Consider the following 67,774-nt stretch of genomic DNA (forward strand, 5'->3'; position numbering starts at 1 on the left):
CAAATTGTTACTAACTACAGGGTCATTGTTGCACGTCCAGGAAAAGATGCAGGCTAATTCATCTACGAACTGTATTTCTGTACTAATCTTAATATAGATGTGGAATAATCGTTTCTTTTGTGAGGAACGACGATGAATATCTAATAGTTGTGTGTGTATGTTTGATTATTTGTTTTCTATGTTCATATTATGTAAACAAATATACGCGTATATAAAACCCAGAGCATAAGAGAAAGGAAGGAGCGAATTAAAAAAGAGAAAAAACGACAATCATTTGAACAATTTTGAAAGAGAACTTAAATTACTCAGATTCTTATGCCAAGAATGTCTTTATTCTCTCAAAGATTAGAAGTTGGATAAATAATGCTGTTGTCAGTCATAACTTTGGTATGGATGCTTCCAGAAAAAACAAAAAAAAAAAAAGATGTTCGATGATAGTGATTCTTCAACATCGCGCGCGCGTGCACGTGTGCTTTTGCGCTCACATATGTGTGTAAGTGTGTAACGACATAACTGGGAGGCGACGTCAATGTAACAAAATAACGATGAACTTTGAATGATGACGCATCGGAGAAATGAATGGATGAAGAACAATATTAATTATAAAGATGACCATTTATTTAGTAGGTTATATACATACATATATGTGTACAACGAAAAATACGAAGTACGACTACATGGAATACGAACTGTTTTTTCGAGCAACGAAAGACACAAATAGAAAACAAGACAAACAACATAAAGAACGACCTTTCATCAGTTGTTGGCTGTTTTTCTACTCTCGTATTTCGAACATTTAACAACAAGATACGCTTTCGATAAAACAGTTGCTCCCGCAAAACAAATTAAATAAAATTTGGGATTTTGCGGAGGGTCAAAATTGGTAACACAAACAGGAAGGGCTGCTAAGCCTAAACGAGGTTGTGGTGGCGAACGCATAAATCAAGCTTGGACAGGAGACAGACAAGAAGACGTCTTCCTTGTTCCAGCTACAACGTAGAGAAAGAAAGAAACACAAGTTAGGAGAAGAAAGAAAGATGGTCACGTGGGAGCCGCGTGAGCAAGGGAGGGAGAGAGTGTGACAGAGTAATAGAATAGAGTAGTGGGAGATGAGGAGGTAAAAGAATAAGACAGAGAAAGAGAGAAAAACAAAAAAGTGAGAAGATAGTATAGAGTGCGCATCAGAATTATGAAGATAAAACTTACTTGGAAGAGGATGCGTGGCGTTCAATAATATAACAATATAAATAATACACACACACACACATATATATATAGTCGTCATGATAGATCGAAAACGATATATGTGCGTGCGCGTGTGTGTGTGTGTAACAGTTGGTATTCGTTGCAGTCGAGGGTCACCAATCATAACGGTTAAACAATAAAATGGAACGTCGGAGTCATCACCAATTGTAACGGTTGTTGTTGTTAAGGTGTTGGTAGCCAGTATGCAAGATGGAAGAAGAACAGTGATCGAAGTTGTAAAGAGATACTTATTTACCGTTACTTTGTATATATCCAAAACCACGATGGGTTGGTATGTATAATTAGTAAATGGAAAAGCATGCGAGGTAAAAAGAGTCAATTTCGGTTGGTATATGTGTACACGTTCTCATAGTAGTATATATAGGGAGATATGGTAATGTTGCAGAGAAAAGAAAGTGTGTTAGTGAAAGTGAGAGAGTTGAGGGAAGTTGCATCACATAGTTGCTGATTGTAACTTTCTTTTCCCCCTCTGGCCGTTTGGTCTCTAGTGGCTGCCTGCTTGTGACCATGACTCTAGTTGTCTGAAAACATTTCCTTATTCAAATTCCATTCTGTTCTATTGAATGTTAACGTTCAAGCTGTGTAAATGCTCTCATCCTGGATCGGAATAAATCCCTCTTGTACATGAAGTCTTCTCAAATCTAACACGAGTTGTTGTTGTTCCTCACTTGATTGATTCTAACAGCAATCAAAGGATGACCGAACATTATATTAAATTGTTGTTTGTTCCTTCTCAAGCCACACCTGGCTCATAGGGCCGGTTTCCCGGTTTCCTTGGCGTATAGGTTCCCCACCTGGACGGGACGCCGGCTTATCGCAGGTGAGCTGCAAGATGCAGGAAGAAAGAGTGAGAGAAAGTTGTGGCAAAAGAGTCAGTAGAAGTTCGCCATTATATTCTGCAGGAGCCTCGTGGAGCTTAGGTTTTCGCTCATAAACACGCACATCGCCCAGTCAGAGATTCGAACCCGCGATCTCTCGACCGCAAGTCCACTGCTCTAACCACTAGGCCATATGCCTCCACTTATATTAAATTAGTTGACTAAAAACCCGCTAAAACATTTTCCTGTCACCCCCATCAATTTTGCCAACCACCATCATATTTTGTTGTTGTTGTTTTTCTTTCTTTCTTTCTGCTATTGGCACAAGGTTTGAAATTTTTTGGAGAGGGACTAGTCTATTACATCGACTTCAGTGCACCGAAAGGCAAAGTCGACCCCGTGCTAATGATTCTGTCGGCTCTCCACTTTTTTACTCTTTAATATTAAGATAACGCCAGGCAAGCAAGCTGGCAGAAACGTTAGCACGCCAGGCGAAATGCGTAGCCGTATTTCGTCTGCCGTTTCGTTCTTAGTCCAAATTCCGCCGAGGTCGACTTTGCCTTTCATCCTTTCTGGGTCGATAAATTGAGAACCAGTTGCGCACTGGAGTCGATGTAATCGACTTAAATCTGTTTGTTTGTCCCCTCTGTGTTTAGCCCCTTGTGGGTAGTAAAGAAATAGGTATTTCGTCTGCCGCTACGTTCTGAGTTCAAATTCCGCCGAGGTCGACTTTGCCTTTCATCCTTTCGGGGTCGATAAATTGAGTACCAGTTGCACACTGGGGTTGATATAATCGACTTGATCTGTTTGTCTGTCCTTGATTGTCCTCTCTGTGTTTAGCCCCTTGTGGGTAGTAAAGAAATAGGTATTACAGTTCTATATTTAAAAGATGAGGAATTATGTACATTATTTACATTTGACGAATATTTGTCCTCGTCTTGTTTGTTGTTAGCACAACGTTTCGGCTGATATACCCTCCAGCCTTCATCAGGTGTCTTGGGGAAATTTCGAACCTGGATTCTCATTCCTAAGGTATTTTTCGATGTTGTTGTTATTATTATCATCATCATCATCATCATCATCATCATTATTATTATTATTATCATTATTCAGGTCACTGCCTGGAATCGAACTGGGAATCTTGGAGTTAAGAGCGCGGACAACTAACCTCAAGATTCCGAGTTCGATTCCAGGCAGTGACCTGAATAATAATAATAATTACAACATTGAAAAATGCCTTAGGAATGAAAACCCAAGTTCGAAATTTCCCCAAGACATCTGATGAAGGCTGAAGGGTATATCATGCCGAACACTGTACTAACAACAAACAAAATGAGGACAAATATCCGTCAAATGTAAATAATGTGCTTAGCAGTATTTCTGAAAGCTACAAGGGAACAAAATCGGTGGGACACACATGAGTAGGTATGCCTGTTTTGTTTATTTCCTTTGGGGTGGGAATCGATAAAGTAAATACCAGAAATATTCCTAGAGTTGTATCTGTAGGTTGTACCTATTCCTTCTCTAAAATGTGTGGCTTTTGCAAATTGAAAACTCGATCGATATTTAAGGAAACACTCAGGAACTTTTGCGAAGAAAAATAAACAATGGTTACCAAGACAAGTCGAGACATGTTTCCGACTTCCATATTACAGTTCTAATCCTCTTAAATTAGTGACTAGATAAGACTAGTGTGACCAAAAGATTTAACAGCATTAGGAACATAGACATTGAAATGACTTTATGGTGGCAATTCATGATAAGCAATTGAAAACTTTGAATTTTCATTTTATTTGACAATGCAGTAGCTTGCTAATCTTTTTTACTCAAATAACAAGGAATCGTAAGATTTATGCTTGGCTTGTATTTTCCAGATGACCGGTGCATTTCCTTATGTATGACACGCTGTTCTAGTGTGTCTGGCTTTTCTCACGAAAGGGTATTTTTAAGCAGCGTTGCAATCTATTTAGAGTTAGACTGACACAGTTGTTAGAAGTTGAGCATCTCAGCTATGGACAGTATAGTGCTGATGACAGGATCGAACAGTCGGTCTCTCGGCTGGTTCTCCGATATTCTATCGGCCTCCAACTTCTGTGAATACAATCCCAAAAGATTATTAGTATTAGTAAGAAAGATATCGAGTCAAGAAAATTAAGTTATTTTCTGCTAAGCTAGTAAGCACTTGTAGCAGACCCTTAGTGAAATTCTCTCTCTCTCTCTCTCTCTCTCTCTCTCTCTCTCTCTCTCTCTCTCTCTCTCTCTCTCTCTCTCTCTCTCTCTCTCTCTCTCTCTGTTATATATAACATAAATACAAACATAGCAGATAACAGCTAACATTCGGCCGCTTGGACCCTGTTGGGTCCACTACTTTGATTGCTTGGTATTGGCGCAATTTGTCTCTTGCTCTATTACGCGCCAATGTGCAACCCAACCAATCGCAGCCTTCTAATAAGATCCGTGACACAGTTTTTCTAAAGCTCTGTTTGAGCCTATAATTTGCTATAAAACTTCAGCGATTCACTGTATTTCGTCTTTGGTTCTAGACCTTCTAAAGTCTAACCACTGACCACAGAGCACTCAACCAGTTCCAACGACTACACCAGTAACAACTTGGAGGAACATCAGCACTTCGTCTAGCAGGATTCGGGCCCTCCATCAACGTCGCCATCATCTTATCGACGCCAACATCTCTACATACACAGCATCATTCGCTCAAGTTTAACTCCTCACTGTTTGTGAATTATTTCACTATGGTTAACAGTAAGCTCAACCTGCGAGAACCTTCAGTACCAAGTAACCCAGCAGCAGCATGGTAGCCACCACTTCTTCGTGCAACACGTACTGCACAGGCTCTGCTATTTCGCCTCAACTTCTTGTTAAAGCACTTCAACTATTGTGTACCTTACTACAAACTGGTATTTATCTTCATTGTGTCTGAACTTCTTCTAGCGTTCTGTTATAGACTCTTTATTTTATCTCACACATACACACTTGTTTGTACACTCATACACATTATGTATGCATGACGGCCTGTCTATTGTTATTATTATATATGTACTTATGTCGTACACACAGACACACACTGCTAACACAAATAAAACCTTTCTCTTAACATTCTATGGTTGTGTTGTCTTTCTTTTCCTTCTGGCACTCATACTCCTCCATTTTTGCTTTTATTGTAAGCGACCATGCAGTGTATTAAAGGAGTCATTCATTCGTCACCTCTCCTTTCACACGGTTGTTCTACACACTCTTTTTGTATGAATGAGTTAGGTCATGTGTCATTCGTCGATTTTAGTTCGGCGTGTTCACCAAATGGTGGATGGGTGTTATGTTATTATGTTGAGTCTTGAGCAAATAAGAAATTATCTTCAGTCATGTTTTATTGATAACACTAAACATAATACTTTGCAATATTTTCACTTGTCGAGGATGTATTATTTATAAATCACTTAAAAGTTCTCAGAAAAATTGTTAGTGGTAACAGGAATAATTTTTCAGTGGAGATTTTGAGAGATGAAAATTATCTTGTCAAACGCAAAACGGGAAATCCACTTAGCTTGCATCTCTCTCTATATAAACGGCAGTTTGTCTGTGCGTGTTTCTGTGTGTCTGTTTGCTTGTACCCTCACCCTGACCACGGCTTTCAACCGATTCTGATGAAACTTGACACACACATAGCCCAATGTCATAATTCAAAACTAACGCAGCGAAAATTTTGAAAAGTTCCCCCAGTTCTGAAAAAATCGATAAATTCGACATGGGGTCGAGAATCAGAAACACAAACCGCAAACTGTCTAGGGGACGCAACTCCACCTTTTTTAACTAAAAAAAAATTTACCATCGTTTTTTTCCATTTTTTTGTTATTTTTTGGCTATAACTCTCTAAAAATGCTTTATAGTTATTTCCCTTACAAACCTGAGCAACGCCGGGGGATACTGCTAGTTTATATATAAAAGTGAAGTTGTGTGTCTGTCTCCTACGATTTAGATTCCTAACTACTCCCACATTTTGCGGTGCAGTGTAACCAAAAGCGGGTATCTTATAGTCGTGATTCATATCGAGCCCTTCCGGGTATTAGCGCGCGTCTACGATGAGTCTACGATTTAAAAAAAAAATTAGCATCATGTTTTTCCATTTTAATGCATTTTTTTCGTTATTATATAAGGGAAGTAACTCTCTAAAAATGTCTACGATGAGTCAACGATTTAAAAAAAATTTACGATAATTTTTTTTCCAATTTTAATGAATTTTTTTGCTATTTTTTGGCTATAACTCTCTGAAAATGCTTACATTCTTCTTCTTCTTGTTTCAGTCATTTGACTGCGGCCATGCTGGAGCACCGCCTTTAGTCGAGCAAATCGACCCCAGGACTTATTCTTTGTAAGCCCAGTACTTATTCTACCTGTCTCTTTTGCCGAACCGCTAAGTAACGGGGACGTAACCACACCAGCATCGGTTGTCAAGCAATGCTAGGGGGACAAACACAGACACACAAACACACACATATACATATATACACATACATATATACGACAGGCTTCTTTCAATTTCCGTCTACCAAATCCACTCACAAGTCATTGGTCGGCCCGGGGCTATAGTAGAAGACACTTGCCCAAGATGTCACGCAGTGGGACTGAACCCGGAACCATGTGGTTGGTTAGCAAGCTACTTACCACACAGCCACTCCTGCGCCATTATATATATATATTCTCTCCCAATTTCGCAGTGTGTGTATGTGCATAAATAAATGTATTTACGGTAATGTATCCCATTGCTTAGGTTATAATATTTCATTAATATATGTTTTGATGAACGTCAGATCTGATAACAAGATTGCTTTACACCATTCAAGGCCTCAGAGATCAAAGAGGAGTGCCGACAGAGATCAAAGAGGGGTGCCGACAGAGATCAAAGAGGGGTACCGACAGAGATCAAAGAGGGGTGCCGACAGAGATCAAAGAAGGTGTCGACAGAGATCGAAGAGGGTGCCGACAGAGATCAAAGAGGGTGCCGACAGAGATCAAAGGGGTGCCGACAGAGATCAAAGAGGGGTGCCGACAGATATCAAAGGAGGTCCCGACAGAAATCAAAGAGGGGTGCCGACAGAGATCAAAGGGGGTGTCGACAGAGATCAAAGAGGGGTGCCGACAGAGGTTAAAAAGGGTGCCGACAGAGGTTAAAAAGGGTGCCGACAGAGGTTAAAAAGGGTGCCGACAGAGATCAAAGTGAGTGCCGACAGAGATCAAAGAGGGGTGCTGACAAGGATCAAAGGGGGTGCCGACAGAGATCAAAGAGGGGTGTCGACAGTGATCAAAGAGGGGTGCCGACAGAGATAAAAGGGGGTGCCGACAGAGATCAAAGAGGGGTGCCGACAGCAATCAAAGAGGGTGCCGACAGAGATCAGAGGGGTGCCGACAGAGATCAAAGAGGGGTGCCGACAGGAATCAAAGAGGGTGCCGACAGAGATCAAAGAGGGGTGCCGACAGAGATCAAAGAGGGGTGCCGACAGAGATCAAAGAGGGGTGCCGACAGAGATCAAAGAGGGTGCCGACAGAGATCAAAGACGGGTGCCGACAGATATCAAAGGGGGTGTACAGAGATCAAAGTGGTGCCGACAGAGATGAAAGAGGGGTACCGACAGAGATCAAAGAGGGGTGCCGACGGAGATCAAAGAGGGATGCCGACAGAGATCAAAGAGTGGTGCCGACAGAGATCAAAGAGGGATGCACAGAGATCAAAGGGGGTGCCGACAGAGATCAAAGGGGGTGCCGACAGAGATCAAAGGGGTGCCGACAGAGATCAAAGAGGGGTGCCGACAGAGATCAAAGAGGGTGCTGAAAGAGATCAAAGAGGGGTGCCGACAGAGATAAAAGAGGGTGCCGACAGAGATCAAAGAGGGGTACCTACAGAGATCAATGGGGGTGCCGACAGAAATCAAAGAGAGGTGCCGACAAAGATCAAAGAGGGGTACCGACAGAGATCAAAGGGGGTGCCGACAGAGACCAAAGAGAGTGCCGACAGAGATCAAACAGGGGTGCCGACAGAGATCAAAAAGGGTGCCGACAGAGATCAAAGGGGGTGCCGACAGAGATCAAAGAGGGGTGCTGACAAAGATCAAAAGGGGTGCCGACAGAGATCAAAGAGGGGTGTCGACAGAGATCAAAGAGGGGTGCCGACAGAGATCAAAGGGTGTGCCGACAGAGATCAAAGAGGGGTGCCGACAGAGATCAAAGAGGGATGCCGACAGAGATCAAAGAGGGGTATCGACAGAGATAAAAGAGGGTGCCGACAGAGATCAAAGAGGGTTGCCGACAGCAATCAAAGAGGGTGCCGACAGAGATCAAAGAGGGGTGCCGACAGAGATCAAAGAGGGGTGCCGACAGAGATCAAAGAGGGGTGCCGACAGAGATCAAAGAGGGGTGCCGACAGAGATCAAAGGGGATGCACAGAGATCAAAGGGGTGCTGACAGAGATCAAAGGGGGTGCCGACAGAGATCAAAGAGGGTGCCGACAGAGATCAAAGACGGGTGCCGACAGATATCAAAGGGGGTGTACAGAGATCAAAGGGGTGCCGACAGAGATCAAAGAGGGGTACCGACAGAGATCAAAGAGGGGTGCCGACGGAGATCAAAGAGGGATGCCGACAGAGATCAAAGAGGGGTGTCGACAGAGATCAAAGAGGGATGCACAGAGATCAAAGGTGGTGCCGACAGAGATCAAAGGGGGTGCCGACAGAGATCAAAGGGGGTGCCGACAGAGATCAAAGAGGGGTGCCGACAGAGATCAAAGAGAGGTGCCGACAGAGATCAAAGAGGGTGCCGAAAGAGATCAAAGAGGGGTGCCGACAGAGATAAAAGAGGGTGCCGACAGAGATCAAAGAGGGGTACCTACAGAGATCAATGGGGGTGCCGACAGAAATCAAAGAGAGGTGCCGACAAAGATCAAAGAGGGGTGCCGACAGAGATCAAAGGGGGTGCGGACAGAGACCAAAGAGAGTGCCGACAGAGATCAAAGAGGGGTGCCGACAGAGATCAAAAAGGGTGCCGACAGAGATCAAAGGGGGTGCCGACAGAGATCAAAGAGGGGTGCTGACAAAGATCAAAAGGGGTGCCGACAGAGATCAAAGAGGGGTGTCGACAGAGATCAAAGAGGGGTGCCGACAGAGATCAAAGGGGGTGCCGACAGAGATCAAAGAGGGGTGCCGACAGAGATCAAAGAGGGATGCCGACAGAGATCAAAGAGGGTACCGACAGAGATCAAAGAGGGGTATCGACAGAGATAAAAGAGGGTGCCGACAGAGATCAAAGAGGGGTACCGACAGAGATCAATGGGGGTGCCGACAGAAATCAAAGAGAGGTGCCGACAGAGATCAAAGAGGGGTGCCGACAGAGATCAAAGGGGGTGCCGACAGAGACCAAAGAGGGTGCTGACAGAGATCAAAGAGGGGTACCGACAGAGATAAAAGAGGGTGCCGACAAAGATCAAAGAGGGGTACCGACAGAGATCAAAGGGGGTGCCGACAGATGTCAAAGAGATAAAAGAGGGTGCCGACAGAGATCAAAGAGGGGTACCGACAGAAATCAAAAAGGGGTGCCGACAGAGATCAAAGAGGGATGCCGACAGAGATCAAAGAGGGTGTCGACAGAGATCAATTGGGATGCCGACAGAAATCAAAGAGAGGTGCCGACAGAGAGCAAAGGGGTGCCGACAGAGATCAAAGGGGGTGCCGACAGAGATCAAAGAGGGGTGCTGATATAGATCAAAGGGGGTGCCGCCAGAGATCAAAAAGGGTGCCGAAAGATATAAACGAGATCAAAGAGGGGTGCCGACAGAGATCAAAGAGGGATGCACAGAGATCAAAGGGAGTGCCGACAGAGATCAAAGGGGGTGCCGACAGATATCAAAGACGGGTATCTACAGAGATAAAAGAGGGTGCCGACAGAGATCAAAGAGGGGTACCGACAGAGATCAAAAAGGGGTGCCGACAGAGATCAAAGAGGGATGCCGACAGAGATCAAAGAGGGTGCCGACAGAGATCAATTGGGGTGCCGACAGAAATCAAAGAGATGTGCCGACAGAGAGCAAAGGGGGTGCCGACATAGACCAAAGAGGGTGCCGACAGAGATCAAAGAGGGGTGATGATAGAGATCAAAGGGGTGCCGCCAGAGATCAAAAAGGGTGCCGAAAGATATAAAAGAGATCAAAGAGGGGTGCCGACAGAGATCAAAGAGGGGTGCCGATAGAGATCAAAGGGGGTGACGACAGAGATCAATTGGGGTGCCGACAGAAATCAAAGAGAGGTGCCGACAGAGAGCAAAGGGGTGCCGACAGAGATCAAAGGGGATGCCGACAGAGACCAAAGAGGGTGCCGACAGAGATCAAAGAGGGGTTCCGACAGAGATCAAAGAGGGGTGCCGACAGAGATCAAAGAGGGGTGCCGACAGAGATCAAAGAGGGTGCCGACAGAGATCAAAGAGGGTGCCGACAGAGATCAAAGAGGGATGCACAGATATCAAAGGGAGTGCCGACAGAGATCAAAGGGGGTGCCGACAGAGATCAAAGAGGGGTGCCGAAAGAGATCAAAGAGGGGTGCCGATAGAGATCAAAGAAGGGTGCCGACAAGGATCAAAGAGGGTGCCGACAGAGATCAATGGGGTGCCGACAGAGATGAAAGGGGGTGCCAACAGAGATCAAAGAGGGGTGCCGACAGAGATCAAAGGTGGTGCCGACAGAGATCAAAGAGGGGTACGACAGAGATCAAAGGGTGTGCCGACAGATACCAAAGAGGGGTATAGACAGAGATCAAAAAGGGGTACCGACAGAGATCAAAGAGGGATGCCGACAGAGATCAAAGAGGGGTGTCGACAGAGATCAAAGAGGGATGCACAGAGATCAAAGGGGGTGCCAACAGAGATCAAAGGGGGTGCCGACAGAGATCAAAGAGGGGTGCCGAAAGAGATCAAAGAGGGTGTCGATAGAGATCAAAGAAGGGTGCCGACAAGGATCAAAGAGGGTGCCGACAGAGATCAATGGGGTGCCGATAGAGATCAAAGAAGGGTGCCGACAGAGATCAATGGGGGTTCCGACAGAGATCAAAGAGGGGTGCCGACAGAGATCAAAGAGGTGTGCCGAGAGAGACCAAAGGGTTGCCGAAATAGATCAAAGAGGGTGCCGAGATCAAAGAGGGTGACAGAGATCAAAGGAGGTACCGACAGAGATTAAAGGGGATGCCGACATAGATCAAAGAGGGGTGCCGACATAGATCAAAGAGGGGTGCCGACAGAGATCAAAGGGGGTGCCGACAGAGATCAAAGAGAGGTGTCGACAGATATCAAAAGGGGTGTCGACAGAGATCAAAGAGTGTGCCGAAAAAGATCAAAGAGGGTGCCGAAAGAGATCTTCCCTTACAAACCCGAGCAACGCCGGGCGATACTGCTAGTCTACAATAAACAGAAAGTTCTCCCACCCTGAGTATTGACTCCCAGATTTTTCCCCCTTGGAAATTCTTGAATCTTCTGGCAGCAACTTGAAGTGCGAAAACAAAAAAGTTTCCCTTGGGTTAGCATACCTACCACCAGCAGACATCGAAGATGGTTGACTAAATATTACCATATATAGTATTGTCACAAGAGTGGTTGTCACGGTGGTAGTCGTGGTAAGTTGATGTTCATGCACTAAATGAATTTTAACGTTTTTTGTTTTTTTCTGGCTACTTTTCTGGATCGAATATCACCAAATGTTGCTTGGTGGTGGTTGTTTGTTCACTTCGTTGGGTGTCACCAGTTGTTACGAGAGTGGTGTTTGGGCGTTTCGTCAAATGGGGCAATGGTAGCTGTTGAGTTGGTGAATGGAAATGTATTTTTCAGATTACTTGAAGAAGTAATTAACACTCGCAAACAATTAACAGAAGATTTCATTACTGTATATTGTGTTTTCTGGTTGTTGTTGTTTTTTTTACAAATACTAACAATAATTACATACCGAGAGAGACACGCTGCTTGGGATTTACATGTTAACCAATATAGCAATTTGTGGTCGGCCCATCATAACTGGAAAATAATTGTGCTCCATTCGAGGAGACGAACATTCCTGTCTACTATCTGCCAGGTGCCTTAATCAGCTGAATGTAGTAATGAGAATGGAGACGTCATGTGGCTACCTCAACATTCTGCGGTTACCACTTTTATATAGGACACAATGAGAAAGTTCTAGAAAATCAAATCACGCCATGGCTTGACGTTGATTAGTTGCTTAATAGACCGATCACGTGAAACTACTGAGATTTGATCGTGATGTCTGCTTGGCTACCTAGAGATTCGGTTTTGAATCACTGCTACAATATTGTTCTTTCCACACAACACTACTATATATATATATGGTCTATATTGTCAAATATAGTAATGTTGTTCTTTTATTCTTTTACTTGTTGCAGTCATTTGACTGCGGCCACGCTGGATCACCACATTTAGTTAAACAAATCAACCCCCAGGACTTATTCTTTGTAAGCCTAATACTTATTCTATTGGTTGTTTTTGCCGAACCGCTAAGTTACAGGGACATAAACACTCCAACATCGGTTGTAAAGCAATGATGGGGGTGCAAACACAGACACACAAACATATATTCACAAAAGACGAAGACAGGTGGTGTAGACAACAAACAGATGTATTAGTATAAAGCTCAGGAAGTGAAAGTCTTTAAAGTTTCGAGCCTACGCTCTTCTACAGAAAGGAACACAAATAAACAAAGAGAGAAAATAAAGGATATGTATAGTGGCTAGTGATCTATCATGGCGAATGTATATACATACATATATATATATGTGTGTGTGTAGATATATATATATGTATATATATATATATGTATATATATATATATATATATATATATATATATATATATATATATATATATATATATATATATATATATATATACACATCGGGCTTCTTTCAGTTTCTGTCTACCAAATTCACTCACAAGGCTTTGCTTGGCTTGAAGCTATAGCAGAAGACACCTACCCAAGGTGCCACGCAGTGGGACTGAACCTGGAACCATGTGGTTGGGAAACAAGCTTCTTACCACACAGCCATGCCTGATTTTGAACATTCAAAAAAAAGTTAACTGTTGTACTCTATACCAGACATGAACAACATTTTTCGAGAGACTTCATTTTTTTTTTTCTTTTCTAATTTTGACAATAAGGAAGCTATTTTGAAGGGAGACGAAGTCGATTACATTGAACTCAGTACTTGACTGGGACTTATTTTAATGATCCCGAAAGAATAAGGCAACCTGACCTCGGTGGCATTTGAAATCAGAAAATAAAGAGCCGAAGAACTGCTGCTAAGTATTTACTCCAGAACTGTAACGATTTTGCCAACTTGCCCCCTTTGAGTTTGTTGTGGTATTGTATCGATGTATTTTAAACATTGTTGGAGTTGATGTTGCTGTATCAGTTGTGGTGAGTGATCAGGCTGGCTGTGTATAATATGACAAGGCAAACTCAGGAACATTTAACAGATTTTATTAAGGAAAAGAGAAGCATGTATACATACATAAATTATCAAATCCTCATTGGTAACAAACTAGGAGTTGGGGATTAACTTAACTGTATTTTCTCAGTCATTAGTTATCTGGAAAATGAGAGACTGCCGAAACCTGAAGCTTTTTCCTTGATTTCCTTGGTAAAAGCTGAAATATGTCCCGCTTGAAATGCCATTAGAGCTCTACTTCAGTCTGGCTTATGGTGAGAGATGAGATGTGTGTTCTATGTGGTGGTCTCGACCTTCTATTCTGAGATCTTCGCGGCACCGCTTATCATGCAAGGTAAATGCATGAATCTCAAGAAAATTTGAGATGATGTTCATGACATGGCTTCAAGCTGTTTGGTCAATATTTAGGTTGTTCACGTAAAACTTGCATGTTGCAATTGTAGCTTACTTATGATTGTGAACTAATTATTTTACGGTTGGTGTTCAAATCCTTACAATTTCAATTTAATGTTGACTTCTAAAAATTGAAACAAACCCCAAAATTTAGGCGGAGGATATAGTCGATTAATTCGATCCAGTGCTTGACTAGTACATTGTTTTATTGACCCAGAAAGATGAATCGCAAAGCTGGCCACGACAGGATTTGAACTCAGAATGTAAAAGATTTTAGTAAAATTCTGCAAAGAATTTTGTGTGACCCGTTAATAGGATTCTGCTAATCCACCACTCTTTTTATATATATTTCCATAATATTGGTAATTCCAGAAACAGAAAAACAAAATACAAAAACCATTCTAACTAGAAATTCATGTCAGAGCATTGAACTAAGCAATTATAAATGGTATAATTAGTTAAGGAAATAGGAGAAGCAGGGGAAGTGACCTCATAACCTTTAAAGACCCCCAACTAGACTTGTGAGAGTGATGTCATTGATGGCATGGTGGAATATTGTCATGTCGATATCTGTAGCATAAATATGGGTGGGGAAGAAAATAGGAACCTATTTGCAACGCATGCAATAAAAGATATTTCGCTAAAGACATCGAGAGATTGGGTGATGGTATTAAACCAATTAGGATATGAGGGCAGTGGACGACCAGCCAAGAAGTCAGCTGATTGAACCAAACAGTTTTATCGTTTTATTACCATTCAGTGGTCTTAGGTCTTAAGATATCTGATTTTTACTTCATACTTATTTGTCTTTATAGAGCGAATGAAATACTGATTAATAGTCATAATCTCTTAATATAGTTCCATTAATATCCAGGATGTTTTATAATAATATTGAATCAACTCATTACTAGGTAATCAGAGAAGCATAGTTGATTAAGACAAGTCCTGAACTCAGGAATGATCTCGTTTGAGATTACAACCATCTTTGTCTAGTTTAACCCTGTTGTGTCCACTGCTCTGATTGGTTGGCATTTGGCGCAGTTTGTCTTCCGACTTATTTCGCGCCAGTGTGTAGGCCAACCAATCATGGCCTTTGGATAAGGTCTCGTGACACTGTTTTCCTGATCCCTCATTTGAGCCATCTAAACCCTATAAATAATCCAGCATTTCACTATTCCTGGTCTTTCGGCTTTAGACCTTCTAAGGTCTAGTCACTGACCACAGAGCTACTCAGCCATGTTCCAGTTTGAGCGACAGACGACCAGTCAGCCAGCCAGCCATGCTACTGCTCCAGCCATGAAGATGCTATTATACACCAGTGACAGACAGGATGTTCTCCATCTCCGCCACCGTCATCACCATCGCCGACGACTTCATGTACACAACATTCACACACGTTTAAACTCACGCTGTTTGTGAATATTTCACCGAGGTAAAACAGTTCCAGTCTACCCGAAAGAACTTTCTGTACCAAGAGACTCGGCACAGCATAATAGCCACAACTTCTACACGTGTAGTAACCGGTCTCTGCCACGTGACCCCCCCCCAACATTTTGTTATAGAACTCTTGCTATCATGTACCTCACTTATGAACTGGTAAACTAATTCCATCTTAACTCAATATGCTGAGACATTCATCTTATGCTCAGTATTTTGTTCTATACGCATACACCTCTGTCACATACACGAACTCACAGGTACAAACACTTATCGCATGCATCTAGACACAATACTGCTAGCACTCACAACGCACTATCTTTGTACACATTGTAAATAAAGTCTTCTCTCTCTCAGACAGTTGAACGGTTGTCGTCCATCATTTATTCCTTTTGGCACTGTATTTTATATTATGTATTTGGCTTCATAGTTAGTTAGGGGCGACCGTGCGGCGTTCAAAAGGAAATATTTGTCACCAACACCCCACGTACGGTCGTATTCCCTACAAGAGAGAGAAAATTCTGTGCTACTTTTGCATACAGTCTAGTGCAGTATCCATAGTCTCCACTGTGAAATGACTTGATCTGGGTTAGGAATAGGGTTATGGTTTAAGGTCAGAGTAGGGATAGGGTTTAGAGTTAGCTATTAGGGCTTAGGGTTTAGGGTTAGTTAGGGGTTGAGTTTTGGGGTTATGGTTATTTTTTTAGGATTATGGTTAGGGTTAGATTTTATCGTTATGGTTAGATTGCACGCAAAAGCGTAAATGACCAGGTATAACGTACTCTAAAATCTAAAAGGCCGGGTTGACCGCAGTTCTTAGTGTCTACATACAGAGTAACTGTTTCCTAGTTCTTCCTCGTCAAATTGTTCTGAGTAGCTGCTGGAATTATCTCCCTTGCTTTCTTATTTAAACGTAAATAGATATTGGATACACATGGCATGTGTTATAGTCGACTTGTTGCTTGAATAATATTCATTAGTCGAAGTTTTTCAACGCATATTAGATGCCAGACTATACCATACGAATATTTGAATCCATTAACCGAGTTCTATTCCCTTCACTCAACAACAAACTCCCCAAAGTAAGACACGGACGTTTAAGATTCAAATTTTCTCACAGCCATAATTTTTACGTTCTTTTGCCTGAAAAAGAAATCAATTTGAGACAGAAAGGTTTTTAAAAAACAAATTTATGTGAGAATATAGATTTTTATCGCTACGTAGTAAAAATATGTGTAACAAATAAAGAAGATGAAAACAAAAAGCTGTAACTTAAAATATAAAATAGAATAAATAAATAAATAGCTATCAGACGAGCAATATTTCAGTATTTTCAATGAATGGTTGGTTCGATAACGTAGCTTCTTTCAAAACAGGTGGCTCACACAACCTTCTAACAGCTGTTGAAAATATCTTTTTGAAACCATGTGGTACAACCTACGCACTACTATACATCATTCTACATTCTGTGAATGTAAGTGTGTGTGTGTGAGAGAGAGATGGAGGCTGTTTCCTCTTGAGTTCTTTGGATTCTATGGTTAAAAGAAAGATACCTTTGCTTGAAACATATTTCGGTTCTCCTCTTAGCACACAAACTTTATGAATTTCACACAACAATGTGTGTGTGTGTGTGTGTGTGTGTGTGTGTGTGTGTATGTGTGTGTGTGTAATACTTTCTAGGGCTATGTTAAGCACTCGACCCGGATTCCCTTTAACTATTTATTACGAAATTCTATGAGAGTCATCAAGAGAATCTTTAATTGAATACTCGACCAGCTAGAAATAACAACCAAATTTCTCTTAGATCATATCCTACTGCTTTAAATACGTAAGACATACAGAACAAATGGAAGTAAATATCGGTGTCATGTATCGAACACCTTGCAGCGTATTGTCCACTCTTGTCCGTCCATATGCTAAGTGTAAAAAAAATATGCAGTGAACATTGCTGCTCATTCGTCTGAATTAGCGTTCAGCAGCAGTGACGACGATGACCTAAGAAGTTCTCCGAGGCATAAGTGTGGGTAAGGCTGTTTACAGAAGACCGGCAGTTGCCCATGCATATCAGCCTTTCCTCTCTACAACACCAATGTTATCCAAGTAAAAAAGCAAAGGCTTGGTAACAGTGACGTCACAGCTCATTTCTACAGCTGAGTTAACTGGAGCAACGTGAAATAAAGTGTCTTGCTCAAGAACATCACATAGAGCCCAGTCTGAGAATTGAACTCATTACCTCATGATTGGGAGCCCAATACTCTCACCACTGAGCCATGCGCCTTCACATATTATTATTATCTGTTTCTTTATTACCCACAAGAAGCTAAACATAGAGGGGACAAACAGATTAAGTCGATTACACCGACCCCAGTTCGTAACTGGTACTTAATTTATCGACCCCGGAAGGATGAAAGGCAAAGTCGACCTCGGCGGAATTTGAACTCAGAACGTAACGGCAGACGAAATACGGCTACGTAGTTCACCCGGCGTGCTAACGGTTCTGCCAGCTCGCTGTCTCTTCACATATTATTATCATAATTGATAACACTGATTCAGCTCCATACAACTTAGTTTTGTAGGCTTCTCATATAAGTTTAGCTCATCAATCACCTAAGCCTGATGAATGAAATTCATATGATGAGCCTACGAAACTAAGGTGCGTGGAGCCAAATAATACAATTTACAAAATAAAAATATATAGCTCAGTGATCAGCGCGTTGGGCTCACAATCATGAAGTAGTGAGTTTGATTCTCGGACTGGGCTGTGTTGTGTTCTTGAACACAACACTTTATTTCCTGTTGCTTCAGTTCATTCAGCTGTAGAAATGAGTGGCAACATCACTAAAGCCAAGCGGTATCAGCTTTTGCCTTTCCATTAGATGACACAGGTGGTATGGAGAGGGGAGGCTTCTATGCATGGGTGATTGCTGTTCTTCCATAAACAACCTTACCAGGACTTGTGCATTGGAGGGGAACTTTCTAGGTGTATCCCATGGTCATTCATGGCAGAATTATTACTGTGCCAGGTAAAATCCTTAGCAGTATTTCTTTCATCTGTCTTTACATTCTGAGTTCAACTTTGCTTTTCATCCTTTCAGAGTCAATAAAATTAGTTAGCAATTGAGCACAAGAGTTCTTGTCCTCTGAAGTTGCTGGCCTTGTGCCAAAATTTTGAAACCAATACATGTAAGCCCAACCAAATGTGTTGAGTGCCACTTTTGTTTGACCACTCAGTTATATATGTGTATATATATATATGTTTATGAATTTATTTAGCAAGATTCCTGATGTGGGATGGAAGAGTCACTGAAGAGGTCACAGGTGTGTGACAAAAAATTTCCAGAGAGTGGGAAAAAAATATGAACAATAATAAATGAGTGAAGAACAAATATATAGTGCATAGGTTTATTTGGCAAGAATATAAAAAATGGTCATTCCGAAATACAATAATATATATATAGATACACATCTGAGAATGTAAAGATAAATAAAGACTACAAATGTTTCATAGCTAAACTCTTTTTATCATATATCTTCACCTTTTGTCATCTGTACTAGCTGTATATATGCTCGAAGTTTATTATCTTCATACATAGACTAGTGTATGTATATACGTAGTCTGATCAATAAGTATCTAGACGGTTGCCATAGTAATGAATCTAAAACAGAGTGAAACCACTTGGCACTGATTGACCTTGAACTCTGCTGCACATGTGCACCAAGTTTTAACATTCTAGCTCACTTCCCCTGTTTACAGCAGTGCTTGGAAGGAACATGTGTAGCATGTGATCATCGTATTGACCAGGACAGAAAAAGCTGAGCAGAGAATCTGCATTAAATTTTGACATAAGCTTGGTGATACCTGCTCAGAGGCTTATGCAAAATTTTCAAAACATGTTCATTGTTCTCGCCACAGTCAAGGAGATCTTGTGCAACTGAAACCTGAGTATCTTTTCGGACTGAACTGAACCATAACTAATCTGTACATCCTCTGATAACTCACAAATGATTTGATGATTTCCCCTCACAGCTGTGATGTTTTCCACATTTCTGCTGGTTGCAAGTGTCCCAGAACATTCGTCAATACCAACATTTTTTCGGCCATCTTGGAAACATCTGAACCACTTGTACACTTGTGTGTGGCTCATACACTGCTCTCCATACACTTTCTGCAACTTTGTGTAGGCCTTTGAGCAGGTATCGCCATGGTCAATGTGACGATCACACGCTACACATTTTCCTTCCAAGCACTGCTGTAAACAACAGAAGTGAGCTAGAATGTTAAAACCTAGTGTGCATACACAGCAGAGTTCAAGGTCAATCTTTGCCAAGCAGCTTCACTCCGAATGCTTTAGCTTTGTTATTATGGCAACAGTCTAGATACTTATTGACCAGATCTCATATATGTGTGTGTGTGTGTATATATATATATATATATATATATAGTTAGTTAGTTAAAGTTAATCCAAACATCAAAGCACAAAAAAAAACACAACAACGCGAGGAGGTGGAACAAATATAGTATTATTGGACGCTCAGGAAAGAAGGAGGGATAACATTTCGAGCTGAGCTCTTTGTCGGAAACATAGAATGAAAGATCCAGAGAAAGGAAGACAGAGGAAAAAAAATCGCTAACGGTACACACGCGGTCACATTTTGAATCATATATATATATGTACTTATACTTTTGTCCCCATGGGTAATATGAGGAAATATGGCACATATACAATAATCGTAATTAAACTTTTATTCAAATCTCTCAAAATGATTGATAACACAAATACTAAGTTTTAGAAAATTATTTCATACTGTCTCTCAATCTTTCTATATAATGTACATCATGACCGGAGAATTCAACCAACAGTTTCATTGGCTAATATATATAATTTAGACTTAGGAGAAGGGATAGAGCTTCCTATATCTTTTCTAGGCTTTACTCATCTGGATAGGAGCAAGTGCCAAGTGATATGTTTTGAAATCTTTGAAGGCCAATGGTTCATGGAAAACATTAGGTTAGGGCTTAGGTGAAACACAATAAAGAGGAAATACATGAGGATGCTATCATTTGACTGTGTGTTCACTGAGATATTAATTGATGATATTGCAACCAGGTTTTGTCACTTTTTTGCTGCTCTCTGTGAGTCAGTGGAACTGAGGCATGATCACTCTTTGATGATACAAGACCAGCTTTTCCCCCCACCTTCCACTGTTCCTTGCATGGTTGTCTTTGCCTGACATGGCTATACCATTTCAGTTTCCTTGTCTTCATAATTGTCAGCAGATCCTTGTGGTCAAATAGCCTGTGTTATTCTCATCCCCACATCATCATGTTCTTTGTACAAGCCATCTCATCTTCATTGTGCTTACCTTTTTTCTTTTCCAATTCTTTTAATGTCCAAGCATTGCAGGTGTATAGAAATATGGATATCACAAATGAGGATAAGATTAGACAGAACGGTTATGCAATATCAGAACCCAGTAGTATTCCTTGATAACTATGTATATTAAGCATGGTTGTGTGGTTTAGAAGCTCCTTTTACAACCCTGTAGTTTTGGGTTCAGTTCCACTATGTGGAAATTACCTTCTACTAGAATTCCTGACCAATGAATACCTTGTGAGTGAATGTGGTAGCTAGAAATAGTGAGGAAGCCCATCATATATGTGTGCATGTATTCACTTCTACCACCACTGCTTGACAACCTGTTTTGGTCTGTTTACATCCCTGTAATATAGCAGTTCAGCAAAAGAGATTGATAGAATAAGTACCAAACTTGAAAACATATACTGGGGTCAATTTGTTTAACTAAACCCCTTAAAGTAAGTGTTCCAGCAATACTGCAGTTTAATGACTAAAATAAATAGATAAAAGATATGAACAGCTTTGTCCAGCAAAACCTGTCTTAATTGATTTTAAGCTTCATTAAGTAACAATTTTTGGCTCTCACTGTTACCAAAGGTATCTCCTGGTAAAAGCACAACCTTAACAAAGCTAAGATTTCATTCCAGCAACTACCCATGCCCTTCAAGACTAGAAGCTACTTCAGCTCCTAACATTCTGCAAAGCTCAAATGAGGCTCTTTTCTCACATTTGAGACAGTGCTGTTGCAATACACACAGATATACCTCTCGTTTTTAGTAAAAATTACTGAATGGTAGTATGAATGGAATAAAGTGTTTTATCACAGTCTCCATTGCAATTAGTGACATTTAAAACGGAGTGTTCAGGGCCAGCTTTTTTTTTTCTTTTTTGCATTTAAATTACTCCTGCTTCTAGGATGATTCAAATTACATTCTATCCAGACATATGAAGTAGTTCTATAAATCCTAACAACTGGATACCTTTTATGAAGTCTACTCTATATTTGAGCCTGTACGTGGTCCTTAGAAATGCTAGAAATAGCAGTCAAATCTCCCACAAATTGAAAAGAGAACATGATGAGCAATGTTATCCAAGGTCTCAGCTGGAATGCTTCTGGTTATAGTATAACTGCTTTACAATGATCCATTCATCCTATATTTAAGGAATTTGATTATGCCATTGTCCAACGACAACAGTAACTATCAGGTGTTGCTGCTTAACTTCAAGTGAATGATCGAATGTATACCAGCTGTGACCATCCCATCATTATAGGGACAAATAGGATTACAACAGCTAATGTCAGGGGAATGATTTCATTGCAGGATGTGGGTCACATAAACTGTCATAAGTTTCTAAAACCCTAAATAGTGGTGAGGATCAAAGCCTCAAGTTCAAACAATATAGAGGTGCTCACCAAGGAAATCATGAAATTATAAAACATTCAGTTTTTTCTCAGCAAAGAACCCCTACAAACTTTTATGCATTTGTAAGTTGCCAGTAGTACTTAACTGTTTAGCACTCAGATTATTGTCAAATGTAACGCTAATTTATTAATATTGTTTTGAATTAATCATGCATTATCTCATAGCTTTGAGATTTTGATGATGCGATAGTTTGACTGGTTTAAAAGCTAAAAGGCTAATGAAGTTTCTGGACACAGAAACAAGTCTTAGATAACTAGGAGCGGCTGTGTGGTAAGTAGCTTGCCTACCAACCACATGGTTCCGGGTTCAGTCCCACTGCATGGCACCTTGGGCAAGTGTCTTCTACTGTAGCCTTGGGCCGACCAAAGCCATGTGAGTGGATTTGGTAGACAGAAGCTGAAAAAAGCCCATAATCTATATGTGTTTGTCCCCGCACATCGCTGGTGTGTTTACGTCCCCGTAACTTAGCAGTTCAGCAAAAGAGACCAATAGAATAAGTACTAGGCTTACAAAGAATAAGTTCTGGGGTCAATTTGCTCAAATAAAGACGGTGCTCCAGCATGGCCACAGTGAAACAACTGAAACAAGTAAAAGTAAAGAGTAATATTCTGTTATGCTTGATAGTAAGACAAATTAGTGATTGCAATATTTGTGACAAGTCTATTTAACTACGGACTGATTGAATAAGCCATAAGTCAAAATCTGCAACAAGAATTTTGCAATAAATTTCAGTTTCAATATTGAGTTCCTCATCAGTAAATTATAAAGTTGCTTTAAAATAACCTCAACGTAACATTTGTTATACTAAATTACGTCTATTCTTTCAGTGGTTTAATGATCATCTATTTAATGTCAGAGAATTCTGCAAATGTTAGCAGTTCACATTTTGAATTAGGTGGCCATAGTCATCTTCCATCCGACAACTAGTCAGTATTACTGATCATTATTTGATTGATTTCTCTATGCTGCTTCCCATGGTGATTCTAATTTAGTCTAATCTCTCACCTATAGTTGTTTGGGTCATAGGAATAATGGAAATCCCACTACAACAATCAAGATAAGAATCATTAAATTTAAATCAATAATGCTGATAAATAGCAATCTTTTATTTTTAACAATAAATGGAAAGTACTTTCCCATTTTTTCATGTTTCTAACCAAACAGCAATCATCAGATAGTACATTAACTGGGTCCCCCTACCACTGCAATAAAATATACAATGTGTTACTACTACTACTCTACTACTGAGTTCTCTTTCACATACTATACAGAGACAAACATTCTTTCCTTCTAAATAAGCTTGGTATAGCAAAATAACTGTACGCTGTTCTTGAAGAGTTATCGAACTTGCTCAAAGCAAATGAAAAATAATAATCAGTAAATGCAATCTTCACTATAGAAAGAACTTTTTGTTTCGGTACAAGATCTTTTGTACAATATGGTGGATAAAGCAGTGACTTGCAGATATTTCATCAATCCCTTGTATCTTTGCGAGATGGATTGTTTGCACTTTGTAGCTGAACAACCTGCACAAACGATTTGTTTATAGTGAACAGCACACACCCTCCATCAAATTGACATTACCTGAACAGGTACATGGTGTATCATGTCAGGTGTCAAGGTAACCAGAACGTGAGATGAGGTTTTTGGTGCCTGGCCCAAGAGCAATCATGAGTGCCACATCCTAACTTCTAAGTCACGAGTTGTTTCAACCCCCAATAACAAAACCAAACTATACCAACCAGTCTCTTGACTGTGGAGTTTCCATACAAATACCCATTACTTTGATTAAATCAATAACAAAAAAGATACCTAAATTCAAATTCTCTGTGGTCACCTGATTAAAAAGTTCACTAAGTAGATATGTGGGGTTCCAGATTTGAACCACCACTATGCTGTATCTTGGGCAAGTGTCTTCACCAATAATCACAAGTGATTATATCTGCAAATGGAATTTACAGCCATGCTAGCATGGAAGGTGGAAGTTAAATGATGATAATAAAAAATCATTGTCTGTCAGTGTTTACACTGTCCCAATTCTTCACCAAGACAAAACCAAACCCCACCAAAAACCAGACCACTCAATATTGTTTAAGACAATCACCAATAATCACAAGTGATTATATCTTGCAAATGGAATTTACAGCCATGCTAGCATGGAAGGTGGAAGTTAAATGATGATAATAAAAAAATCATTGTCTGTCAGTGTTTACACTGTCCCAATTCTTCACCAAGACAAAACCCCACCAAAAACCAAACAACTCAATATTGTTTAAGACATATTCTTTTATGTCCCACAAAAGAACACATCTCTGAGATTCATGAGCTGATATGATAAAAATCAGACCCTTGAAAGTGATGCAAAAACATGGCAACACACTACTACCATGTCTGAAACAAGTGAAAGGATTTAACATTTTTTAGCATCAATCAAACAAGAGATCTAAACAGTTTCTACATGGTTAAATGACTGGAGAGAAACAGCTACCAAATTTTTGTCTTGCAAGGGAGAAAACATTGGGCAATGTAACAAGATAACTAATACCCGCTGGATTTCTATTATCACAGATCTGTCCTAGGGCTAAAATCAACAACAGAAATTATGATCATTGCAATTTTGATTCAACATTAAAAACAAAATGACAAAGAATTATCTATGACAGCAGAAATTTTTAGGATTTGTCATTTTATTCAAATTATGTACACAATAATTTGGTTTTTGTAATACTTGCCAACACCCACATACCAAATTTTCTTAAAGGGGAAAAAAAAACCCATCCCCAGACAAAGACAAAAATTATACCTGTAAGATTACTGTGGTTTGAGGTAACTGTGAGCTGGTTGCCAGCATCTAGATTGATTAGTAATGAAAAACCAGCTAAAGCAAGTCAGATGTGTTAAAAGATAGAAGAGTTGATTTTATTGATGCATAAATATACAGTCACCGCAAGCTTTCTAGCAAGGAAAACGTGAGTGAAATTAATTTGGAGGAAAGAGAAGACGTGAATTTTATATCTATATATATTCATTTATATAAAACTGTAATTGAGTTAGATCTCCTTGCAGTCTAACATCCATTGTTATTAGTTCTGATGGGAAAAATAAGTTAGAAAGAAAGAAAAATTTAGTTTGCTTTATATTGTATGTATTAAGTCATTTGGGTAATGTTTACATTTGATGATGAGGGGGATGGAGGTAGCAATGATGAAAGGGCCAGTGAAAAGAGAGAAAAAGACAAAAAAAAAAAAAACCCCACCCCTTTATCTAAAACAGAAACCAGATGAAGTCAGTCAGTGAAATAAAATTTAAATTAAAAATAAGTTTTCTATTACTTAGGGAGAAATTGTATAAAGTAATGTTGCATATATTCACAGTATGCAGAGTCAAGATTAGGTGACTAACAAACACTATGGAAGGGTTAAGATTTGCTCAGCTCTTGATGGACCCAGCAGTTGTTTTGTACAAACTGTACAGATCACCAATGACTCAGTGATGGTGGATAATAATGCTGATTGTAGCTATTAAAATATGTGTATATCACAGACACACAGCAATGTAATATTCGTCATTTCCATTCTCTGTCTGATTTCTTCATTTTCAATGCTAATAATTGTCTTAAGCATTAAGGAGAGATGCAACAAATATCAAAACAATTTAATACAGTTTATGATTTCAGTCAGAAAACCCAGAGAAACATGAGAAAACAGTCTCCAGAATAATTACTATAGGTATCAGAATGGTATTTGCTTTTCTTTCCACTTCCAAAGTAGTTGTTTGTCCATCTTTTGAAACACTTCCACGTGCAGATTACAAAAAAACCCAGCTGGAATTTCCATAGTAACAGCAGGTTAACTACAAATGGTTGCAGCTAGATGACATTTCAGAACTGATTGCTATATATAAAAAAAAGGGGAGAAAAAAAAAGACAGGAAGAGTTTTTTGTCAGTTACAAAGATTTTCTTTTTTTTTTTTTTTACAGGAACTGACAGCTGGTCTGCTCAGAGTCGGCACTTGTGGTTGACACAGTAGCCTACCTTTTGCTATTACTGTGTCCCATTCCCCTAATGGGCATTTTGAAATTGGCAGCAGCCTGATACTGGAGTTGATATGCTAATGGGTGAATCTTGAAACCATATAATCTGAAAATATATATGAATACGAGATAAGATAATCAGATGAATACAGACTGCTATCAGCAGATTCAACGGTTTAAAAAAACCCCCAAAACGCAAAACATAAATTACTTCAAGAACAGTCTTGTAACATTCTTTAAACTCTCATACAAAGAATTCAAAGTATTTTAAAAAACATATACCATCAGTTACTTCTCAAGAACACCTTCATTCTATTTCCATAGTTGTTTGTTCCTTCTTGAGCCATAACTGGCTCATAAGGGCCGCTTTCCTGGTTTCATTGGTGTATAGGTTCCCCACCTGGACAGGACATTGGACCGTCGCAGGTGAGCAGCTAGAGGCAGGAGGAAAGAGCGAGAAATTCTACCACTTCCTTGAATTTCTAGTGTTAAAGAAGCTGGATAATGTAAGCAAAACTGAAGATTTATTTCTTTTTTCAAGAAACTGAACCAAATCATTGCTGTGATTAAAGTTGAAGTGGTAGAATTTCTAACTTGAATTAACCTGGAGATTTGAAACTTCTAAGGAGATATTGGCCAGAAGAACTGTGCTTTAAAGCTATTTGCACTACTTCCTTGTTTATTTCACTCCAAGTCATATATAACAGCAAGAATGAATTACAAAATGAAGAGAATTAAGAGCATTTTTGCAATAAATAAAGGCATTTAATAACAAAATAATGTAGTCAGAGAAATAATATCATGTCATGATATTTGAAAAAAAAAAAAAAAAAAATTTCAATAACTAATGTTTTACTATTTTCCAGTACTATCTGTAATTAGAGTAGTCTGAGACAAAAATTCCATAATAGATATATGCAAAAACTTAGTTGTGTTCCAAATATCACTTTTATATATTTTGATAAATGAAAAAATTTGTTTTATGAAAGCAGTCCATATTTAATTTAAGCACATAGAAATATAGTAATGAAAAGGTTTAACTCCCTTCCATACCACTTCTGGGTCTTTGATACACAACATCTAAAATGTTTAGATTTCGAAATAAACTTTCCATCTTAATATGCTAGAACCTTTTGTTAAATCATTTTCCTAACACTAGCTTTGCAATGAACCAATTGTTTCAGCAAATCCTAAATTCTCAATTGTTTTTGAAATAAACAAACACACAAGCTGTGTATTCCATTAGAAATATGGCCACAACATGTTGAAGTCCCTGTGAACTAGTAACATGTCTTAAGCTCAAGTAACTGGTTGTTTCTTACACAAAAACTATTCATATACTTCTGATGACAGTAAGGATTGCAATTACATTGAATTTATATTTTTTATGTATGTATAGGCACAGGTGTGGTAAGGAGCTTGCTTCCCAACAACATGGTTCTGGGTCAGTCCCACTGCTTGGCACCATGGACAAGTGTCATTTACTCTAATCTTGGGTTGTTGTTAGATGGAAACTGAAAGAAGCCTGTCGTATATGTGTGTGTGTATATACATATATATACACACACACACACATGCATGTGTTTGTTCTCCACAATAGCTTGACAACCGATGTTGGTGTGTTTACGTGTTTGTAACTTAACAGTTTGACAGAAGGGACCGATAGAATAAGTATTAGGCTCATAAAGAGTATGTCCTACGGTCAATTTATTCAACTAGGAGGCAGTGGCTCCTGCATGGCCGCAGTCAAATAACTGAAACAAATGAAAGAGAGAGAGTGTGTGTGTGTATGTATGTATATATATATATATTATACACACCACACACACAAATTCCTACTCTCAGATTATTGCTGGTGAAAAGCAATCAGCACTCTACCTTGGAATAAATTGGTTTGCAGGACGCTTAGGTCTGTATTCAGGATGGACCATGAACAACATGTGTGGGAAACCAGTGCCGAAATATGCTCCATCCGTGTGGTGATGACGAGAAGACTTAGGTGTGTAAACATCTTGGCATTTTGGACAGTACAGCTTTACCATGGCTTCACCAGGTACATCATGAGACCTGTTAAATATACAAGGGGAATAACTTGAATAGTTGCAGTTATCAGAACAAAACAATAACAACAAAATATATCTGCTTAGAAGGAAAAAATAAAACCCACAAGAATTAGAAAATATTAACCCTTTTTTCTTTTAAGGCTCACTATCAGCATTACAATACTGATATTTTTAAAGACAACTCTGTAAAGTCACACACTGGTTTTCAGCAACATGTTTGACAAAGTAAAATTTAAACTGACAATTTTATGAATAAACCAGTCAAAGACATTCCTACATTTAATACAACCACTAAACCCTTCAAATAAACTCCATGTGCCCTCAGTACAAGGTTTTCACTATGCATACAGGTTAACACATAAAACGATCCAGTTTCACTTAGCTGCTTCATTAAGCAAGTCAGCCTGCCAGTGGCCACTAGACAATGAATTATATCTCTTAGCCAGTCCCTCAGCAACATGACATGACAGCTAAGCAGTAAACACTCAGTTAAAAAATAACTAACATAGTCATAGTTAATCTGACCATCCAAATTCAATGTTAAGAAATTTTTAATAGATTCACTTCCAATTTGTCTGAAACTACCTTCTTTCATTAATACATAAAAGGGACAGCGAATTGTTTGAGCAGTCATTTTTATATAACTATCACCTTCATTTTAACTTGAGTGTGTACACATGAAACAGAGCTCCTGCTGGGCTAAACCTATAATCCATTTGAAAAGTAGCTATTTTATTTACATTACTCATGAGCTGAGGAAAGGCATGAACATTTCAAGTTACCATTTCATGTTTTTGAAAATCGATCAGATTAATTAGAAAATATACTGAATACAAATGTATTAGGATATGCACAATATGAATCCTTGCAAATTAGTTTTTCTAATCAACGGGGGTTTTTTTTTTTTTTTTTTTTCTCAGAAGCTTAGTCAGAGAGGGAAATGTCAATGACCATTTTCGAAGCTCCCACTTCCAAGTGCTAAGTGATGTTGATAAACTGACGATGGACTGGTATTAGCTTCTAGGTAATTTTTTAAAGTTTAATTCTATAGCTGTCTATATTCTTATAAAGATAGAGGTTTATAATTATTCTATACTAGTTTAGATGCTGAATTAGAATTTCAATGCATTTGTTTCTGCAGTAAAGCAAGTTTTCTAAAGCTACATATCATATAATAATTATGTTCCAAACATAAAACAAAGAATATAAATTTTAAAAATTGAGTTTAAGGAATGCATAAATCTATTTGCAAGTGTAGAAACCATTATCCTATATTTAGAATAAATGTTTATATCATTAATTATAGTTGCATAGCTACAAATTGAGGGGAAAGAATAGTCAAATCAACCCCAGTAGTTAACAGGTGCATGTTTAAATCAACAGCAGCAGCAAGATTGTATAAGGATGGGACTAAATTCTGCAAGATTCATTTTGAAGGAATGTTATTGATGATAATAGAAATAAATTGAACTATTGCTTTTGATTCACCCTGGATTAAAATGCACTTCGTTTCATGCTTGAAACCAAATTTTCCAGAGACTTTAGCATGAGAAATTATTAATCATTCTTCACATACCTACACATTTCTATGGGCTGATGCAGCAAGAGTGGCCCAGGATCTTGCTAGCATGTAAAATTAAGAAGAGATTTCCCCAAGGGCTAAATCAACAGTAATAGCAATATGTCTAAAGTACATTTTGGATAATGTTTACCATAAGAAAGTAATATACTTTTACTAGTTTCAGTCATTTGACTACTTCAACTCACTTAAGGTCTAGAGTGACTCACAGCTATGGTAGAAAACAACCTGCCTAGCATGCCTTGTAGAAAATGAATATGGAAGGCGATGTGAACTTTTTATCCAGTTGGTCAGTGTTTTGATTAAGTAGACCTATAGTCAGAGGCATTCAACCATGATCATACCAATGGCTTAAAGATATGTAGGACTTCATTATCCAATGTGTTCTTTTCTTTTCTAAGACAGTAAAGTGTAATTTTAGAGAAATTTGGCTGCTATATGCAGCAAATCAAACAATCATATAGGAGACCTCTCTGTTGAAACTGGTAGTACAAACAGGTCCATTCTATAAATGCATTTTTACAATTCTGTTGTCAATTTTTACTTAAGATATTTCCAACAGCATTTATTAACATTTGATAAAAAAAGTTTTTTTCAAATATTCACAAAAATTGAAGCAGTAAGCAGTAAGAAGTATTTGCTAATTTTTTGCATGCCCTAAATGAACTAAAGATTTAATTAAGATGTAAGAGTGGAGACAGTTAGTACCATAGTTGGGATTTATTGGGTGTAGAAAACAGGAATAAACCACAGAACTTAAAATGATGGTTTAGTAAGCAGAAATAAAATACAGCAATCATGTAGCCAAACCAAGCTAACAAACCCATTACAACTACCTAACCATACTAAAATGGATGCAGCTGTATTCTTAGATATTCACTCCCAAAGCTAGATGAAGTTTTACTAACTGATGAAAAGATAATTAGGTTGATTGAGACAGAATATCTTCAAAATTTAGACCCATAGTTAATTCTGATAAAAATTCATATTCAAACAACAGGAGATGATCATTTTAACCCATTAGCATTCAGATTACTCTGTCAAATGCAACACTTATCCATTGACATGTTTGGAATTAATCATGCATTATCTCATAGCTCAGATTTCGATATGATTATTTAGTTTCAGAACAACATCGAAGGTAGATGTGAGAGGCTGGATCTGTTTGGTTTGAACATAAAACAGGTAGAATATTTAAGCCAGACATAGCTGGTTTAAATGCTAATGAGTTAAAGAAACTGTTAATATTAACATTCCATTCCCAACCCTCTTTAAACGATCTCAAAGGGAATTAAATGTGTGTGAATACGACTACACACTAGTTGGAAGCCTTAAGCTAAATCTGAAAATGTATTTTAAATAGAACAGCAATGAAAATAAAAAAGCTGGTTAACGGCTAAGCTTACCATTTGAGCTATGCCCCTATTTGTCATTATGTAACGTGCATGGATCAAACCATACAGCATCTCAGCAGCTTGCTCAATCAAATCACTTTGGTTTGGATTATCTTCAAGTTCATCATCTGTATAAAGATAAATCATTTACAGCCATCAACTCTCGCCCAACCAATTCCGATCAACAAACCCTGCAGAAACAATTACTGCGCACGGTGTGTGTGTGTGTGTCTGCGTATGTGTAATAAAAAATAAAACAGCAAAAAAAGAAAAAGGAATTTTGGAAACGGATGCAAACTTGCAAAATTCATATTTAAAAATAAATAAAAAAATAAACACCACTACAAAAATTATAACCAGAAATTGCGGAGGAGAGGAAAAACACACAACTCCTTTAATCATATCTAAATTCTCTAGATAAAAAAAGCCATGCCTCTAATGGCAATAAAATATATTGAATTGCAGTATATGACATTCAAGATTCTCAGGACTAAGTAATTGTCATGATTTTTCTAATCAGTTGATTAGTTATTAGTTAGTTCATGTATTATCCATACTTCTTATATCTAGTTACTAAATCTACATCATCATAATCATTTTAACACCCTCCCTCTCTTTTCCATGCGTGCATGGAGTTTGAGGCAGGTGTTCTATAGCAGGACGGTCTGTTTGCCACTAATTCTCACCCATTTCCAAGCAAGACATGTTTTCACAGAATGACACTGCTTACATGATGGTGACATTCATTTACAACCACCACACAATGTCAAGACAAGGACACATGTAATCACATTTCGAATCAATCATTCACTGTGGTCCTGTACTTTTGGTTTTCGTTTGCTTTCTTCCACAGTACGTAAATTTCCTAACTAAAGTTGGTCTGTTATCAAGATTGAAAAAAACCTTCAGTTGTTGCATCTTCAGTGCCTACATACAACAACACATATACATATATATACAATGGGTTTCCTTCAGTTTCCATCAACCAAATCCACTGATAAGGCTTCGGTTGGCTCAGAACACTTGCCTAAAGTGCCATGCAATGGGACTGAATTCATAACCATGTGGTTGGGAAGCAAGTATTTAAAACTCAAATGGCTTTAAGATCTTGCAATTGGTCAGTTAATCAAACATCTTCAATTTTCTCAGACTATTAGAATCCTTTTGCTAAAGAAAATACATGTGTCATAGAAAATGCCACTTCCTTAAAATATGTATTTATCTGCTACATAATTCTGCAATATCCTAACTGCCAACTGTTGAAGCACCTATCACCTGCATCAATTTCATACATCTTGATTAATGGTTCTAACTAATCATAAGCTAGAGGCAAACCCTTCATCTCAGATGCAATGCAATAAATTATATAAATATGAGACACTAAAACATATTCTATTTCAGTCTAAAGACAGCAGTAAAATTTAGCTGTCCTAAATATTATCTTCAGATTTTCCCCCTCTCCTTCCATGAAACAATTATAAAGTCAGACAGAAAAACAAACACACTTGAAGGCAGTTCAAATTGAGAATGTCATATTATGCAAGGTGTGAGACAAGAACAACAAATTTCTTTTGAAAACAAAATGAACATTCCATCAGACAGGGTCATGGCAGGAAGCAGACAAATTCTTACCATAGTACTGAGACCAGCATTTGTTTAGGATATATCTAGCATGAATCAGTCCATAAAGCATGTCAGCAGCCTGCTCCAGCTGGTCTTTATTAACGCAGTCATCCCCATCATCGTCTAACACAAGAAAACAGATCTTCACAGTGAAGAAGCTTGGACAGATACAATGTGATAATAGAGTTTACACAAGCTATTAACAGCCAGCAGTCACACTTAAATTAGAACATATACAATCACAATACAATTTCAGTAAAAATTAGTTCTGAAAACTATCACATTTTCATTTGCTTTGCAATTAAGAACATGACAGTCATAGAAAACTTACCTATTTCTTTTGGTTAGTACATTCGTGTTAGTGAAGGAGTATACACTGCCTAAATTTGTGAAGGTAGCAACTACTCTATTCTCTCTCTTACTTTTTCCTGAATGTCTTTTTTTTTTCTAAACAAGGAAGCTCATGTGCCCTGATTAGAAGCGAGTTCTGATGTTATGAACAGGACTCTTGGTCCTTTTTAACATTAAGATGACTGTATGGAGGTGCAAATAAATTCTAAACTATGGACAAAGCACGTTTGTCCATCCATATATGTATACTGCGACACTAAAACGAAGTTACCTCCCTTCTATACTATAACTTCACAAACACATGGAAATATATTTAAAACATCTCAACTATATTTTCATGTTCTTTCCCGAATGCAAAGCGACATATTTCTCATGAAAATGGACTGCATTTGAAACTAATGTAAAAGCTTTGTGCATTATCACATCCAAGATCTGCTGTGCTGAAGTGAATTAGGAATGCAACAATCTCTGCTAATTTCTTATGCAAGCTCAAAGTGCAAATATTACAACAGTTTATCTGTGAGAGAAATGCTGACTGATGTCACAAGAAAGCCATCACAACAAAGGAATACAATGTGCAAACCACTGTAAACTTATCTCCTAAACATAAAATATTTAATGATTGACATTTACAGAGACATCAAATTTATTAGATTAATACTAGTAAGGAACTGTTTTGATCTCACCAAAAGCTACTGGTTTTACTAATAACCAGTCAACTGTAATGATATATTTTTATACAACAGGAATAAATGCTGGCATGGCTATATGGTTAAGAAGTAAACTACATTTTACTGTTCATTCCCATTGTGTGGGTACTGTCAGTGTTTTCTACAGACATGGGTTGATCAAGCATTGTGAGTGAAGTTGGTAGATGGAAACAGTGAGAAACCCATTCCATATACATGTGTACTTGTGAGTGTGTCTTCCCCTGTCTTAACAGGTATACACTAATTGAAAAAAAAGTCATCATTCATATAGCATCATTTGTTTACAATATATCCAAGTAAACATGCCAAGCCATTGAGTTGTTCAATGTTGAAGTAAGATGGGGAAAATGTTACTTTCCTCAAAAACAGAAGAGTGCTGGTAATAGGAAGAGCATTTGGCCACAGAAAATCTACCTCAAACAAGTTACATCTGCCCCATGCAAGTATAGAAAAGTGGAGGTTAACACGATATTGAAAATTGCATCTCTCCTGCAGCTGATGCTTTTGATATTTTAAATCTAATTAGCAACTAATTTCTCTGATTTAGAGAAACCTCATTATACTTGCTTAAAGTTCAAACTGAATAACCAGATGAATTTTTATCTCCAGTTATAATATTTCTATATTTCTGTTTTTTTTTGCAATGTCTCATGGTCAAAAGTATTCCATGATATTGAATGGTCTTAATGCAATAAGCGCTTGTATATACTAGTCACCACATTCAGAGTCTGCAGTTAAAGAGTTCAGATCAAACTTTGATCAGATTGATCTGATACCTATCCTCAGCTGTAGGCTTAAGCTGTGTCACAACAAAGTAAAAGGGTTTTGATACAAAACACAACAAAAATAAGTAACATTTTAAAAGATTTTGTTAAAGCAGAGCAAGGTAGCACCCATGAAATTTTTGCAGGGTTTCCAAAACTGGCAAAGAAAGCACCCACGTGTTATCTTCAGATTGGAGACCTTAACTGAATGTTTACAACATAGTAGATGAAAAGGTAATAAAGGGGTGAAACGGAGATGAATTAGTTCTATTGAATTTCACTGACAAGGCTTGGAACGACTCAAGGCTATGAAAGAAGCCACTTGTCCAATGTACTGTGCAGGGGGATTGAACTGGGAACTTCTTAACCATAAAGTCATTCATATCCCCAAGTGCACCTAGTTGAATATCTTGATCATTTTGTCATATCATCATCATCATTTAGTGTCTGCTTCCATGCTGGCATGGACTGGACAGTTCGACTTAAACTAGTAAGCCGGAGAGCTGCACTAAGTTCCAGTCTGGTTGGATGCCCTTCTGACACCAACCATTCTAAGAGTATAAAGGATGTGTCTCACAAAAAAAAAAAATTTAAGAATCAAAACAAAAGCCAATAGATTGAGTACCTGGCTCAAGGTCTAATATCATATCCAGAGCCTGCCTATAATGAGGGACTTGTTCATTGAGACCTGTTAAGTTGAATTTGTCTTGAATATAATCTTCATCAACCTGCAATAAATAAATAAAAGATTAATTACACAAATTACATGCTAAGAAAGTAAATAGCAAAGGTATGTATCATAGTAATAGCACTAATTGTAGAAATGTACACTGACTCTTTCAGCGATAACTGAATGTATGCTAGCAAATAGTTATTAATAGAATTAGTAGAACAGAGAACACCAAAGTACTGCTACTACAATAAGATTATTGATATTGGTATTTAACCCCAGGTCAACCCTAAGTAAGAAGGGAAATAAGTGGTCGAATTCATTCAAGCTACAGCCATATTCTTTTCAAGCTGTGTATTTAAAATCACACAAACCAATGTATCCGTTTTTAAGATGGTAGATACAAATTGAAAGAGATTTGACTGCTATTTCTCACAAATATATCAATTACATAAAAAGTCCTAACACCTAACTTCACAGTAAAATATACAGTCTTGTTTCTATATATTAACAATAACCTACACAACATTGGTATCCTATGAATTGTGTCAGTCATGTGTTTGTTTTTTTTAATTATCATTGTTTTAATGTCCACTTTTCCATGCTTGCACTAAATTTGTGAAGGCAGATTTTTCTATGGCCAGATGCCCTTCCTGCCGCCAACACTCACCTGTCTCGAAGATATTATTTCTCCAAGACCAGACATGTTTTCATGAAAAATTGGAAACAAAGGACACTGCATGCATAATAGCAATACTCGTTACAGCTATCATATGAAATCTAGGCAAGAAGACAGTAAACACACTGTGAATGTGTGTGTGTGTATATATATATATATATCATCGTTTAACGTCCGTTTCCAATGCTAGCATAGGTTTGACTGGAGGTCTGGGAAACCCGGAAGCTGCACCAGGCTCCAGTATGATTTGGTAGTGTTTTCTACAGCTGGATAAACTTCCTAACGCCAACCATTAAGAGTGTAGTGGGTGCTTTTTACATGCCACTAGTATCTACCACGTTTGGATGATATAAAATGGGCTTTTCCAGTTCTCATCTACTGACAAGGCTTTGGTTAGCCGGGGTTATAGAAGACACATGTAAAAGGTGCCACACAGAGACTGAATCTGAAACTTCTTACCTCACAGCTATGCTCATGCCTACGTTTTGTTACATTTATTGAAGGAGCCATTAACAGTTTGGGGAGAAAAATGTGAGATGATGATGACTTGTTAACAATGAAACTGGTAGGCTTGATCCTCATTCCAAGCTGCCAAAAGTTCCCTATGGTCCTAATTTTTAAAAATGGAGATTCAATGCAGATTGATCATGGTTAGAATGCCTTTTGATCATAGATCTAATCCATCAGAACAGACCAGGAGCAGAATAACATCACTTAACAGCCAGTTTTCAACGAGTCAGACTGAATTTGTTGAAGCAAATTTTCTATGATCAGATACCCTTCCTGTTGCCAGTTCTCACCTGCTTCCACAGTTTCCATCAACCAAATTCAAGAACAAAGCATTGGTCAGCCCAAGACTTTGTAGAAGCTACTTGCCCAAGGTGTTGAACAGTAGAACTAAACCCAAAACCACATAGCAATATATGCTTTTCATGGAAAAGATTCCCAGATCCTTGAGTAATTGCTTAGTGTTTCCAATTTATATTGGACCTTGGATTGTTATACAGCAAACTATTTACATAACATGGCATCTAACAGAGCAAGATTTGAATTTTCTTTTTAAAGTTTGTCTATAAATCAGCTGTAAATTGCATAATTGTTGTTTTTTTGTTTCTTAACCCTTTAGCATTCAGATTTCTTTCTTCAATTTATAGCTTATTTATTCACATTGTTTTGAATTAATCAGGCAAAATCTTGTAGCTTCAAGATTTCTATATGATTGTATATGCCAAAAATGACCCCGCCTGTGCTGGTGCCATGTAAAAAGCACTCAGTCCACTCTGTGGCGGGCGGGCTGTCTGGTGTTAGGAAGGAAGGAAGGGTATCCAGCCATAAAAACCATGCCAAAACAGACACTGAAGTCTGGTGCAGTCTTCTGCCTGGCAAGCTCTTGTCAAACCACCCAACCTATGCTGTTGAACCATGATGCTTGTAGGGGTGGTGTGAGAGGTTGGTTCTGGTCAGTTTAAACTTATAACAGGTAGAATATTTGGACCAGATATGGCTGATTTAACTGCTAAAGGTATATATTATTGAAAAACCTGTTAGATTTATGCACAATAGTGTTGAGGATTCCACTCTTTCGATCATCATATTTCCAGACTGTGAGTGTCTTTCTCATTTCAGCCACTGGATTGTGTTCATGCTGGAGAGTACTTCTTTGAACAGTTCAATTAAAAAAATCATCCCCAGCACATATTTTTTTAAAGCCTGGTACTTATTCTATCAGTCTACATTGCTGAACTGCTAAGCTATGGGGATATAAACAAATCAACACCAGCTGTTAAGTGCTGTGTATGTGGGAAACAAGCAAACACAGACACACAAAGTTTCTGCCTATCAAATTAATTCACAAGGCTTTGGTTGACTTGGGTTATCGATGAAGATACTCACTCGAGGTACCACGCAGTGGGATTGAACCTAAAACCATGCCTGCTTGCATACTTTCTTTTCACACATTCCCAACGGCATGAAAGGAAAGCAAATATACTCATATTTGAAGACATTTTCACTAAAGGATAGACATATATAAAGAAAAGATTTATAAAGCACTGACATATTGATAATTTTTTTTCTTCTTTTAACTTGAATGCAAACAATGTCAAGAGTAGTGCTGGCTGCAAGTGACGGCGTTTAATAAAGAACAGTGAAGCACAATGAAAATGCTGAACAATGGATTTGCTGGACTATGGATACCAGATTAATGGAACTTTTCTGTATACAGGGCACAAACTTGGACACGTGACCAAGTTTGCTTTGTGACCATGTGGTTTGGGTTTAGTTCCATTGTGTAGCACCTTGGGCAAGTGGCTCCTACAAAGACCAGTGAGTGAGTGAATACGGTAGATGGAAACCATGTTATATATGTGTATGTGTGTGCCTCCCTGCCACTGCTGCTTCACAACCAGTGTTGGTTCATGCCTTCATAAAGTGGCTCGGCCTGAAACACCCCTGTACATAACTCCATGTCCCCCTACACGGTCTTGCTTTTTGCTTTTTTGAGCCAAAAAATTAACTTAACCTAACTAATAAGTACTAGACCAATAAAAAAAAATATACAAAAAGTGGGTTTGATGTGTTCAACTAAAACCTTTTGATGCTGTGCCCCAGCGTGGCCACAGTCCAATGACTGAAATAAGAAAAAGCTATGTACATAAAAGGTGTTGAGTGAAACTGACAGCCAGTTCTTAAATTACACCAAGAGCGACCCAGAGTTCTATTATTAAACAGAGACCTGTACTAACATGACTATTTTAATGACCTCATTAATTGCTGTTGCTATTTACGTATTCATATTTGGAAGCCAATCCCAATCCAGGTTGTTTGTTAATTTGGTATAGATTCTTTTAATTTCTATTGGTTTCAGTACTGCTTTTTCTCACATTGTTATTTATCATTCAGAATTCACAAGAGTTTTAAGTAAACATGTTATTTTTATCTTTTATTTTACTTGTTTCAGTCATTGGACTGCAGCCATGCTGGGGGCACTGCCTCGAAGAATTTTAGTCAAAGGAATCAACCCCAGTACTTATTCTAACTTTTTGCTAAACTGCTAAGTTACAGGGATGTAAACAAACCAACAACAGTTGTCAGGTGATAGTAAATGCATAAAACACAGTTTCCTTCAACCGAGTTCACTCACAAGGCTTTGTACAGTCTGAGACTATAGAAGATGCCCAAATGATATTAAAAAGGCAACATCCTTTTTTGGCGCAGGAGGGCTGTGTGGTAAGTAGCTTGTTTACCAACCACATGGTTCCGGGTTCAGTCCCACTGCATGGCATCTTGGGCAAGTGTCTTCTGCTATAGCCCCGGGCCAACCAATGCCTTGTGAGTGGATTTGGTAGACGGAAACTGAAAGAAGCCCGTCGTATATATGTATGTATATATATATATATATATGTGTGTGTGTGTGTGTACGTACGTGTTTGTCCCCCTAGCATTGCTTGACAACCGATGCTGGCGTGTTTACGTCCCCGTCACTTAGCGGTTCGGCAAAAGAGACCGATAGAATAAGTACTGGGCTTACAAAGAATAAGTCCCGGGGTCGATTTGCTCGTCTAAAGGTGGTGCTCCAGCATGGCCGCAGTCAAATGACAGAAACAAGTATAAGAGTATCTTAATTATTTTTCAGTTAGTTCTATAGCTATTTTTTTTTCTATTGTATTTTATAGAGCAATTATAAATAAATTTGACTAAACTCCCTTTTCCCCACACATCATTTAATATTCTTTTCTACTCTAGCACAAAGCCAGAAATTTTTGGGGAGGGGGCCAGTTGATTAGATTGACCCCAGTACACAACTGGTACTTAATTTATCAACTCCAAAAAGGATGAAAGGCAAAGTTGTTTGCTGTGAAATTTGAACTCAGAATAAAAGAAAGATGAAATACCATTAAGCATTTCACCCAGCGTACTAATGTTTCTGCCAACTCACCATCTTAATATTGATAAGTGAATGTATATTATACATGAAACCAGAGTATAACTCATCATACGTCAGGTAGCTTTGAGAGTGTACTTTCGCCACCAAGAGTAATAACAAGAATTATGTCATACACAATACAATAATTACAAATTAACTTTCATCAAATTTCTTGGTACTTATAATAAAATAAATATTTAGTTTCAAAAGAAAAATATCTTAAATTCCAAATTTCTCGTTTGAATAACTTCTCCAACTACTGCCATTCACTTCCTCTCCTCCAGTCTGATTCAATCTCTCTCACTATTGTGTATATATATATATATATATATATTATATATATATACACACACACACATACATATAGATGACCGTTCTTTTACTCATTGCCTGCCACCAAACCTCTTATGCGCACATATCCTGCACCTTATAACTTACCTCTCTCTATCTTTTTTGCTCTCCTCGCTTTCTCTATGAGGGTGTAAAGCATGACCGGAGAAATCAATCAACTATTATATCTGCTATTATTATATCAAACTCCTTACCACCAAAAGATTTCATTGCTCAAAGTTATGCCTGGGTCATCATCATCATTTAACGTCCGTTTTCCATGCTAGCATGGGTTGGACGGTTTTGACTGAGGGCTGGCAACCAGATGGCTGCACCAGACTCCAGTCTTGATCTGGCAGAGTTTCTAACGCCAACCACTCCGAGAGTGTAGTGGGTGCTTTTCACGTGCCACCTGCACAGGGGCCAGTCAGGCGGTACTGGCAATGACCTCGCTCGAATGGTGCCCTTTTACGTGCCAGTTGGTTGCTCTGGCAACGATCACGCTCGGATGGTGTTCTTGGCACCCTACTAGCACAGGCATAAGTGCCAAAGTACGATACAAATGAAAAACTTCTCTTATTAGAAATTATTTCATCACAGGAATCTCTCGCCTTGCATATGTGTAAAAATGTTTTTTCTACCTTGTTTGGCACCAGGGCCAACCCTGAACAAGCAGACCTATAATCAAAAACATTATCACGAAAATCCTGGGTTTTTTTCTCGTGTTTAAAAAAAAAAATTAACAAGAAATGGCGGTGCCCCAGCATGGCCACAAGCTCATAAGCTGAAAATAGAATCAATCAATCAATCAAAACTACATTATCCAGTAAGTCATGTTTTAAAATGGGTGATTTAAAAGAATTACTAATGAGCACCCACAGAGATGCGCATAATTTTCTAAAATATTATTGTTAAACAAATTAACAAAGAATGACAATAGATCAGCTCTACTTACTTCGCAAAAGAACTCATTTCCTCGCAATCCACAAAACAGGAAATCCAAGAGACTTCTCTGAACTACTCATATCAGATCCTGAAGTGAAAAAAACGAAAAAAAGAGAAAAACTTTAGATAAGCAATTCATGTGAAACTCGTTTAAAATATGTAATTAAATTATTACCGAATATTTGCTTCCACATGAGAGCAATGATGGTTTTCTCAAAATGATCGATATAAGTTTCAACAAATAATCGGTTTGTACATAAAACAGTTTATGTAACAGGAGCAAAATGATACACTCGATTATATGATGGAGGGTAACAAAATCTATTTTTACAAACACTGTCCTAAAAATGTTTTTTGTTAAAGCAATTCAAAGCAAATTTTGTCATCACCATGTGTGCATGATTCGATACTTATGTTTAACAGCAAAAAAAAGATCAACCTAAAACCTCTGCTACACATCGTATTCAATAGCAGGAAGATATTAAACAATACACTTTATACGTCATAATAAAATATCATCAGATTAAAAAAGAATATTTTCACAATACACTGATCAGATCACTTGAAATTAATTACACATGAAGAAAAAAAAAAATTCTGAAATTCAACAGACGTTAATGTTTTACTCCCAGAATTCAGTTAGAATTAAGAGAAATGTTATGAAACACAACGTTACAAGCAACAGACATCAATTCTTCCTACTGGCAATTTAAGATATAAAGTGAAATATTGGACAGAATAGTGATGATTCTATATTCTCTGAAATGTTTGGGTTGTAACGTCATCTTATCACTTCCATCTTATTTTAATCTTAACTAGCAATAGCTCACATTTCAAATAAGATTGGTTAAACGAGATAAGTTCATAAACCCTGATAAAACATAACCTGCATATACAATGAATCCACAAGTAGAGAAGACATTTCAATGCCCAATTCCCTACTCGAGGGTTGTTTATACTGAATTGTTTCAGTAAGCAGAGACGCAATTTTAAATGGATAAATACGCAATAATTATAGCAAGCATTTACAAAGATAAATACTAATTGGTAACACAGAAATATAACAAATTAGTGCGACCGGCACTGCAGTGGCTGAAATAATATTCGTCACGATGGAAATATAATCATAATGTTTCAGTAAGCAGAGACGCAATTTTAAATGGATAATACGCAATAATTATAGCAAAGCATTTACAAAGATAAATACTAATTGGTAACCAGAAATATAACAAATTAGTGCGACCGGCACTGCAGTGGCTGAGAAATAAATCGTCACACGATGGAAATATAATAATAATAATAATGATGATGAATAATAATAATAATGTTTGTTAGATTGACTTAACAGTACATTTAATGATTTTTTGATCGTATCGTAAAGGCAAACCCAGAAAATACAAAGATATTTAACAAAAGTCGAGTTAAAAAACCAAGAACAGGCCCGCCAACAACGAGCAATCCTCGCGAAACAGTGATTTCATCTCTACGAAGAGAAGCCTCAAAAAGGACAATCGTAGACAGAAGTCTGTGAGATATATATGGCACTACAGAAGAAGTCATTTACAAACATTATTATGCGATAAAAAAAAAAATTAAATCTAAAATCACTTGACTTGAAAACAAATCACGTGTAAAGTGCGTAGATAATTTCTGAATGGTAAGAATTCAACAGATTTGGCAAAATTCTCTGAAGAGCATCGGCATCTTAAACGAATGCCTTTGCTGTCCTAGCAGAAAAGGTCTGAATTAGAGACAAATACTACATTCATCATGATTAAAAATTTTAAGATTGGTAAATAGATACATGCTTACCGACCGTTCGTAGGCCGCCCTGCCAAAAATATTGGAGCCGAGCGCCCAGCTTTGAATTTTTCGCTACTCAGGAGACCTGATATTTTAAAAATATTTTATATTTCTAAAAAGATTAGTTTTGAAAAAGAAAAAAAATGCCATATATTTTGGTGGCGAGATTATCATTTTCCCGCCAAACATCACTTCCGTTTGTAAGAAAGAAATCTTCTCGTGTGAACTCTATTGATTTCTCTTTCTATTCAACATCCGGGCTCCTGTGCCCCCCCAACACGGTAAGAAATATATCAAACTTCTTGGTCTAGGTCGATAAATTTGAATTAGAATTATACAAAATATATGAGGTCAAAGGTTACCGAAAACAACGATACAAATAATCATAGGAACGGCGGTTTTTCGGTTTATAAATATTGTGGTAATCTTCTGTAGGCGTTCTTTGTGATGTTTGTTAGAATGGAGATTTCGTTACAAATGATTTCCGCGCACAACACACACACACCAAAGAGAGGCATATATATGTACACATATAATATACACATGTATTGGCACGTGTGTATATGTGTATGTACGTGTTGTGATTATTATTTATGTTTGTAAGAAAAGGGTAGTTATATAACATGTCATAAGCACATGACCAAGTGGGATCATGCTAGTTGCCTTACTAACGATGGGTTTTTTTGTTTTTTTTCACTTCTGTTTACCAATTTTAAAATGCACAAGCCTTAAATCTTCTTTACAGCGTCTGTTGCCTATTGCGAAAACCATCGCCTACCTATCTTTATAGTTAATGACACGGACGTTAAGGTAGTCCGATACCAGAAAATTATCGATATTTCTGATCACCACCAATAATTTCGTTGGAATGGCTGTGCAGTGGATAGAAACTGTCGATAATTGCAATTCGTTATTAGATTAGATAGGAATCGTCTCACAGAAGCAAATACTTCAATACGAAAAAAAAAAATGAAGTAATAAAATAGCAAACGAAATCAGAGATACAATACAAGTATTATTAAGTGTTTAACACATTTAAAAATATTGGTAAAAAAGTGTTGTTAGTATAGAGTGAAAATATATTGCTTGAGTTCTAAGACAGAGATTTGCTGGGCTATCTTTAGCAGGCAAAGATATCCACATCAAACTGCATGTGTCTTAATTTAGTACCAAAGAAGACTCCTTCTTAACTTTTTAAATGGAATGTTCATATGTGCTAGGACATAATTTATTAAAAATTCACTGATTAAACGGATTTAGTCATTGCATTGTATCAGCTCAGAAGATTATAGTAGATTATGGTGCCTCTATTATAAACTAAAGCATGCAAGACGCAGAGTTTATAATCTAACGCTACTCGCTGCTTCGTATGAGTAATATAAGAGTCATAGAATTTTCATTACTTTGTACTGTTAACCGATTCTATGGCGCCCTATTTATTGATAGGCTTGTCTTCAAATGAAATTAGTACCCATTTTGTGTGTTTTATTGTTTTACTAACGATTTGAAATTTATGAAGGCGGAAAAATGATTTGTCACTACTATAACTGTTACACCAGTTAAAAACATTCATTAATACCTTACTTTGGATAGTCTTCGTACACACACAACAAAAAAACAAAACCCCCCGACTTCTACACCTACTTCCAATATTTTCTCTCTCCCTCTTCTTAATGTGTTTTGTGTTCGTGTGACTGTTTCTCAGCGCTGCCTCTCTTTATCCAGCTGCCCCGTTTATTATAATAGAAATATATAATCTATTGCCGTGGTTGATATGACACAACATTTAAAAAGTAAAATGGTTGATATGACACAACATTAAAAAGTAAAAGAATGGGGGTGCAGCTGTTTGGAGGAGAGTGTCTTCGTAAATATTACATTTTACTTACGAAACACTTGGGTATTTTAGTTTGTGCTTAAGTTTATAGTGGTACACGGTGTATTCTGTTATGGTCCTAGCTTTTGATTTCATACATAGCTGGGGCTTTAGAGTAGCTTGAAACAGACCGTGTTATTGTGACTAATTGTACAAGAAGGTTAACATTTTAGAGTTTGTTGGCAAAATGCAGTGAACGTCGTTTACATAAAAATAGTAAGGTAACGATGGATACTATTATGATAATCAGCAGAATATATAAGGTGTAGCTTAGACAATAGAAGAGTGTTATCTAGCTAAAGCTAAGCATGATTTATAAATGTAAAAAATAATGATCATAAGGTAGATGGTGTGTTTAGCCTCTTATTGACAGATGAAATTAACTCCTCTATGAAAAGACACCAATCAGTCCTGGACAGATTTGTTAAAGTTGACCTTTTAAAAGAAAACTTCACAGCTTGTTTAACTGATCCTTAGGGCAAAACGTAGCACTGTCAAAGTTAGCTGATCCACATTTGATATATCTGGAATTAGAATCCAGTAGACTGGATCCAACCAGTTAATGAATTCCTCATGTTTTAAAGGTATGATTTTATCCCTCGTGTTGTGTTTACATGTGTGTATGCCCCTCACAATCTCTCTCTCTTCTCATTCACAGTATTCACCTCTTGGCAAGACACCTATTCCTCTGTCATACTTTAGGGGGTGTATGAGTACTTGGTGATTTCACTATGTCAGCACTGAAAAAAGCCACCATGGGCCCTCTGAAGTGCTTGGCATTCAGCTGTTGAAACCATGCCAAAGCAGATACTGGAGCTTATTGCATCCCTGTAGCATCTTGGTTCTCCCAGACCATCCAATCTATGCCAGCATGGTAAAAAGTATTAAATGATGATAATGATATACATAACATAGATAAGTGGGTTAACAAGTTTAATCTACATTATGAGGTCTTGGTTCAATCCCATTGCATGGCACCTTGAACAAATATCTTTTACTATAGGTTTGGGTCAACCCAATCTTTGAATGACATTGAGAGGGGAAACTGTCTAAGCCCATCAGATAAATAGCATCTGTAACTCAAACGTCCAGCCTTTTCACATAGTTATGCTGATTCTACATGGGAATTATGTTAAGAGCACCTGTCCCCCTGGAATACTCAACCATTTGCATGTTAATTCAATGGGGTAGACTGTCCAGGTAATTAAATGACAAACCAACAAAAGGATCCACTGTCATAATTATGTCTTGTACTATGAGTAAAATGAAAGCTTATTGAATACAGTCTCCTACCAGCTTTGTGTGATTCAAAACTGATGGTAGATTCCTCAACCATCTGTTTAGCTTATGAAGTAGCATGGTAACTTTCAACAATGTCTTCAGTAATATATGATCAGTATCCCAGCATATGAACCTCAAAATCATTATCTCTGTACAGATGTGATGGATTAACTCGGTTTAAACTGGTTTGTCACAACAATAGATGACATCATCCTCATCAATATCATGCTTTAATGTTCACTTTTCTATGCTTTATGGTTTGATGGTGTTGTTGAGACAGACTTCTATGGTTGGGTGCCCTTCCTGTCACCAACCCTCACCTGTTTCCAAGTAAGGTAATATTTCTGTTATCACAGAGTATTGGAAATGAATGACAGCTTGTATAATATCGCTCATTTACAACTATCAATATCAAGACAAAATGTGTGAAACACACACATAATATATACACACACACAAACACAACAGGCACAAGTAATATACACAGCTAGCCTCTTTGTTTCCATCTAAGAAATCCACTTATGAGGTTTTTGGTTGGTCCAGGTCTATAAAAACTTGTCCAAGGCGCCAGGCAGTGGGGACTGAACCCAAGACATGTGGTTGTGAAACATTTTTTTGAACCATGCAGCCACACCTGCACTTTTATATGATAGTTTGTGTGTTATATGCACTAAACAAATATAACTGCTTAAGTTGTACATTATTTGATAATAATCATTCCCTGTTATTTTACACATTGCTGATGTCATCATCCCATATGTGGCATCACTGCAAGCATTCATGTCAACTTTGGCACACTACGTGTGTCTTAAACTGAACAGGTCTCTTGTGTACAAGTTCCTTCACTGTTTACATTCATTACTTAAAACCCTTTTAATACCAACCTGTCAAAGACCACTTCTGGTTCCAGGAAAGAAAACTCTTATTTTTAAAATCTTCTGTTTAAGTAATAGCTCTGTTTTCTTAAAGCAATATTCCAAAATACTAACCTTATAACCAACATGTTTGTCACTTTGTGATATTCCTACTAATAGCTGATTATTTTCAAATTCAATTGTAAAGTGTCATCAGTGATGGTGTTAGAAATAAGGACATGAAAGAATCTAATGTCTACAATTTATTCTACTTGTTCCTGTTGACATCTATGGGCTGTTTCTGTTGACATTCAACTTGTTCCCCATTGACATCTATGGCAATTTGACAAAAGTTTGCTTTGTATCTATGAAGTTCCAGGTTGAAAAATCTTATGCTTGGTCTCTTGACCAAGTAGGTTTTTTTTTTACTGTAGTCTCAGATCATCTGGCATCTTATGTGGAAATTTTGATGTCTAAGAAATTGTGCATATGTCAAATTATATTTGTCTGTATGTATTAGTGTTCAGTGATGCAAACACAATTTGAATAGATATACCTTGTAGTATAAGTATTGCCTCCTTCATCTGGTTGACTCAACTTTGTCCTCTTCAAAAGTTGATAATAAAACATCAACATACTGAAGTTGACATAGTCTTCTAAAAAACCTCAAAGGTGTTACCAGTATGGTTACATTGCATAATTGAAATCTGTAAAGAAAGATTTTTTTAAAACAGGTTAACTATTAAATATTTCCAATTATCCAAAACTAGTCTTCAGCTTTTGTTGATCACAATGTGGTTCAATTGTATGCATTATAGGCACTTACTGTGCACACACGGGTTGTAATACTTGCACATTAAAATTAAGTCCCAACATGTATATTCTTGTGTGTTATACTTTGCCATTTCTCAGTTGTCCCTATTGTCAATTAGTAATCAGTTAATCCCTAGCTTCATTTATTAGGGCTAGTAATATTTATACATAATTTATTTTCCAAAATCCTTCATACACTTATTACTTTCGTCACTGAGGCTATTTCTCTAATTCTCATATATCGTTTCATGCAGGACTGCCAAGTATAGAGTAGATTTGTTATTACTTTTGAAAGTGGTAGATTGGCAAAATCAGAAAGCATCAGGAAAATGCTGTAGGTTATTTGTTCTGGGCTCTTTGCATTCTGTGTTCAGATCTTACAAGGTCAGCTTTGCCTTTAATTCTTTCAGGGTCAGTAAATAAAGTTACAGTTAAGTACTGGGCCAGTCATCATTAATGTCCTTTTCCTTGATGGCATGAGTGGGACAGTCCAACAGGAACCAACCAGCCAGATGACTGTGCTCAGTTTCAATGCCTGCCCTTCCTAATGCTAACCACTTTACAATGTACTGGGCGCTTTTTCCGTAGCACTGGCACTGTCACCAAGTACTCATCTCAACTAATGAAATATAGTTCTGAAGGAGGCAAAAACATGAAAGAAGGCGGGAACATATTTTTACTTTTTTCAATATCATACCCCGATGTTATCAGTAATCTCTTCCCACTAAATTGCGGGTCTTGTATCAAATTAGCAGATGGTTGGGAATATTTAATAATGTAGTCACACAATAGTTCAAATTTTCTAGCCAATGTATTGGTACTCCTCAACAAGGTGCTTATTTCACTCACTATGAACCTCTTTGTGCTTAATAGTACAGCAGTAAAAATATAATATTGTTCCAAAAATAAAAACTATTATTGTCAGCTTTCTTCATTATTCCTATCTAGTAGGAGTATAGTATTAAGTTTTGTTATCTATGCCCTCTACATTATTTAGGTTTTGGTGTACTCGGTCAGTTGGTTTACCGTGACCCTTTATAAATTTCTATTGCATAATGTAATTTTACCTACCTGTAGTAGTATATATAGAGTATATGGTTGGCATATTGTAGACAACTCAGTTGCAATGTATAAATATTAAAAATAGTATCTTTGCAAGATGTACTTTGATCTATGAACCTCTGGGTTATGGGCCCAGCATGCTTTCACTGTGCCACTCTGCTCAGCGGATACTTTAGCAATATACGATGTATTACTTTTATTGTCTGTTCTGAGTTACATTACTTCTATGCATCATTCATCATATGATGTTTTTATTTCTATACTTGGATTCTGTCAAATGTATGAAATATAGTAATACATACTAATACCTGTAGAAGCACTGGATGTTAATGTAATTACAGAAGGTGACATTCATTCTGTTGATATTCCAAGAGTTAGGCATTTCACAAACTACATGCATAGATCTATGCATTGCAAATTTTTCTTGGTGTCCCTTCTTGCCTTCATTGCCATTTTCAGGTCAACCAGAAGTAAACTACCTCCATAAATTCCCCCAGCACTTGCTTAGCAAGTGGGCTGTTCTTTTATTAAACTACTCTATTATATTGTCATTTCAGCTCCTAGGAATCTGTAGCCTTATTTCTCTATCTTGAGTCCTATACAGAATGCTAATATGCAGTTTGTTTGCAGGTAAACATTGATGCCCTAGTGTACAATGGCAGAGCGACCTGAAGATCTAAATTTGCCAAATGCTGTTATTACAAGAATTATCAGGAAGCCGTGAGTTATTCATACTTAACATTTTCATGTGATGCTTATTTCTTTATACAATTATATTTTATGTCCTTCTCCAATCAGCCAGTGTCACAATAATAATATTAAAAAATAGGATTTGAATTTTGAGTCAGGCATTGTGAAGTAATTTTTCATTAATACTTAATGAAATGGATGTGACCCTGGTGGTAAAAAGCTTGCTTCCCAACAACAAGGTTCCGGGTTCAGTCCCGCAGCATGGCAACCTGTGCAAGTGTCTTCTAATGTAGCTTGGGCTGACCAAAGCCTTGTGAGTGGATTTGGTAGATGGAACTGAAGAAGCCTGTGTGTATGTATATATATCATCACGTTTAATGTCCATTTTCCATGTGGCATGTGTTGGATGGTTGACTGATGTCTGGAAGCCAGCGACCCTCACCAGGCTCCAATCTGATCTTGGCAACTGTTTCACCAGATGGAGTGCCCCTTCCTAATGCCAACCACCAAAAAGGGCACTATCTCTTGGTACGCTGGGTGCCATCTAAACATTTCATTTGCCTCTTGACATCAGGCAATAAAATTCACTACATCTGTTGTGTTTGGGTCTCACTCATAGATGTGCGGTCAATGATGGATCTGCTTGCACGTGGTCTGCTCGCTACAACACTCTTAGCTTCTCTGGACACGGACATGTTATAAGCTTAGTATTAAGAATACTTTTTTTTTTTTATTTTTTGTTTCACTCATTCAGACCGTGACCATACTTGGTGGGACACTGCATGAAGTGTTAGTCAAATAAATTGGCCCCAATACTTATTTTATTGGTCTCTTTTTCACAAAACTGCTACGTACAGTATGTAACAAAACACAAACAGCTGTCAAAGCAGTGGTGGCAGAGGACACACACACAAGTGCATATACACTCAGCAGGCTTCCATACATTTCAGTCTACCAAATTTATTCACAAGGCATTTGGTATTGCCTGTGACTATAGTAGACCACTTGCCCTTGGTGCCATGTGTAGGACTGAACCAGGAACTACTTGCTTGCAAAGTGAATTTCTTAACCACCAAACCACAAAATTTTTGAGGAAATCTGTAAAGAACTTAATATTGTCGCCATTTACTGCTGGTGGATCTGGTTTATTTATTGGAGCAATTGATTTTGACAGCATGGTATGTCGTTCCTACTGCTAGCCACTTAGAACTGATGAAGGATCTTCTCTGCAACTTAGTGGTCTTCTAGAAATAGTAACAGATGCTGTCTCTAACATTCACTACTACCTTTAAAAGGAAGGTCATATTGGATAATGTAGTATGAACTATACTATAGCTGGAAGGAACTAAGATGAGATGGTCGTGGTTGGAGTGCTTAGTCAGATCTAATCAATATAGTAATCAAACTTCATGGGAGTGAGTATGGTATTGATGACCGTGGCTGTAGAAGGGAATGCTGCTGTGGACAGATTAGCACAATCAATCGAGAGTTATGTACCCTTCTTCACAATCCTCTGCAGGAGTTCTTTTACTCTATTCAGTCACGTGACTGGGCATGCTGGAGCACTGCCGTTAGCGAGCAAATTGACCCCCAGACAGAACTTATTCTTTTTAAACCTAGTACTTCAATACTTATTTTATTGGTCTCTTTTTCCCAAACTGCTACGTTACAGTAGTGTAAACAAAACAACAACAGCTGTCAAGCAGTGGTGGGCAGAGGACAAACACAAAGTGCATATACACTCAGCAGGCTTCCATACAGTTTCAGTCTACCAAATTATTTCACAAGGCATTTGGTATTGCCTGTGACTATAGTAGACACTTGCCCTTGGTGCCATGTAGTAGGACCTGAACCAGGAACTACTTGCTTGCAAAGTGAATTTCTTAACCACCCAACCACAAAATTTTTGAGGAAATCTGTAAAGAACTTAAATTATTTTCGCCATTACTGCTTGGGTGGATCTGGTTTATTATTGGAGGCAATTGATTTTGACAGCATGGCATGGTCTAGAAATAGTAACCAGAGCTGTCTCTAGACATTCACTACTACCTTTTAAAAGGAAGGTCATATTGGATAATGTAGTATGAACTATACTATATCTGGAAATAAAGATGAGATGGTCGTGGTTGGAGTGCTTTCAGTCAGATCTAATCAATGAGTAATCAACTTCATGGGAGTGAGTAGGTCTTGATGCCCGTGGCTGTAGAAGGGAATGCTGCCTGTGACAGATTAGCACAATCAATCGAGAGTTATGTACCCTTCTTCACAATCACACTTGCAGGAGTTCTTTTACTCTATTCAGTCACGTGACTGTGGCCATGCTGGAGCACTGCCGTTAGTCGAGCAAATTGACCCCCAGAACTTATTCTTTTTAAACCTAGTACTTATTCTATCGGTTTCTTTTGCCGAACCGCCAAGTTATGGGGACGTAAACACCAGCATCAGTTGTCAAGCAATGTTGTGGTGACAAACACACATACATATGTACGACGGGCTTATTTCCGTCTACCAAATCCACTCACAAGGCTTTGGTTGGCCTGAGGCTATAGTAGAAGACAACTTGCCCAAGGTGCCACACAGTGGGACTGAACCCGGAACCATGTGGTTGGTAAGCAAGCTACTTACCACACAGCATCTCCTACGCTGTTAATTTTTTTTCATTCATCATTTAATGTCTGCCTTCCACACTGGCATGGGTTGGACTATATACTCCAAAATCTGATCTTGCGACCATTTGGTCCACAAGTCCAGTTGTTTACTCTCGAAGTTATTGCATTTCGTTGAGACAGCTGTAGCCATGTAGTTAGGAAGTTTACATGATTCAGGTTTCATTTCTATTGCACTCCACATTTTGAGTGAAAACTGGGTTGTCAGAAATGATGTAGAAACTTCCAAACTGAAACTATACTATCACCTGGATTTAACATTTAAAAAATATATATAAGCATCAAGATTTTCCTGTATTTTTGTTCTAGTTACTAATGAAACCAAAATAACAGTAGTGAAGTGTTTATTCTCTTTTACTCTTTTACTTGTTTCAGTCATTTGACTGCGGCCATGCTGGAGCACCGCCTTTAGTCGAGCAATTCGACCCCGGGACTTATTCTTTGAAACCCCAGTACTTATTCTATTGGTCATTTTTTTGCCGAACCGCTAAGTGACGGGGAAAACGTAAACACAGACACACACATACACGCACACACATACATATATACGATGGGCTTCTTTCAGTTTCTGTCTACCAAATCCACTCACAAGGCATTGGTCGGCCCGGGGCTATAGCAGAAGACACTTGCCCAAGATGCCACGCAGTGGGACTGAACCCGGAACCATGTGGTTGGTTAGCAAGCTACTTACCACACAGCCACTCCTGCGCCTATTCTGTTTATACAACACAATTTTGTCTAGCTGCTGTGGTTGGTTGTGCTCAAAACATGGCATACTATCACATCATCATCATCGTTTTACGTCCGCTTTCCATACTGGCATGGGTTGGACGGTTTGACTGAGGACTGGTGAGCCAGAAGCTGCACCAGGCTTAGTCTGATCTGGCAAAGTTTCTACAGCTTAATGCCCTTCCTAATGCCAACCACTCTGAGAGTGTAGTGGGTGCTTTTACATGCCATTAGCATGAGGGCCAGTCAGGCGGTACTGGCAACAACCACACTCAAAAGCTGTTTTTACGTGCTACCTGCACAGGAGCCAGTCCGTGGCACTGGCGATGACCACATTGAAATGTTTTTCACGTGCCAGTAAAGTGATGCTGACAACAATCATGCTCGAATGGTGCTTTTCACATGTCACTGGCACAGGAACCAAACCACGGTCCTGTCAACAGTCAGGTTCAGATATGTTTTTAACATTCCACTCGCATGAGTGCCAATCAGGCGGTACTGTCAGTGATTTTGATTTGTTTACACTTGCCTCAGTAGGTCTTCGCAAGCAAAGTCCATTGTCCAATGAATGAGGAGTACTCATAAGTGGTCTGGTTACACCCTACATCAGGCAGTACTATCATCGACCAGCAATTTTGATTTGATTTCACTTGTCTCAATGTCGTCACAAGCAAGGTTTATTGTCCATGGTTATACAAAATATTAACAGAGTGTAGCAATATTACTCATTGGTTTGCCACATTTGAAATGCAGGCTAACATTACATGTTGGTTGCACAAAATCCTAGTAACAGGATGCAGGAATGTTACTCTTTGATTTTGCTGTGGTTTGTCATTATTGAAACGCTGTTCTTTGGCTACCTTTCGTGGAGTCCACTCTGCCAGCATTTAGACTGTTGATCTGGTCTGAAGTCCTAAGTTGATTCTCTCACACACCTGCTTTTTTAATGTAGTGACCCATTCTACCACCAGTCTTGGAAGTATTTAATCAGGGCTGTGCCTACCTTGAATAAAATAGATTAAAAGCAACATTTTCCTCACATGGCAAAATATGCACCTAATTCAATAAAATTATGATTGTTAGTCTGATTACTATGCATAAAATGCAAACTATTTTATTATTTTGTAGATTAGGTAGGCATAATTCACCCCTGCTTTTCAATCTCAGTATTTAAACTATACATAGTACTGCTGTGGTACACATACTGCATACACTTCTACAACACTATTTTCATTACATGCTATAAAGGCAGAGGTAGGTCTGCCTTCAACTTAGTCGTGAACCGTGTTTCACTCTTTTTTTTTTTTGTGTTTTACTACATGAAGGTCACCAACTGCCTACTCGGAGTAATTACTGATGGCACGTGCCTGTATTTAATCCTCTATGCCGTGGAAATGGTAAATTTAGATCATAGTCCTTTAACATGTAAACCGTAAACTGGTCATAGCAAAAATTAGCAGTCATATTGAAATATCAAAGCTATGTGATCAACCATGATTAATTTAACCCTTTAGTGTTCGCATTATTCTGCCAAAATTAATGCTTTTTTATCCACATTGTTTTGAACTAATCAGGCATTATCTTGTAGCTATGAGGTAGCTGTTAATTTTTAAAAGGACATTGTAGGGTCGGTGTGAGAGGCCAGATCTGGCCAGTTTGAACATAAAACAGGCTGAATACTTTTGGCCGGATATGACTGGTTTAAATGCTAAAGGGTTAAAACAATCTAAATAGATAAACATATTTGATAGTAATCTCAATGCTGAAAGACTAACATTTGTTGGAGGTAATTTCATCTCTTTATTCCACTATATTCTTTTTTCAGATACCTGATGGTGTAAATGTATCAAAAGAGGCTCGATTAGCCATTTCCAAAGCAGCCAGTGTTTTTGTTCTCTATGCTACATCTTGGTAAGCATTGTATCAGATGTTTGTCTTATTTGTTATTTATTTTCCCATTTCCAGCCCACTGCCTTATGAACCTGAAACTCTTTCTTTACTGTTTCAGTTCCAATAATTTTGCATTAAGGTCAAAGAGGAAAACCATCAATGCTCAGGATGTGTTGTCAGCCATGCAGGACATGGAGTTTGATCAGTTTTTAGACCCTTTGAAGTTATGTCTAGATTGTAAGTAAAACATTGTTCTGTTTGTATTACTAGCAAGCTCACTTGCTATACTGCACTGGGGAAAACATCAAATTTTTTTTGCTTCTTTCAATAGGTTGCATAAAGACAACTAACAATAACTAATCGGTGAACTTTAAAAATCCTCTCAAACATATTATATGAAACTTTATTTTGCTTCATAGTTATTTTTAAAACTTGCAAATTTTATGTTATAAAAGACATGTGGAAAGGGAAGAGAAAGAAATACAGTGAGTGAGAGAGAGAATGTGTGTGTGAAAGATAGCTAGATAGTGTTGTCACCATAATAAGTTTTGATTAAAATGCTGGAATTTTAAGTGCGAGTCTATCAACACAATGCAACACAGACTTTGAAAAATGACTTTCACTGTATAATAGTCCATTGGCTGTACTGCACAGATTTTAGAAAAAGTCTTTCTCTTTGGACAGTTTATGAAGGTACACACATGATTTTTACTGATACTGGTAGTGATGGATAATGACCTAGTTTAATCATAAAATATATATTCATACAACTGACCACCCCTCTCTAAAACTACTGGCTTTATGCCAAATTTGAAACCATTATTATTACTATCATCTTAATACAATTTATTGTGATATTATCGAGTCTGTAAGAGGGACACCTGCTCCAACACATCATGAATGTGCATGTAGGTAGGTAGATATAAATTGTATTATGTAATAGAGATTTATACAGGGTCAAGTGGTCACCAACTGATTAGGGTTCACTAAAATCCATGTAGTGTAATGGACAGAGACATCAACAGGACTTTTCATTTAGTATGTTAGGATATATTAAAAAGGAATTCCATTCAGTATATGTTTAAACTAAACTTCACTTACAAGGCATTGGTCAGCCTAAGATGGAGGATCTTTTGTCTTGTGAATTACTTGGTGACCTCACTGGTGTTGGTGCCACATAGAAGGCTTATGTATGGCACCTTGCATATCTTGTTCTGTAACCCCAGATTGACCAATCACTAGTGAATGAAATTTGGTTGGCAAAACCTGCATGGAACCCCATGTGTGATTTGTGTGTTTTCACACTTCTCCACTTTAATTCCATTTTGCAGCAATAATGTTTGTAACTCTCATGAATTAAATAAAACCTTTAACAACAGCCTGACATGCAAGTATGTGATGTGAAATATCTTACTTGAAAACAAGTTGGCATCAAGAGAGACATCTGATTGTAGAATTCTGCTTCAAGAAGTCTTGTCTAACTTGTAACCAGTATGGAAAAAGTGGACATAGGCATAAAACTGAAGATGATGAACTTTATCTTTCGAGATGTAAAAATTTATCTTCTGGTGTTTACATTTACACTGTATTTTAATCTGTTTTGAACTTTGGTCATGTACGTGTATCCAAGCTAGTCTCAAACCTGGAGCCTTTTTTGTAATAACATCTGTTGTACTTTCCAATTCAGGTAGCCATGTAATTTCCTCTATTGCAAGAGACATTTCTAACCTTTATCATTGGCATCTAATGTTCATTTTCCATGCTGCCATGGGTTGGACAGTTTGAGAGGAGTTGACTAGCTGAAGTGCTGTTCAGGCTCCATGTCTGTTTTGACATGGTTTCTATGGTTGAATGCCCTTCCTATTATGCTTTAATCAGTCATCAGTTGGCACAAAGCCAGCTCCCTCAATACTACTTGCCCATACACTCAGATGGCGGATCTTTTGTCTTGTGAGTTACTTGGTGACCTCACTGGTGTTGGTGCCACATAGCTAAGTAACAACACCAAAGCAGGTGGTGGAGCGTGGCACAATTCTCTAGCTCTCTACCTCCTCTTGAACTGTCCAACCCTTGCCAGCATGGAAAACGGATGTTAAATAGTGATGATGTTCTAATAACACGTGCATCCACCCAAGGACATGCATTTGATGGAGAGTAACATCAATTACATAATGATCCTTGTAATTGAAAATTTTTGCCAACCATGGAAAGTTGCACAATAAAGTTAACTGTGGCAAGATGCAATCTCAGGACATAAAAGTGATGTGACTAAATACCACAAGGTATTTATCTCATACTCTGCTGATTGCCAAATATTGATGAAAATTAACTGCTTTAGCAAAGAGGAGTAACCACTTGGTTTTAACAACAGCATACAATTTGATGTAATTATTATTTGAAAGAAAGTACATGTTTAATTTAGTCGTATATAGGTGCAGGCTTGGCTGTGTGGTTCAGGTTCATTCCCTCTGTGCAACACCTTGGGCAAGTTTCTTCTATTATTGCCCCTGGCCAACCATTGTTTTGCAAGTGAATTTGAATTTAGTTGACAGAAACTATGCAGAAGCCCATCATTCTTCATCATACGTCCGCTTTCCATGTTGGCATGGGTTGGACGTTTTGATTGAGGGCTGGTGAGCCAGAAGGCTGCACCAGTCTCCAATCTGATCTGGCAAAGTTTCTATAGCTGGATGCCCTTCCTAACCCCAACCACTCCGAGGGTGTAGTGGGTGCTTTTACGTGCCACTAGCACGAGGGGCAGCCAAGTAGTACTGGCATCAACCACGCTCAAATGGTGCCTTTTATGTGCCACCTGCGCAGGAGCCCTGGTAACAATCACACTTGAATGGTGCTTTTAATGTTCAACTGGCACAGGTGACAATCAGGCGGTATTGTCATTGGCCCCAACAGTGATTTCACTTGCCTCAACGAGTCTTTGCAAGCATAGTTTATTGTCCAATGATTGAAGAGTACTCTTAAATGAGCAGGTTATACAGCATTGGCATAGGCCATGGTTATAGTCTCACATGGATTGCTGGGTCTTCTCAAGCACAGCATATCTCCAAAGGTCTCGGTCACTTGTCATTGCCTTGGTGAGGCCCAATGTTTGATGGTCGTGCTTCACACCACCTCATCCCAGGTCTTCCTGGGTCTACCTCTTCCACAGGTTCCCTCAGCTGCTAGGGTGTGACATTTTTCACACAGCTGTCTTCATCCATTCGCAACACATGACCATACCAGCGCAGTTGTCTCTCTTACACACCACATCTGACGCTTCTTAAGTCCAACTTTTCTCTCAGGGCACTTACACTCTGTCGTATATGCACACTGACATTACACATCATAATGGAAGAAGTTTAGGCTCATGTTTTTTCATAATGCAGCCAAGTCTGTGATGTCATAATTTGTCTCTCGACGTTAAATCACTAATTAGATGGTTTGTTTTTGGCAGTTCAGGACCAGACTCTTCCAAATAAAACCTTATTTAAATTTAAAACCAAATGATAAAACAATTTAATTTATTAAAAGATTTCATCTACACACTTTTCCTCACTGACCTTCTCTTCTGATTTCTGTATTATTTTGCCTGTGTAACTCTTGTTGGTAGTATCTAGTAAATCTGTACCATCAACCACCCTTCTGTTCACACTCTCTTCTACTCACCTCAAACATGTTATCTTGAGTACATGTACACATCATAAAATGTGGCAAGGACCTTGCCTTACTTGTTATAAGACAAACTCACAAGTGCTGTTGCTGCGATAAAATGCACTCAATATGCTATGTAAAGTTCTTGCTGATTGAGCAGAGTAAATGACCTTTTAGCACCTTTTAGTTTTTATCAAAAGCATGGCACCCTTTCTGGTGCTGGTGCCACAATAATTCAGAAGGGCATCCATCCAGCTGTAGAAACCAAGCCAAAAGTATTACAGGTCATTTGTGGATCCATCTAGGAAAGCAGTAACTCTGAATAAATACTGACTTGGACCCTAGCGAACTGTCTAACCCATGCTAGCATGGAAAATTGACCTAAAGTGATGGTGATTATCCTTCTACATTATTCTCAGGCTCAGCAGACCTGGAATTTGAGGTATGATTACTAAAATCTTGTTGCACCTTAATCATGTGATAACTCATGCAAGGAAAATACCTGCTGCTTGCTGATCACAAAATGAGATTGTACACCTCCTTATAAAACTGCATTTTATTGGTTTATATATTTAGTTGCCAAGCAAATTTCTTATATTATTAAGAATTGTGTTACAATTTGTTAATGATAATGAGTATATTATGTTATTTACATAAAGTAGCAAGCTGGCAGAATTGTTAGCACATCAGGCAAAATGCTTAGCAATATTTCATCTGTTGCTACGTTCTGGATTGAAATTCTGCCATGGTCAACTTTGCCTTTCATCCTTTCGGGGTCAATAAATGAAGTACCAGTTACATACTAGAGTCGATGTAATCAACTGCTCCTCCTCCCCCAAAATTTCGAGCCTTGTGCCTTGAGTAGAAAAGAATAAATTGTGTATCAATGTGATTGATTTATCCCTTTCCACCAATTTTCAGGCCTTGTGTCTATAGTAGAAAGGGTTATGTCATTTACATGATCTCTCCCACACACACACTTCTGGAAATGTGTATTATGTGATTAACAATGTTCAGTTCTGAAGACAAATTTGAATGTTTTCCTTTCAGGATAGTGAAAATTCTGAGAGAAAATATTTATTTGACTACAGACAAGACAGACAGAGCTATTTTTGATGCTTGTAGTAGTAAAATTCAAGAGAGAAGCATTTGTGTAAATGAACGGACCATAAATATCACCGAGTTTTCAAGACAACAAAAAATTAGATGACAGAAAAAGACTTCTTAAATATACTTTGCCCTTTTGTGTGTCACTTGACGAAAATATGCATTTGGCCAAGTAATAAGGAATAGGGAACTTGTAAAAATTATCCAGAACAGTATAAGCAATATGAGGTACCTTTCCCACCTTCATTAAGATTTTTTTATTTTGTTATTTATTTATATATACTGGTGGTTCTTTTTTCCAAGTAAACATTTTTACAGCAGTTATTTTGTATTTTATTGCTGAAATTTTATAGTAATTGTTAGCATTGAGAAATGATTATCTACAAGTTTTGTAAATTTGCAGATGTTTTAAAAATCTGAAATGGTATATTCTGTTATAAGGGCCTAAGAGATTGGCCGAGGTGAAAATAAGTCCTAAATCTTAAAGGGTTAAATATGTGAGTTTGATAAATTTATTATCAACAAATCTGTCTTTGTGATTGGTAGTTTAACTAAATTGAAACAAGTAACTTAAAACACCTCTTGCTCCTTCATGCTGAGCCTTGGATCACCACCATTCACACGTCCAATTTCCCATGCTTGCATGGGTTAGATGGAGAGACCAGTTATCAAAATATGTTGATGAATATGAAAAATAATTTATGCCTCAGTTGAATTATTGGATTGCTTGTATTTGCAGCATTCCGCAGAGAACAACAAGGAAAGAAGGAAGCCTCTGAGAAGAGGAGGAAAGCTAAAGAGGAGACTATTGTGATAGATGATGAAGAGGAAGGTGATGAGAATGAGGATGAAGAAGAAGATGGAAGTATGGAGGAAGAAGAACTGGACTCTAAAGATGATTTTAGGATTGATTAGGTTTTGACTGATGGGATATCTATGCCAAGAATCTTTTTGCCGCATGTAGGGCATGCATGGAAAGATGCAGCGCTTGAGATAATTGTAGTTTTCTAGTTTTGCAAGGTGAACAATACTTCTCAAAGTAGTTTTAGTACCAGAGTGATCCATGCTGCATTAGTTGCTGGTTTTGAACAAAAAACAACTGTAAGTTGTCAGTGACAGTGTGTTGAGGTCTTCAGAGATTCTTTTAGGCAGGCCTTGGATGTTTTCCTTTACCCCACCAACTGTGTGCTTTCCTTGATAGTTCATCATAAAGGAGCTGCTTTTGAGATGTACAGTCTGTCTGCATGTGACTGACCTACCCAGCTCATCTCACACTGGGAATTCTGCCAAAATGTGTACAAGCTTGGGAGATCAGCTCATTGAGATGCTTGTGTTGTGGATCCTCTCTTGCCAACAGATTTACCAGATGCTGTGAAGCCAGTTTGTGTAGAAAAGGCTCAGATGTTTTACGTGTTTCCTACAGACTATCCAGGGCTCAAAAACATATAAGAGGGTTAAGAGATCTTCAGCATGGTGGCGAGGTTGATTCCTCTGTCCTTCCATACATTTTTTTTTTTTGCCTCCTGCAGAAGTCAGTCCTGGATTTGGGAGATCTTACTGTTGACCTCTTCATTGATGTTTACCCAGAGAATTCATAATTGAATTAGCTGAGGTGGTTAGATTTTTCTCTCTCTCACTTGCAAACTACAATGACTCATAAATAGTTGTATAAACCAAAATGCATGGTAATAGTACCACTGCTTTCTTCAGGACTAAGCACAATACTATCGATATTTGTATTAATAAGCTTTTGAACCCAAGTGGATCATTGACTTGGCGGCCTGTTCCTGTTTGTTGACTTGATCAAGACTTAGACTCTTTTAAAAAAATAACTCAAACAATAAAAATAAAATAACTGGTAACTTTTATTATTATTGATAATAGAATTTATTTTCTGAACATTTTAAAGAAGTCATTTACAAAGTTTTTCCTAAGATTATTCTCTTGAATGATTCTTAATATCTGTAGAAATGAAAGACGTCAGGTGGAAAGCCATTTCTGTTAACTGCTACCTGAGAAAAAAACTGACTAAGACAATGTATAGATGTAACGAACCTCCTTTGGAATACATTTTTCCTCAAGTAAATGTTCTTTTTTTTCATAGGAGGCTCTTGGTTGAAAAACTGCTGATGCTGTGGGAACCATGTTTTTACTACAGAAGAGCTGTTCTGACTGTAAATTAGCTGAAGGAGTATTGAGGAGAGAAGCTGAGAACTGTGACCGCCTTTAACGAGAACAGTTATTGTATGTGTACATATATTATATATAAGTAGAAGCCATTTGATGGACTTGCTCGCCCTGTTGGTTGCCAAGATTGGCAGAGAGACCTGATCATTCAAAAGATGCTAGTGCACTCACTAGCATGCATCATTTTCATAAGGAACAACTTTTTGAATAAATGAATTAATAAATTAATCATTTTTTTTATTTAGTTTGAGTTATTTAATTACATTTCAACTAACTGTTTGATATATTTGCTGCATTTATTAGAAAAATTTTCTGGAAAGTTGTATTTCAAAATGAATTATCACAGATTATTTGATTTCTCAATATTGTTGTTTTTGAAAGTTATCAAAGCAAGTTCGTAGAAGATATATGTGAAATACAATGTAGTGGATAAAAATGTAAACAAACAGCTGGAAAAAAGGCACATAACACATGCAAAAAAATAACACCAGTGTACCAATGTTGCATTCTTTCCAATTGTCATACTGCAGCTATTTCAAGTTCTGGCAGCTATTTATAACAATTGGTTTAATAATGTGACCAAGTCATATTTAAACATGGAAGGAAATTCCAGCCAGGTTCAAACTTTTGGTAGAACGAGTATTTTTCAGATTTTGTATTTGAAATTCTAATATTTAATTTAATTTTTAAAAAAAGTTCCCATTAACTGAATAAGATATAAATACACATAATATATTTTTATATATATAATGGAATTATGGCAAAAGTAATTTGGAAGAAATGTCAAAACATGACAGTTACTAGGATTATGAAGAATATAAGATGGCTAGCAGCAATAACTTTTCAGTAAAGCAGAAGCGAGTGCAATATCAAGAAAGGTTATATTCCCAATTTAGCCATATTTGTACAGTAGCTGAAATGGGGCTGGATATGATATAATGTTTTGGATGATGATTAACAAGAAAATTGGCAGTGATCAGCTCTGTTGCTGTACTTGGATTTTCTGTAAAATGTGTGATCGGCAGAGAGGACAGACCTCTAGATCAACGGCACATTCGGTACAACAACAAACATGGCCGCAGTTGAGGAAAATGATGTTAGTCTGAAAAAGAAAAAAAAAATATTTTACTCTAAATCACCAACATATATGTAAAAGAAAAAAAGACAGTGATAAAGAAACACTTATGAGAAATTTGGAGAAAATTATTCATTATTTTAGCTTTATCAAGCATAAATTTTTAATTTTTTTTTTTTGTGAATTCTCATGACTGTCGCCATCCAATTCTATTACTATGAATTTGAGTTATAGTGAATCTTTCATGAGCTGATTACACACAATCACGGATGCCACCCTTATGGATGCATTGCAGATACTCTTGACATGGCTTTGTGATCTAAGATTCCTTTACTCAGCATCAATGTAAGAAGCACCATTGGCTCAGCTGAGCTCTTCCACTACCTCTTCACAATCTGCCATGCTGCACTCCCATGACTATGCCATTTCCTGGCAGGGTGGATGTATGAGTGCTGTGCCTTGCTAGAGGTCTGTCACCCGCAAACCCAGTCAGGCAGTGTACACTTTCCATGTTGGCATGGGTTGGATGGTTTTGACTGAGGACTGGCAAGCTAGAAGGCTGTACAAGGCTCCAATCTGATCTGGCAAGGTTTCTACAACTGAATGTCTTTCCTAACGCCAACCACTCCGAGAGTGTAGTGGGTGCTTTTTACATGCCACAAAACTTTTTAAATTGTTTAACAGGCTGCCATGATTCAAGAAGCTTGCGATCGGGGCAAGCAAATATCCAAGTGATCTTTGTCAGCAACCAAAGTTTTAAGGGTTTGATATGATTTATAACTTCTGCATTCTGACAGCTTTTGCCTTTACAGTCAAGACTGCTACATCAATGTGTTCTGTAATGCATAAGTCTAACAAGATATTTGTTAGTGACTTCAACACAGTCAATGAGAGTGCATTCAGTAAACTCTAAAGCATTTATTGACATACAGGCACAGTAGTGGTTAAGAAGTGCAGTTCCCAACCACATGGTTCCAGGTTCAGTTCCACTGTGGGGCACATTGGGCAAGTGTCTTCTACAATAGCCTCTGGCTGACCAAGGCTTTAAGAGTGAATTAGGCAGACAGAAACTGAAAGAAGTTTGTTTCCCACTGCTACTTAACAACTGTTGTTTTGCTTATGTCCCTCTAACTTAACAGTTGGGCCATAGATACAAATGGAATATGTACTAGACTTTAAAAAAAGTACTGGAGTTGATTTGTTTAATTAAACACCTTCAAGACAGTACTACAGCATGGACACAGTCCAATACTTAAAACGAGTATAGGAATTTCCAACAAAGCAATTCATCAACCTACATATTCTGTCAGGATCAGAAGTTTGTTTTCACCTACCAAAGTTATATTTACTGTGTCCACCTTAATCATCTAGCTTACTCTAACACAATTAGCTACCCGTCCACCTTGTCTGTTCCTCTATCCTTATTCTCTCTCTCTCATGCACTTTGTACCTTGAGGGTTTGCTCTCACCATCTCTCTTTCCAGCACAAGAAGCCATAAGACACCTGTTCCTGTCCCTCTATCATACTGTCACATTCTTCAATGTCAAACTCCATTCAGTTTAGGGGTCTAATATTTTTTTTATTTGCCCATTTTGGCTTCCCCACTTCTTTGTGTGTTGCAGAAGCATGAATGGTTTTGATTCCATTCACTATTATCCTGGATATCTCAAGTATAAAAATTAGAAATAGAATAAAGAAATTCCTGCATAAGGAACAGTTGTTAGATGTAGATTCCTTTGAAAATGTTTAGACTCTGAAGGGAATTATGATCAAAGACGCTCTATTTATAATCATATGAAGTATTTTTCTGAGTCTATCTAGGATTAGATTATCTAATATATGTCTTTCCTTGAAATAACTGGATATGATTGGAATGAAATTTGTCTGGTACAGAGGATCCTTTCATTGACTGAGAGTAATTACATGCACTGGTGTCAACTGACAATAACCTTACTCCCTCTTCACATGCTTGAGGAATCAATCCCTGAACCATGTTTCTGCTATAGTGGGAATAGGTTAGCATCATTGCTGCTAGATTCTTGGTAAGGCAGTAATGGAGAAATGTGTAGAAAAAAAAGATGCAGCTAATTCTGTCCTTAGTTTGCCTGCAATCGTTATTCTTGAGCTGTATATGCAACTATTTTTATGCTAAGGAGCCCAGGTTGAAGGTAACATTAGATACAAGGGCTCAGGTTTGAGATGGTTATTTAAAAAGTTGGAAATCATCCTAATGCATTTGATATTGGCCCATCTGAGAGTACCTCTGCTCTCAGATACATACTTGTTTTAAAATGATTTAAATTAAAACCTTCAATCGAAATGCTATTTTAACCCTGTCATGCCATGTTACCACTAAGGCATGAATAGGGTAAATGTCATCACTGCTGGATTCCTGGTAAAGCGGTAATGCAGAGACATGGGCTCAAATCTGAGGGTTAAATTTAAAAGGTAGTTGGAAGAGAGGAAATAATATTTTTACACTATAAAGTGGTTGGCATTAGGAGAGGCAGCCAGCTGTAGAAGCTATGCCAAAGCAGACACTGGAGTGCAATGCAGTCCTTGGACCCATAGGATCCTGTGAAACCTATGCCAACATTAAATTATGATGATGTTGCTTCAAACAGAAGATTCACAAAGATTTTTTTTTTTTTGTTTTTAAACCTCAATTGAAAATTTTGTGAAACATTCTCTCTGAGTATCAACACTTGAACTAAACCAGAGACTTACTGTTCGGTCAAGACATATAGAACATTCTGAATAGAGTCCACGAGCTGTAACAATTGGTTGGGTACTAGATGTCGGGTTCTCTACAGATGATGATGGCTCGATAGCAGGAGCACTGGGCAGAGGTCGTACTGCTTCACCCGTGCAAACGTCCTGAAAATAGAAAATAAATGTTTTAAATGTTGCCAGTAAGCAAGCGGTATCTATCTATTTCAAAGGGCAATTCAGAAGTTGTTATAGCTGATCAAATCAAGTGTTATTCACATTACAATTTAGCATTCCATCAAACAAAAATTATTCACATTGAAAAAAGAAAAATAAACCTAGAATAAGGGAAAACTGAAACATGTCCAAAAGCTGTTAATGTGTTGGATTAAGTTTCCCCCACTTCACTGTGTGCTTATTTCCAATTTTGCTCTTGCTTTGATTACTGTTTTCTCCATCACACTAGTGTTTTATTCACCCAGCAGGTCATGCTTATTTTGAACAAACAGGCAATGCAGAGTAGAGAAGACTCTTTAGTCTTGCAGAAGACAAGTTAAATTCACCAGTGCTGGTGCTACAAATGCACTCAACACTCTGTGAATGGTGTCCAGCCATAGAACCACGTCAAAATGGAATATCCAAATAAGACATGTTTGCCTGATATGTCTATGAGGACAGTAACTCCACAAAGAACTGACTTAAGATTGTGATGACTCCTGCAACCAGTACCAGCACTGGGAAACAGACATAAGATTGTGTTGATGATTTCAGTATAAGTCAACATTCAGCCTATCTTGGTTTCTATTTTTTTTAAATACACCCAGATATATCAGTTATTTTAAGTTTGAATTTTAAACCAAAAGCAAAGATGCTTAGTATGTACATATCTATTTTTTTCTTTCTTACTCATTACAAAAACCTTGGAGTTATCCACCCCTGCATCTGCTGAATAGATTCAAACATGGAACCACTGTATATTTTGATTCACAGTCTTATATCAAAACATTGTGAATGAGAGATGTGAACTGCTACAATCAGTCAATAAGGTGTCTCATTTGAAATGACAGGGTCAGTGCATAAGAAGTTGTGGAAAAGGAATTAAAACAATGATAAATGATATAGTATTTATGCAATCACCTTCTCTCCATGCTAGCTTGTTATGCATCCGTATAAATCTATTATAAACTATGTTCTAAATACAAGAGTAAAATACTATTAACATACAATGCTAGAATTCTATTCCATAAATAAGCTTATAGATGTTATTCCCAAGTCAAGCCTCATTAAATTGACCTAAGATTAAATACCACCCAGCTCTGTATCTAAGAGTACACTGTTTTTTCACTTTAAGATAACAGGAGGAAACTAGGCTACCATTTCAGCAAATCAAATGACTATATAGTCTCATTCATTGGTTTGTAAGTTGTGAGCAGACACTGTAGGTGTAACACAAGCATTGATGACTTGCAAGCAACAGTTGTACAAATTTGTAGACGTTCTTGGTTTCACTTTCTAACAAATCTAGAGATGATGTAGAGACACTTTCATGGGCTCGACCATGTAGACACCCGATGAAAGACCATTGAACCACGACTACCCTAATCAAAACTACATTGTCCTACATGTGGTTGGGCACTGTTGGTTATGACAACAGAACAGCCTGCTCATGCAAGTGACTGAGCACGTCACATATACGTATACCCTTAATGTAGTTCTCAGGGAAATTCAGCATGACAAGGCCCACTGAACTACAGATACAACTCATTTTTGCCAGCTGAGTGGACTGGAACAACATAAAATGATTGTCTTGTTCAAGAACACAATGTACCACTGGGAATTGAATCTATGACCTTACAATCTTGAGCTGGATGCACAAACCACAATATATACTTTCTTCATTAAGACAGAACAGTATGACATGAGGGATATATGGTTGCTATTTCAATCAAATTGAGTGACCATGTAGAGGATTCTGAGGTTATCAGGTTCATTAATGTTAAAATAAAGATAGAAAATAAAAAAAAAGGAGTGATATTATGGATTTATAAAAGAATGGTGATATGAGGAGGAATATCTGGTAAAAGGGCAACACTGCTGAGATATCAAACAATTAACAAACAAAT

At 37.9% G+C, this 67,774-nt stretch overlaps 2 protein-coding genes and 1 long non-coding RNA gene across 3 annotated transcripts; 1 reads left to right on the forward strand and 2 right to left on the reverse strand.

Annotated features, from left to right (window-relative positions):
* Positions 1–24,863: 24,863 nt before the first annotated feature.
* On the reverse strand, positions 24,864–52,489 carry LOC115231477 (casein kinase II subunit beta-like). Its single transcript, XM_036500099.1, has 7 exons — positions 52,399–52,489; positions 41,271–41,335; positions 35,337–35,439; positions 31,228–31,391; positions 29,652–29,707; positions 28,106–28,294; positions 24,864–26,333 (listed from the first exon to the last, which is right to left on the reverse strand). Exons 1-7 carry the CDS (start codon positions 52,487–52,489, stop codon positions 26,225–26,227), a joined length of 777 nt encoding a protein of 258 aa, XP_036355992.1. The 3' UTR covers positions 24,864–26,224.
* Positions 52,490–53,836: 1,347 nt separating this feature from the next.
* On the forward strand, positions 53,837–60,594 carry LOC115231478 (DNA polymerase epsilon subunit 3-like). The gene is made up of 4 exons (XM_036500100.1): positions 53,837–53,860; positions 54,821–54,945; positions 55,043–55,161; positions 60,419–60,594. Exons 1-4 carry the CDS (start codon positions 53,837–53,839, stop codon positions 60,592–60,594), a joined length of 444 nt encoding a protein of 147 aa, XP_036355993.1.
* A 1,553-nt stretch (positions 60,595–62,147) lies between these two features.
* Positions 62,148–65,844, reverse strand: LOC118761909. The gene is made up of 2 exons (XR_004997729.1): positions 65,670–65,844; positions 62,148–62,968 (listed from the first exon to the last, which is right to left on the reverse strand). It is a non-coding gene; the product is annotated as an uncharacterized LOC118761909 (long non-coding RNA).
* Positions 65,845–67,774: the final 1,930 nt, after the last annotated feature.

This window comes from Octopus sinensis, unplaced genomic scaffold, assembly GCF_006345805.1.
Source record: "Octopus sinensis unplaced genomic scaffold, ASM634580v1 Contig18641_ERROPOS421061, whole genome shotgun sequence".
Lineage (NCBI taxonomy): Eukaryota > Metazoa > Mollusca > Cephalopoda > Octopoda > Octopodidae > Octopus > Octopus sinensis.

Excerpts from the sequence above, each read along its gene's own strand:
- LOC115231477 (XM_036500099.1), bottom strand. The coding sequence starts at position 52,489 with ATGTGGAGTGCAATAGAAATGAAACCTGAATCATGTAAACTTCCTAAC. Across the intron at positions 41,336-52,398 it reads GAAATGCAATAACTTCGAGA|TAGTTCAGAGAAGTCTCTTG; the intron begins GTAAACAACTGG and ends ATCTGATATGAG. Across the intron at positions 35,440-41,270 it reads GAAATGAGTTCTTTTGCGAA|GTTGATGAAGATTATATTCA; the intron begins GTAAGTAGAGCT and ends TATTTATTGCAG.
- LOC115231478 (XM_036500100.1), top strand. The coding sequence starts at position 53,837 with ATGTTACTCTTTGATTTTGCTGTG. Across the intron at positions 53,861-54,820 it reads TACTCTTTGATTTTGCTGTG|GTAATTTCATCTCTTTATTC; the intron begins GTTTGTCATTAT and ends CATTTGTTGGAG. Across the intron at positions 55,162-60,418 it reads TTTGAAGTTATGTCTAGATT|CATTCCGCAGAGAACAACAA; the intron begins GTAAGTAAAACA and ends TTGTATTTGCAG.